Source organism: Centroberyx affinis, unplaced genomic scaffold (genome assembly GCF_046629955.1).
Source record: "Centroberyx affinis isolate AG114_WGS23_722 - 3 ecotype Tasmania unplaced genomic scaffold, CSIRO-AGI_Caff_v1 ptg001589l_1, whole genome shotgun sequence".
Taxonomy (NCBI): domain Eukaryota; kingdom Metazoa; phylum Chordata; class Actinopteri; order Beryciformes; family Berycidae; genus Centroberyx; species Centroberyx affinis.
Window position 1 is genome coordinate 64,242 of NW_027280038.1, and position 68,259 is coordinate 132,500.

The window sequence follows — 68,259 nt, forward strand, 5'->3', positions numbered from 1 at the left end:
GGAGAGAGCGAGAGACTTTATAACACGAGCTCAGCTGAGTCATGGTGTTCAGATGTAGCTCTTGGCAGCGAGGTGGCCGGTTCTTTCCAGTTGGCTACGCGTAATTCGGCTAATTTGCACCTTGATCATGCGGAAACCTAAACTGTACATATGACTGTTTCACACGGGTGCCCCAGCTGAAAGAAAACCGCCACAACCCCGCAAAGATCGTATTGCCACGCTTCACTTAGATCAAAGTTGTATAACAGCACAATCCATCACATTTATTTTCTCATATCATTCGCAGTGAGCACTAATGGGCATTCTTAAAGTGAGGCGGCATGATGAGAAAGCTTGATCTATTGCCTTAAAGCTTGGTTACAGGAAAGCAAATGCCCTCTCTTTTTCCCATAAGAGGGATTCTAATGCCCATAATTCAAAGCAAATGTGGATTCCCAGTGAATCCAGGGTTTAACCATTTGTGGCGAACGAAAAGCCCATGGGGCCGCAGATTCAGCAAGACGTAACAAAATAAGAACCTGATCTCCTATAATTCTCAGCTGCAGCTCATAATATAGAGAAGGCACCCCCTGTCTTCATTTCAAGTTAGTGTTTTATATGGTGAAACTCTTCAAGAGTGAAGCTGAGCTCAACCCTGTTAAATTCAGATGAGAAAGTCAGTCGGCCAGTAAGGCCTTTTTCAAAGCCTGTGAGATCCATACATTAAGGACGTAAAGTCTGGTTCCCATGGGTCGATGCTGGCCACTAGACACCAATCAATGTGATCTAGGGATTGAGGAGAACCAGTATGAGCAACCAGATTAGACCTCACCTGCTCTGGATGTACAGTTGTAAAGGTTAAAAGGAACCATCTTCATTTGAGCAAGTTCTAAGGTCTGGAAACGCCACTGAAGGTGAGTTAATGCTAAAAGGCCTGAAGTCATAACTTGGCATCAACTACAGTGGAGAGGCAGGGGGATCCAAGTTCGTCTGGATGGGAGGGATATGCTGTGCACTCTGGTATTCTTTCCACGGGTAAGCCCCTTGCTCTGGAAAGCTGGAGCTCCAGTTGTTTGGTGTATAATCAAAGCAGTTTCTTGCTCTGCGATTGTATGGGGACGCTGGGACACCTATTTAGATTGGAACCGAGTTGTTCGTTACAGCCCTCAATTGGTCTTGAAAGCTGGAAAAGAAAAGGGGATACGGGCACTACGTGAGTTGGCATGAAAGCTAGAACAGCAACACTCATTAACAAAGCCCATAATTGACCCGCGTGTTTTGTTGCAATCCATTTTTAGGCAGCTAGAGAGTTTTTAGGTGCATTTAGAAGTCATTTGGTGTCATTAAAATGGCTAATTGGCCTGTAAAGTACAATAAACCATCTACTAGCAAACCCAATGAACAGCAGCTTACCTCAGTCATCAACATTTTGAGCTTTGAGAGATTTGTGCCTGTTTATATGGGTGCCAAGCAACAGAGGCTTATGAAAAATACAGTGTTACTGATTGCAAGTTATGTAGACCATTAACATCCTATGTGAATAGTTCCATTTGTTTTTTTCCCCCTTGATCACAACTGCTTATACACCATGACTGATGAGGCAACCATTTTTCTAAGGACAGCAACAAAGAACTTAGCTCTTTATCGCTGGTCAGATCCAACTTCATAGTATTTTCCATGAATAAATGTACTTAGTAGCCACGTGTCAGCAAATGCAAAGAAGGTATGGAAGAGATGTTAAACACTTTTCCAGTCACAAAAGCACTGACTGTCATCAAAAATAAGAGAAATCTGGGTGTAATAAAAACATCAATAAACTCCAGAGAGAGCATGAAAGCCAGTGCGAGAGAGAAAGAGAGAGAGGTTTATGTCTGGGGCTTTTATTTTGTCAGTTTGTCTTACATTCAGTTTGGCCTGGTGCCAGACCAGACATATCTAAAAGGGGGAACATCTATTATTCTAAAGTTCAGACAGACTGTGCTTATGAAACCAAAGTAAATCATACATCAACTATCACATCACATAAATCCTACATCTGTTTCCAAAATGCTGCATCACTGCAATCGACAACAATATAATTGAACTATGTTTTATTTTTCTCTCGCCAAAATATATGGCACTGTCTATGAAGATTTATTTTTTACTCTAATTGAAATATAGATCTACAAAACAATCCAAAGGTCACAACAGTTCAAGCATGCAATAAAATATAGAAAAATAAACATTCTTTAAATGCCCTAACATTAGTTTGAGGTCTTCGTTGTGTTTGGGCACGACAGTAGTGTTTGAACGAGTGGATCTCTTCCTTATTTTCTTGAGGCATTTAAAAAGGTCCAAGTAATTTTTCATACAGTACATGCTGAAATCACCAGTTAAAACTAACTGGGGTTAGAAAGTCTTAAGACGGCAATCCTGTAACACAGGATGTGTGTCAATCCCTGAGATAAGTCAACAGTCTTTCACAAATGCTGTAGGCTACTCTTCTGACTTCCTTTTTAACTTCCTATTTTTCGCTTTCTTTTTCCGCCTTCTTCTAGCCAGGTGGTTGGTGAGTAGGTTATTGTCCCTCTCATCGTCCTCATCGTCCTCCTTCTGTTCCTTGTACCAGGGTCCCCAGACCCCTCCGTTGTACTGAGGGTTGGAACGCAGGTCTTTCGCCGGGTAGCGTACCGGCACTGCGGTCTTGTTGTACTGCGCTAGCCGCATTAGCATCTTCTTCACTATGTGCGGGTAGCGCTGGGACAGGTCCACTCTCTCGTAAGGGTCGGCTGTGATGTTGAACAGCCAGACGGACTTACCTCGGTCCCAGCGGACGCGTTCGTTATGCCAGCGATTGGTCAGCAGCTGGTTGGAGAAGGTCTGTGGGGGCACCCAGTCGCTGTAGCCGGGGACACCCGTCAGGAGCTTCCAGTGGCCCACCCGGAGGGCTGCCCGGATGGCCGTGTTCCACAGGCCGTAGCCGGCCTTCCAGGAACCGTTCTTGGCCTTGACGTAGATGGGGTCGATGTTGTGAAGAATGTCCTGGCGAGGTGATGGCCGGCCTTCGCTGATAGCCTCCCAGACATCATACCCATCCAGGTTTAGATCTTCATCTAAAGTCCCTTCACCCAGGGTCACCAACGTAGGGAACCAGTCAGTGATGTGGACCAAAGCCCGGCATCTCGTCCCTTTGTTGACCAATAGGGGACTATGAACAAAACCCACTGCCCTGATGCCCCCTTCCCAGTACGTGGCCTTACTACCCCTCAGGGGCCAGTTGCTTCCCCCGGCCAATGGCTGGCCTCCATTATCTGAGGAGTACACCAGAACCGTGTTGTCATAATAACCGTAGCGTTTTAGAGCTACCGTGAGGTTGTGGATGGCTTCATCCAGACAGGACACCATGGCGGCGTATTTACGGCGATGCAGATTTGGAATGCTCTTGTAGCGCTCGAGGTAGCGGGCAGGAACCTGCAGTGGGGAATGAACTGCCTGATAGGCTAAGTAGAGGAACAGAGGCCTGCGAGGGTTGTGATTGGCTACGATGTTGATAGCCTTTTGAGTAAGCATCACGGTTGAGTACAAGCCACGGTCCTGTTCCCAAGCCGCCTCTTCCCCTTCATGCAGATCGTAGCCACACATGCCGGGCCCTTCACATTTGTAGTGACTGTAATAGTCTCCGCTTCCTAACAGGGACCCAAAGAAAGTGTCAAAGCCACGCTGGGTGGGCATGCAGCCTCGCTTGTAGAAGCCCAGATGCCACTTGCCCACCATGTGAGTGGCGTAGCCTGCTTGCTTGAGTTTCTGGGGCAAGGTGACATTTTCCAGGGGCAGGCAGTTGGGCTGGGTAGCTCGGATGATGGAATGCTGAAGGCCAGTGTGGATCTGGTACCTAGAACATAAAAAAAACAGATGTCAGTCCATCAGTCACACTCGTTAACTATTTTTAAGAAATATGCTGCTTTGATGAAAACTGGTCATCCAGTAAACTGGAAGCAAAGGCCTGAAAAATATTCCAAGGTTTGGAAGAAAACTTTTCCAATAGAAAATATCTTATACTCAAAACTGCAAATCCTGCATCCACTAGCCGTTGAAAAATAAATGAACCTACTTTAATGGAGGGAAGCACCATTACATGATGATTCAATTTGCCATGACATTACAGTGTTGATGGTGTTATGCCTTTTCTTTCCTTCCTTCCACTAAATGACATTCACCACTTGGCTGTGCTTCCCAAAATGGTGAAAAGGCTTCCTCTATATTCTTTGCTCAAATTGTCAAGAGTTCCACAACTAGCACTTGAACGGTTCCAGATAGCGTAATGGACTCCGCTGCATGAATTTATTTATACAATATCTACATGCTACTGTATGACATTTCAATAAAATAATCCAAACACCAGTCACCCGGTTTTAGTAATCCATTTAAAATGTAGCCAATGTGAGTTTATAAAACTCAAAATTAAGTTTTTCGCCCCCACAAAGGAATCCTTTCAGAGACCATCTGAAGGCAATAGGTTGACTACCCACAGAGAAAATCTTTGTATAGGGGATTACACAGTGATACATTATTCAATCCAATTCTAATTACAATGGAAGTCGTCCAAAGCTAACAGATTTAAGCTGACAGGAGAGTGCTCATTGCAGGCTGGCAACCCAAGCACACAGTGATGTTTCGACTGATGTCCAAAAGCAAAATGAAAGGGGGTGGATGGATAATAACAGTGGAAGGAGGTGCCCAGTGCAGAAACAGAAGATCTGTCATTCAAAGCCAGCCAGGAAACTAAGCTGTGACCTGGGGCTAATGAGGTGCCTATGCTGTGGCAGCCATCTTGGCAGCGAGCTGTGTGTTGACTTAAGGCCTCACAGTGCTATTGATGGGAGAGTGACAGAGACCGTGTGTTGAACAAACAGAAGGATTTCTATAGAAAGTAACTGGTGCTTATGGATGTGATCATTCGATTCACTTTGACTGCAAGTGAAAACAAACTCAAAAGTGCTTTTGACCATCGAGAACTGGCACTTGATTTGATGACAGAAATCATTCCGAAATTTGGGGTTGTGGATTCTTCATTCATAATTAAAAGGTGCAATAAGTACAGACCATAATATATCTGTGGGGAGTCGATAGGGTTGTTGATCAATATCAATGACTCAATGATTACTTGGCCAGCTGCTGAGATTTCTAGCTTTCAAAACTCACTTGTGTAGGAGGAGATAAGTTCTATCACTACTGTTGCAATTCTGTCCGGTACCAATAGAGATCAATAAAGTTCATAGACTGGTTAACAGACCTGCAGTGGAATCTCAGTATTGAGGGTAACACGTTACTGTAATCACATTACTTTTTCCTATAAAGTAAGGCATTACTCTTCTAATTTCAGTAATTACATTACAGTTACTGATCTAACGTTACCTTATGTTCGTTGTGTTACATTCTTTGGCCTTTTCAACCTCTTTATTGGTGTAATATCTACGAAAGATTCCCCTCATCTTATCCTGCCTTCAAGTCATGTCGGAAATATTGGAATTACAGGTAGAGTGCACATGAAGGAGCTAACAGAGTAGTAAATACGACTCGGAAACTTGGAATTTAATGCTGTCTGCTGTATCTTTATTAAAAATCTTAAAAGAGAGACTTGGTGATAATGGTAATGTGGCTTAGGTCTACAATATTTATTGGCCCAGTGAACTCAAGTAAGCACAATTGTTTTAGTGTGTAGCACAAAAGTAATGTAACCAGTAGTGTAACTAATTACTTTTCCTGAGGTGTAATAAAGTAATTCATTACTTTTAAGAAAAGTAACGAGTAATGTGTAACCCCAAAATGTCTAATATAATGTATATTCAATTGGATTTGGCACTTACTGCAACTGTACCTCCTCGGAACGCAATCAATAAAAAACATAGGAATGGTAGGATAAGTGGCCCGATTTTAAAAAGCCAAGCAGACTTTATATTTACTGACACTATGACTGATTTTTGGCTAGTCTTTCCTTTGCTGGAGTGGAGCAACAAAGGCCCACTTTTAAGTCCTCCGAAGTCCTATAGGTGACGGCTGGTCTTGGCACACACCGAGGCAACCTGGGACTTCGGAAGCCGTCGCTGCACTTCAGAAAACCAGCACAATTACCCCTGACTTCATCTCTGTCTGACTCTTCATTTCTGCTTTGAGAGAGAGAGCAAAAGACAGCGAGGGGACAGGGATCTGAGACAGCCAGATGCCTCTTTACCACCCTCCCTCTTTCCAGCCTCCTCCCATCCCTCACTCTCTCCCGAGGCTAGTGGTGCAGAGTCAAGCTGTCACCGGGGAGAGGGAGTGAAAATAAGTGGCTGGTTTAGGTTTCGAGAGAGGAGGATTCAAGTTGGAGGAGAACCAGAGGGTGGTCAGACCTAGCAAGGCTCCATTCCCCGTGGAGTACACAGAAGTCCTTCAAGCTCTACACCGCTGTGAAATGTGTACAACGTTCTACACGCAGCGATAAACTCACAATTTACAACAGGAATCCTTCCCTAAACATCAACAATGCGCTAACACACATACCCCACATAAAACCATATACCACAAGCACAGAACGCAGCTGCACACAGATACACACTCCCCTCCGTGTAGCACAGCTGGCCAGGCCATCATGCTATACTTGGGGTAATTTATAGGTGATTCTGATTCGGTTTGGTCTACGTTTACTTAACCTTGGCATGATATACGAGTTCTGTAATATGAAGGTGCTGAAGTAAATTTAAACAAATCCTCAGCAGCAAATGCTTAGTTATTCACACTTTTGACACCATATGAAAGAGTTTCTTTGGACATTTTAGGTTGTGAGAATACACAGAAACACCCCTAGGTTTGGCGACACCAGCACTAAGAGAAACCGAAATCTGGTGAATTTATTTATTTGATGAATTGTTGGAACACTCCTTCACACTTAATTGGTTGTTCTCCAGAGTATTTCGTCTTAAAGAGGTTGACACAGCATTAGCCTGTCAGGCAGATGGTGAGCAGGGTCCGTTCGGCTGCATTAGGATAATTGTGGAACTATGTGCGCACAAGTGTGTGTGTAGCTATATTACTGAGATGGAGAGAGTGATGAAACGTGAATGACGGTATGAATGTCAATCTACATGTGTGCATGAATCAGTACTTGTCTCAACTGTGTGTACATCAGTGTTTGTGAGAGAGTATACAGTTGTATGTGCATATGAGCATATCGTTGGGTGAAAACCTAGTATCTCCAAACTTGGCTTGTTTTAAGGGGCATCATTTTGTTTTAAATGGCACATTGTCACCATAGAGATGCGTAAAAAGAGCAGAGATCCAACAGAAACGTCTAGTGAAGAGATCATATATAATGAAGCAAAATGCTGTAATAGTAAAACTGCTTTGTTATATGTCTTTTTGGAGCACCGTACTGTTCAACTTTCAATTGAAGTTAAAACATGAAAATCACCAAAACTGGAGTTAAGAGGTTTGCACATGGCACCAGCGATATGCATGTGAAAAGACAGCAAAGGGATTAACTGATGGACCCCAAGGAATAGGGGGCTAAGAGGGTAATGGCTTACTGTCGTTGGCAAGGTCCCTACAGCGCAGTAGAAGAGTAGCCCTCATAGCAAACTACTTGAACACATGTAACACCACCCACCCACCACCACCTCCTCCTCCTCCTCCTCCTCCTCCTCCTCCTTCTTCTTCTTCTTCTCCTCCACCAACGCGTAACCAATGTGTCTCATCTCTCCACGCCAGTCGCAATTGGCAGCGGCGCTCCCAACAAACCTGGCAGCACAGTTGTTTGTTCTTCAGGGCGGTTTAAACTGCAATGTCTTGCATTGAGCTGTACTAATGCAATAAGCCACCGGGGTTTGATGCCTCAAAAGCCTTTACAAAGAAGTTGGGCAATTTTTGAGCGGTTAAGGATTTGGCGCGAGGTTCCCAGGACCCTTTAAATGTTTAACTCGTAGGGTTCATGCGGCACGATTTCAGAATTCGATACCTCCATTCAGAGCAAGTCTTTGAGGATCGGGTCAATGAGTGCAGAATTCAAAATGAGACCGCACCGGGCCCCGATGGGAGCCAAGAGAGTGTCTTGGTTTCATATGGCGCTGGGAAGATTTCTTGTCACTTGGTGGTCTAGGCAGGGGGCGCGCTGAACCCCAACTACAAACATGCACACTGGGGAATAGAGGAGGCATTGTTGTTCTGTCAGTAGGTGACGCAGTACGAATGCAATGAACTAACAGAGGGATGGGAATAAAGAGGAGAACAAAAAGGGAACATGTGTCTCTGGGTAAGAGGACAACATCAACAAGTCTACTGAGCCTGGCACTGAAATAAGGGTTTTCACAGAAGAAGAGAAAGGAGCCTGTTTACCCCATGCACCATTTTGTTGAAAAGATCCTTCATCATGCATCCGTAATTCACACTTAACTCCGGCTCCCTACAAATTGAAGAGCAAGCATTTGTAAAAACATGTTCTCCATAATCACTCCAGACTGTTTCCACAAGCAAAGCACACGTTAATTTTGGCCTCCTTATTTGCCTATAAATGTCTATAAAGTGAGTTTTGGAAGCAGTACACTCTATTATCTTCATTATCGTTTTGCATTCATTCCACATATGCATAGAAACAGTTTTCCACTCCCTAGCCTTCACTTTATTTGTTTTTATTTGTCAAGCAGTTTGCATCAATGCCAAGACAGCAGTGGGATTGAGAGGAAAAGAGGGCCTCACAAAACCAAAGTGAAAAACAATAATAAGAATGGACACATGTGCCTGCATGTGTGCATTTGTTGAGACGTGTGTGTGTGTGTGTGCGTGTGCGTGTGTGTGTGTACATGTGTGTGTGTTTAAGACCCTACCCCTTAAGAGCCCCGACCCCTCCTCACTCAGAGTCTTGCAGGTCTTGCTGTTCACATACCAAAAGGTTACAGGCATGTAATGAGAATGTCATGCTAAGTGCAGTCTGGGATCCCTCCACAAATCAGTCAAGCCGACCCAAGGTCTTGATGGAGAACGGTACAAGGTGGAGCGCAGCGATTTCCAAAGTAGTCCTGCTCCATTTCTCAGAGACATGGGGGAGGTTCACGAGGGAACTAGGCATCGGCCTTGACTTTGCAGGTTTTGGGGCACTTGAAGGACAGTTCTAGGTCTTTAGTATTTATGAGGCCTTAAAATAATGACTGCAGTTAACAACTGCCTTCTGGATATACCCGCCTTCCCTCCATCCCTCCCCATGTCCAATGTAGCTGATTTACAGGCTCCTGTTAAAACCAAGCCAGGCGTGAATGGGTAGCTACAGTGCAGGGGCCAAAGTTTGGAGGTCAGACATCTCTGCACCCGTTATCCAGAAAAGGCGAGGATTCACGCCACAGACAGGCAGTGAAGCCTCTGGCTCACCTCCACATCTTATCACGCCTGGGGCGCTGTTACATTCCTCGCGTGAAAGGCAGAGTTATGATCTTAAATGCCGCTGTAATCACGGTATCTCTCTGGTTTATTTAGACAACCGCTGAGCCACAAGGCCAACAAATCACACACGCCATTAAACGCAAATCACCAAGTGCCGGCAATCGCTGAAGTCCCACAAGACAAGTGCATTGGCCACTTCTCCAGCCACTGAGGTTCTCGAGGTTCCCAACCAGGCCTGCTACCCAGGCCTGGGCCAACCCATGTAATACTGTTCCACGTCCTCCACACATATGGTTCAAATAAGCAGCCTCTCCTCAGCTCTCTGCATCTAATCAAATTCAGCCTCGGAGCCGTTCGGCTCGCTTAGCTCTTCCCTTCCTCAGTCTCCTCGCTTCCTTTCTTCGCCATCTCTGCACTGGCCTTCAGTCTTGCTCCTTCCTTGGCATTTGTCCTCTTAAGTTTTCTATTAAACTCACTGTTACAAGTAATGAATAGATTCTCTCTTCTGTCAGGCTTCCTTTTCCATGCTCGAGAACTTGTCCTTAAACCTCTCTCGTTCAGTTATTCGATGCCTCAGCCGTCTGCTCAGTTCATCGTTGTGCTTAAACTTAAACCAAAGACAGAAGAGTGTGACGGTGAAGGGGGGGAAGTGATGGTGAAGGGGGGGAAGTGAAAGAAAGAGTGACAGATCACTGAAACAACAAGGGATGGGTGACTGAGAGGCTAAGACGAGTGTGAGACGAGTGCGGACAGACGGCCAGCGTCTGAATGAGTAGAAGACTGAGTAATGCGGGGTGAGGAGCAGAGGGAAAAGGAGTAGCTTTGAGCAAATAAACGACCCCGCTCTCCCGGTGGTTTAGTAAAGTTTCAAAACCAGCGGCCCGTAATATAAGAGCACAGTGTTCAAGGATGACAGAAGTGCTCTTGAAATCCAGCCGCTATCTGACGATCTGCTCGTCATTGCCCTGGGACCCCCGGGGCACATTCCTAATCATTTGTTTGTTGATGGACGGTAGTTCATCAGCGATGTAGGAGCCTGATAATGAAATGTAATTTAGTCTTGCATCAGTTTTTCTTCGCTTGACAGCTTTCCAAGCGGGACCCCTTTGGAAAGCAAGTCCAAAAGAAGCGGTGGGCGGGAGCGAGTATGAAGATTTCACAAAACCAAGACCATCTGTACAGTAGAAATACAGTCGTCTGAGACGTTAATGGAAAAGTTACAGCAGCTACTATTTATTGGTATTCAGTGCAATCTGACAAGCAGGTGTGCAGCAGACCAAGATTGAAGAAAAAGAAGGGAAAGGCTTTGAGATACAGCTACTGATTGTCACTAGGCCAGTATTGTGTTTATTATGCATGAGATGTGTCAAAGAGGCCACATGCCGGATTTGTCTGGACAAGTTGTCATGCCTCTCAAGCTCGGAAACATTCATCTTTGACACTCCAGAAGTGTGTTTACTAAATTACAGAAGAACTCCATCATCCAAACCACCTTGTCTAAAAGTGGAAAGCCGGATTTTGGAGCGCAGGTTATTGGCTCGCCATGTCACGTATGCATTCCTCCCACATTTTTCATCTTCAGAGACTGCCATGAGCGCTGCGGCAGAGGCAACCTCTGCCCTCTCCTTTGGCATTTTGCCTCTCTGCTCAGAGAAGATCAGCGAGTGTGCGATGGGGTTGAAGGGCGTAATAATTCAGAACTTGAAGGAGAACTCCTGCTTTAAGCCTCTAATCTCATCAGCGCAGCCTAAAGTTGGGGGGGGGGGGGGGGGCAGTGTTAGCAATCTTTTCTAACTTCTTCTTTTTCTAACAGCAGCTGTACGAAAGGCATTTTTGTGTCTCCCCCTCTTCTACAAATCTCCCAACTCCCTTTTCTCTCATCTCTCTTGGTCTTCGTAACCTTGTCATTTCATACAGGTGATGATGACATATGAGTTTCTTCAACCGTAACTCCATCCATTTTTGATATGGACTCTACTTTCTCATCTTTTTCCATCCTACCAATAAAATCTTATGACTCATCTCTTGCACAGCTCTCCAATACAGTCCTACAGGGCCAGTGGACACTCTTCTTTCTTTCTCATACAGTTTTGATGCTACATTGTCCATTGCTTCAGCACTACAGAGCAAGCATCAATATGTTGAAAAATACATGCTTTGGGTGCTTTTGGGGTTGTTTTTTTGTTGTGTAGACTGTATTGGAGAACCACATAGGGTCCAGGACAAAAATGGCTGGAGTTCTGGTTTACAGGGAGATCTCTCTCACCCCTTTTCCACCAAATTAGCTCTGGTTCTTGAACCGGTTCCGTTCAGGATTCTTGGAACCTTGGTGCTATCTAGTGAACCAGCCCGCGTTTCCACCAGTTTTGAGCGAAACCATTGTAATCAAGGATGCGCCATCAACGGAGGGCGTTGCACAATGCACGCGGGAAGTAAACAGTAGTAGCAAGATGTTGGATCGCATTGATTACCTGTGAGCTTTTGTTCTGTTATTATACCTGTAGAATATGACACGGCCACTGATGTTGTCACGGTTCGCACTTAAAAACCTGCTATTTTTTGGTTCCAGCTGGGAACCAACTTTTCGGGTTCCGAACCAATTTATTTTTGGTCAAAATTCTCCGAACAGTTCAAAATTAGGTGCACGAACCGGAACGGAACCCGCTCCATGTTGGTGGAGAAGGGGTGTCTGTGCTTCATTAGCGGGGGTCATTCCTGCATGTTACCATCAGGGGCGGTGATCAGCGAGAGAAGACTGTGGGCTTCTGTGTGTGTGCGGAGGCTGCAGCTTGCTCTCCGGTGTTGCAGGTGTTGTGTTACAGCTGAGGTGGGGGAGTTCACGCAGGACAGCAATCTGCCTGTCAGGGATCTTGGACAAAGTCGGAGGTTCTTCAGAAACGCCCTTGCCCCTAAACCATTTTTTACCGCTGGAATAATGATAGCATACTCCGCAATCAGCGACTGGAATGATCGTGTGTAGGTCATGTCCTTTGGTCTTTGGAACACGTAAGGGTGTGTTTTTACTTAAGGCCTGTTGCACTTCATCAGATCTTAAAAATCGAGAACTCCCCTGACTTTTTCACGCGAATGCCTATAGCTTCACATCAGCTTACTCAACGAGATTCAGCAGCACTTGGAGAAAGGGAAGGAAAAGAGGGAAAGAGCGGCCTTCCCCCTTCAATACCGAGTGACGTTAACGTGCCCTTGAGCTATCAGGATGTTTACTCTGACCCGTCAGTCCCGTAGGGTCTAGTTGGTCATTTATGAGGCAAGACAACCTGTCCATCTGCGTGACAGTTGAGAAAAACAGTTGCGCGGAGGAGCGAGCGGCCCACAGAGGTGATTTTCAACGAGCGTACAAGAAGAAAAAAAAAGGCAAGAAGAAATCAGATCACGTTCGTTTAGCATGCAGCCGGGGGTCAGATGCAGGTGGTTGCCATGCAAACGAGCCTAAACACATTATAAGAACCAAAGCAGACTCTTATGAGGTGCTTATGTTTTGGATCCAAGATTTTATTGAGTCTACTATTTGTCTTGACTGGTCTACGCGAGGAGTGTGCCAAAAACGATTGTCAATAACCTAGGTCTCAGTGATAAAGTCAGTGGAAGGCTTAGAGAGAGGAGAGACGTATTACATTTTTGACGTTTTAATGTTAACATGGGCTTGGAGCGTTGGCCCAACGATGGTCAACATCTGTTATAGTCTCCGAACGAGGCAGCAACTCAGTCGGGATCAGATCAGCCGTCCTGGCATGTAGAGATATCAGATGGCGGTTTTCCTCTCACTCACAAACTCAGACACACACACACACACACACTCGTGTAACCCTACGCATCTTCTTCTTGGTGGTGGTGAGGGGGGGGGTGGGGAGCACCGTCTGTTTCAAATCACATATCCACCCCGCTGCTTCTTTCCAATCATGCTTTCAGGAGTATAAGCCTGGAAACCTAATTGAATCTACACCTTACATTTCCATATGGATGTCCGCCGCCTTGTTTCTTCGGTCGGAGATGGGCCGGTTTGCCCGAGCGCAGGAGGAAAGCAAAGCAGAAGAGGACGCACTTTGCTCATTATTTTCTCGGACGCCTGCCAAAAAGAGGTGCCCGGCGAGCCGCCTTCCCCTCCCTGTTTCCTAAGGAGCGGAGCAGATGGCGCAGGCGCTCGGAGGAGAAGCCCCGCAGAGCGCCGCATGCGAAGAGGAAAACTGCTGATGTGAAACATACTGTAAGCAAACTACAAAGCGAGACCACAATCAAACCTTCCCCCCCCCCTTGTGACATACGGTAATCAGCCCCTCTAATATCTTTAGAGTTTCCCGCTGCCCACCAAAACACTAGGTTGCTAGGAAAAGCCGACTGCTGCCCCATTTGCAAACACTTAAGAAAATCAGGATGGAAATGCAGACCTTGCTGGTGTCCTTGCGGTACAGGAGCAACGCCAACACCCACTTGGTGAATTTCACATCCAGCGGTTTAAAGTCTTTAAACGGTTTTAGCTACATCTTCATATGCTTCAGTGTGCTGTTGCCAGTGCACGCCCGTCAAGATCTTTGAAAATAATGTTCACTCCACCCGTGCCTGCAGTACATCTTGCACTTGCACGCACCGGGGCGCATGTTACCGACTTCACTGTAACCATGTGTGAAACATGTCCGTGGAGATCGGCGCCATCGGTGATGAAGCTATGTGATTCTCAACCATTTTCATATCAAGGACCCCTAATTTAGTTCACGTTAGGGCCATGGACCCCCATTTGATGAGATTTTGTCCCAAATCTGAGAATATTTTTATTGTTAGATGTGATTTTGTCCAGAATTCCATGACTATCTGTATTGTAGGTAGAGAGATAACAGAGAAACTATGATCAAAATAGTCATTCTTCTACATTCTCTAATTGTTTTAACTTCTAGTGAATTAAATAGTTTAACAATTGAGCAATTTGCTGGGGATCCCCTAGAACCCGCTCAAGGACCCCTGGTGGTCCCCGGACCCCACGTTGAGAACCACTGATGTAATGGACTTGTCATTTTGACAAAAATATCAACTTGGACTTCAGACAATCCTGTTTGTATCGCATTAGAGGAAAAACCGGCTTGGAATACAGTATATGAAATTAAAGCATACAATCTCCTAGTTGTTCATAGAGGACAACCTGCACACTTTCAGTACATTACTACACATTAGCTTCCCAAACTTTTTCATATCAAGAACCGACCCCCATTTGATAAGATTTAAGCAAAGAACCCCATCTAAGAAGATTGTTTTGTTGATATGATTTACTACAGGATTACATAATTGTCTTTACTGTAGGTGGGGAGAGTGAAAAAGAGTGAACCCTATGACCTAAACAGTTATCCTTATACATTCTCTAATTTTGCTGGCTTATTAGTAGTGAAATAACACAGAAATTAAGCTATTCCTCATTTTTGCTTTGGTACCCCCCATCAAGGGCCCCTGAAGGTCCCCGGACCCCAGTGCAGACTAGCAGACACTACCTGCCAGTCATCAGTTGGCTCCTAGACGGGCTGCAGAGAGGCTGCACGTAGTAGTTCTCCAGCTTCACTCCCTCCGCCGCCAGCCTGTCCAGGGTCGGCGTTTTGATTTCGGACCCGTGGTACCCGACATCCCGGAACCCTTGGTCGTCTACCAGGATAAAAACGATGTGCGGCTGAGTGCTCGGCTTGTCAAACTCGTTCCCTCCGTTGCGCCGGTGGGCGTTCCAGTTTTCCCACGACAACTGAACGCTCCACGTCTGAGAAACGATGAACCCGAGGAATAAACTCGCCGGCACCCACAGGAAAAACATATTTCTAGCCCGATTTAGACGTGGAAGAGTGGCTGCTAGGGGTCGGTGGGACAAAGTGTGTGTCGCACATGTTCAGGGGTAACAGCAACACTTGGAAATTGGGTTCGCATTGTAGCCTATTCAGTCATTTTCGTCCAAGCATAGACCGTTGACAGCTTCTCGGTTTGCACAAAAAAAAAAAAACACAGACACTACTACAAGACTGGTGTTGCTGCACAGATAAGCTACAACATTGTCGGTTAATCAACGTGGAAACAAAATAAAAGTCCCGGACAGCCCGTGTTTCAGCTTCACACAACACTTTGCACGTTGCAAACATTTACACTGACAGTCAAGTCCGTAAACACAGCTTAAAAAAAACTGTCTCCCAAAAGTGAAATCTGTCACTTTTGGTGCGTTCAGGCTATCAGTTCTTCCCGAGTGTGTGGTATCTGCCGAATGAAAGGCTCAAACCTCAGAAAGCGTGCTAACTTCGAAAGCGAAATCCACCTTGCTCACAGCAGACTCCCTCCATCCTCCCTGGAAACGCTCCTTCCACGCCGAGAGCCCACCGAGGACTGAGGGCAGAGCCAAGAGTCCACATTAGGGCTGGATGTCTCGTGGAGAGAGGCAGGTCCATGTGTAACCGTAACTTCCCCGCTGCTGCACCAAACTACATTATGACGCGTTCAAAGGCAGCTCGTGAAGCCCTGCGTTCGAGTTCGAAAGTCGCGATTATGACTCATAAATTCATTCAAGTGTGCTGCAAGAAATTATGCTGCATTTGAGTCATGTGGGGATGACCGTTAGAATGACTGCATAGTAAAAAAAACAAAAACAAAAAAACACCAGCTGTCAAGAAGCTGTCAAGACACCGTGATTGATGTTTTCTGTAAACGTTTGGTTGCTGCCAATCAGTTTTGTTTACACTAAAAATCAAAATTTTACGTTTACTTGCAGGGAAAAAATGCATATTTTTAGTAGTTTCTTCATCATGTACCAGTAGGCCTACATAAAAAATTCCAACTAAAAATACCATCACAGTTTTTTGATCAGTCCCTCCCTGTATTACAGTATGTGCCGCCCCCAACATCCTGTCCAACCGAGAACATGATGAATTGTGGAAGCAAGACACCATAGAAAAACACACATTCACTTGGTGAGTGATACATTTGTGCTCATTTTTACAGCAAACCAAACCACAAATGACAAACCCAGCAAATAGTTGTGACCTGCTGCTGTGTAAGACTTCCCAAAATGACTTATGCGATGAAAATTGCTCACTTTGTTAATTTTATTTGAAATTAATATATCATTCCCTACATCTGACTATAGGTTGCAAGTTGGTGATGTCAGTTGGAGAAATCAGGATTGATCACCAAGTAGTGTTTACCACCTCAAAGCTGAGGTGAATGGTATTTTCAAGTGTGAAGATCGTATTTACCATCTTTTCCATATGACACAAATGCAGCGTAATAATGACTTGGACCCTGCAACAAAAGTAGGTTTTGGTGGCTGTTGTTATTTTAGAAATTAAGTGGCATTGAGATCTTTGTGCTGCAGGAGCAGAATGAACAGGAGAAAATGTGCATCATGTAATTGATGGTTTAATTATTTTATCAACAGCCAAAAGTGTGAAAAGAGTACATAGAAACATACAACAATACTAATTATTGACATCGAATGCAACACAGTAACATACAATAATAAAATGCATCAATTCTGTCAATTGTTGACACTGTTTCCATGCTCTCGTCTCCTATTATAGAAAATTCCCATGCACATACACAGTCATATTTGCCATTTTGTTGGGTTGTTTATGTGCAATCAACATGCATCGACCATTTTTCCAACAGCACTTGAAGGCAGCAGCAGCAGCAAAAGTATGCAGGAACAGATCACTACCCCGCTATCATCATTCTCTCTGAACATCAGTCTAAAACACTGACTGGATGTGTCAGGGCTGATTAGATTACAGGAGCTAATGGAATCTCATTAGGACTGTCTGGCCATGTGGAATATAATTGATTTGTTTTCTTGTGGCTCCTTGGTGGGTAGAGGAACATGTTATTCTTCTCTGGATTTACACTCCTGAAAGCCTGGCATTTGATTTATGTCTCGGCCCTGGAGAAAAGGCACATAAGCCTGCAAAAACAACGCTGGAGAGAGATATATTTCACATCCACAAAGAGGGATGAGTGACGTCTGTAGCCGGGGTTAGGTATTTCACCATCATAAAAAACACACACGCTCAGGTAGCTTCCCCTCTTGAATGACCCCCTGCCTCATTTGGGCATAAAACAGTAATGGTAGGAATTCATTCTCAGGAGTCAGCAGAAGACAAACATGTAGACCTGCTGCCATACATGTGTAAGCCTGGTGAGGTGGACTGCTTTGATATTGCCTTTATATGGTTACATCTTTTCCATGAGTTAAAGCAGTGGTTCTCAACATGGGGTCCGGGGACCACCAGGGGTCCTTGCGGGGGTTCCAGAGGGTCCCCAGCAAATAGATGAATTGTTAAACTTCAGCATTATTTAATTTACAAGAGGAATGGCTGTTTTGATCAGTTTCACTGTTATCTCTCTACCTACAACACAGACAGTCATGGAATTCTGGACAAAAGCATATCTAGCAATAAAAATATGCTCAGATTTGGGACAAAATCTCATCAAATGGGGGTCTGCGGCACTAATGTGGACAAAATTAGGGGTCCTTGATATGAAAAAGGTTGAGAATCAGCATGGTTAAAGCGGAAAACCTGATTTCCCTGCTTTGTCTCCCCCTCTGGCGGTGAAAAATATTTGAAATGGTGTTCAGACTACAACCAAACAACCACGGAGGTATTATATTATCAATTATATTATATTAACAGTAAACAGTTCCCACTAGAATTTTTTTTTTTTATCCCCAGACCAGGTAATTTGACTTTAAATGATTGTAACTTTTGTAATTAAATTAGGCAATAACATACAGCAGTAACAGGCTACAGTGTGTACTGCTAGCATATCAGTCAGGTTAGCCAAAAACTATTTTCAATGTAAGTTCTTTGGGTCAGCTAGTAGTATGCTAACTAGCTAGCGGCACTCAGCTACCAAGCGCAGTTAACCTGTGTTGGCTAACGTTAGCTGGATAGTTAGCAGACTTTTGGCCCACCCGGTCAAAAAAATTTAAATTGCGGTCTATGGACAATACTGCCAATTGGTATTGTGTAACCTGACTCCACGGTCTGGATTGATAAAATAACAATTTACTACTGGAAAAAAGTCCAGCTTTAACGTAGCTAGCTAGCAAGTGCTAATTAGGTAGGGAGTCATATATGTTACCAGGGTCCTATGTTCCCCAGCTCTATATAGCACATAATGGGAACCTGAAAAAGATGTTCCCCAGCTCTGTATTCGCTTAATATGACATGGGCTATTGTGGGAACTCGACAAAGGGGTTTTCTGTTCCCCAGCACTGCTGTATGGCTCTCAGTATAATAGGCCTACACTTGAGGGAACTTATCAAATGGTTGGAGTCATGGAATCACCAAAGGTCATAGCTTAATGCTTCCTTAGGTGAAAACTAGCCTAGTATACATGTTTTTGAATCTAACTCTCACACTTCACATCTGTCTTCTAACTGATATAAAAAACATGACGTTTTGTGGATCAAACCCAACCCAAACAAGAGTTTGAGTCAAGTTTGAGTAAAATTTTATCCACAGAACCACCCAGACTCTTTAATATTCTCTGCCAGGTCAGATTTGACCCGGAACACCACAGATGTAACAATGTTTTTTAAGAGACCTTCAAAATCAAATAAAATGATAGGCTAACCATTGGTTTTGTTGTGTTTATATAGCTGTTTTGAAGCCTTGTTCCAATAAAAAAAAAACTGGATAATATTTATGAAATATTTTAACTTGAAACAGGGCAAATTTGACCCGAACACAATAGGAGGGTTAATGTTTGTTAACAGAATATTGAACTGGGGAACATAGGACCCTGGGAACATAGGACCCTGGGGACATAGGACCCTGGGAACATAGGACCTTGGGAACCTAGGACCCTGGGAACATAGATACGCTCCCTTAGATAGTATTAATCGAAAATAAACATGAAAATGACTTCAGAGCTTACCATCGACTCCGACGATGGATGCAACCGTTCTCCAAGCGTTGTTTTTAAGACATTTGTTCCTGAATTCTTTCAAATTAAAGTTGAAGAGAAACGGAAGCTTTGAATGGCTGGCATCAACTTCTGTTGTTCATGAAAGGAAATTACATCAGTAGGGAAACAAGGAAGCATGGAAATCTGATTGGCTGTTGATGGCTGATGTACCTGCCAAAAGGATTTGAAGTGAGACACAGGGCAAACTATAACCTACAGCACAACAAAAATTGCAGTGTAATCTCAGTCAACTTGTTTGTTTTCTTATAGGTGATGCAGCAGCGGACTCTGCCTGCCGCTGCCCTAAAACTGCCCATATTATTATGATCCTGGGCTCCAATATAAAGAGGCCTGGTGTGAGCCAGTGAATTGGCTCAGAGGTGTCTGGGGGCCCGTACAGTGTGGCTGTGAAAGCCCCTCACAGACGCTGACTCTCAAGGTCCTGGAAATGCATGCATGCAGAACATACACACACACACACACACACACACACACCTAGCAACCCTGCGGTACGGTGTTTTGAGACATGAATTCATTTTGGGCTCGATAAACAAAGTTGACAGATAGCAACGTCCAGTGCAAACAGCCAACATCAGCATGTCTCCAGCATGTCTACGCATGTTACCACAATGAGGATACATTTATGAATCCCAACCATGTTCAGAATTTTTGTGTGTGTGTGTGTGTGTGTGTGTTAAATTCAGAAAATGAATCATCAGCAGTGTAAGGGGCACAAATGCTTAGTCACGCTATTACAAGGAGGTGGGTGGGCGGATATCATGAAGAAACAACGCAGTTCACTCCAAGAGGTGACCTCAAGCTCTGTGACATCCTCAAGAAGCCCGGCTGATCTCATCCCGAGTCACGACTCATCGGCACAGCCCACCATTACCATGCAGTGGCACAGGATACGAGGAGCCGATTTGTGTGAGTGCGTGCCATCGAGCAGAAAAATCCCCAAATCCCCCGGGGAGTTTGGACCGAATGGATGCCAGGCCTCCGTTTCCAAGAAATCCTTTTGTTTTTTTGGGGGATGTTTGCGTTGAACGGAGGGGGAAAATGCCCGCACAGGCAGCCGCCAACCGCCATCACACCCACACACCCACACACCCACCTACCCTACCCCCCCCCCCCCCACACACACACACCCACACACCCACTGGCAGACGCTGGTGAGACTGAGAGGCAATGCTACTGAGAAAACCAACCTCTCAGCACAAACCTGAAAGCTGTCCTCCTGTGTAAATGCTTTATTGTTGAAAAGGTAGCTCCTTTGGGTGGGTGGGTGGGTGGTGTGTGGCGGCATTGCCAAGTTGTTCAGGAATAATTAAATTCCTGACATAATTTTTTAGGAGGAATCTTTGATGTGCTATGTGGAACCGGGTCTCAGGTTACTTTAAGGCAATGCTGCATTGGTTGGACAAACTCTACAAGTTTTCCACTTATGCATTAAAGATTGCTTATTTTCTCATTGATGCCCGTGTTTTTTTTTTTTTTAAATCCTACAGTGGTGTAGGAACAGGAATCAAAGCCCCAGGGGTCTTGAAACCCAACTGACACATGACTAACAATGTGAACTTTCAATTCAACAAAGAGGAAAATTCCAAAATTTTCAGTCCTCCTCCTGTTTTGGGAGCTATTAACTCTCTGTGCCAAGTATGAGCAGCAGCAGCATTTCCACTGATACAAATTAACTTCCTTCTGGTATAAAAGCTGAAACTCTTTGGGCTGCGTTTGCCCAAGTATGTCAATATTTCCATACAGTCCTAATGTTTGAACCGATAGGGTAAACAGTGGAATGACCCACTGGAGTGTAAAGACAGGGCTTTCAGGAGTGTTGACATGCAGATTACAGATTACCCACATGATCTGAAGCACTCGCCCAGGGTCTGTTATTGTGTCAGACATTCCACGCTGTGATGGTAAATTATCAGTGGGACAGGTGGAGCCCACATAGGAGTACAGTACAATGTCTCTCAGCATAGCTAACCCTTGATCAACAGATAGGAGGGGAATGTCAGCTATGTTGAGGCGATTGGGATGCAGACCTAAAGCTGCACTAGGCAACTTCGCATGTTGGCGGGTCCAAAAAACAGCAAGAGGTAACGGTTTGAAACCTTTAGTACCCAGAAATCCTTAAAGGTGATGTCAATAAACTGCACACAGCACACTCATTACAGACCTGGCCAGTCGGTGATGCTTTATACCAAAGGATACCAAAGGGATGAGATCTTACTTTGAGGATCTAACTTTGAGTCCAGCTTCCTCTGGACGGAGTGCTGCTCACTGGTGTTTAGGAGACAGTTTGGATTTCACTGTTAATTATCGATTCGTCACTTCCTACATGGAGAAGATTTCCTGCCAGTGTCCATACTGACATTAGACTTTCATTTTGGCAAATAGGGCAAATCTACTGCATCTCAGTTAGGGGGGATGGGGCGCTCTTCTCAGCCCCACTTTAAAAAATCTTTAATAAAAATCTTGCCTAGTGCAGCTAGGTGTGAAACATGTTAAGTTCGAACACAGTGTTTTGTGGTGAAGAAAAAAGTCCAACACGTGAAACAGCTTTGGTGCTCTGCTTCTTTTCTCCATAACACCATCCCGTCAAGAAAAAGGCCCAGTCTTGCAGACCATCTGGAAGCAACTTCATTCTCCCTTCATACAAATCCAATGAGTCAGCTGATCTCCCCAGCTCAGGGCGATGTGATCCTTTGACCCTTCAGCAGATCCACTCCAAATAAAATGTCTGGCTAATCCAATTGGTGGGTGTTAAAAGTTATGAGCTGCAGGCGCTGCATGGCTCCCAATGAGCAATGATTAGGAAAAAACAACAGCAAACACAAGTTCCTCACAACACAAATTAGCAGCCAGCTCCAGCTCCTGGGTTTTATAGGCCTGACTGGGCAAAAACAAGCTGTTTTGCTAACTTTTCATGTCTACCAGTCGTTTTAGTTTGACAATGACTTGCACACTTTCAGACAATGCAAGGCATTGTTGAGAGGATCAGCGTCTTAGAAGGATTGACAGTATTTTTTTTTTATGAATTGGATACAGCCTCATCAGCCAGAGGCTACAGTTTGATGTACATGGTTGTAATATGATCTTAAATGATATTCCCTTTATCGTCTCCATCGCTGGCCCACCGTCCTTTGTCAGCATGTCAGACATGCCCCGGCACAGACAGCTAGCTGTGCTCAGAGAATAGACTCTGTTTGTTCGCGCTCGGGTGAGTTCAAGCACGCTATTCTCTCCTGATAGAATCACCGTCTGTTTGGCTTCGATTATGTTGCTGCCGCGGACAGGAACAAGCATTCTCACCTGTCACCAAACAAAAAAGGAAGATTTTGGACAGCTTTCATACACGCAGACCCAATTCATAGGCTTTCATGGAGCCAACCTGAAGGAATGACCGTGATGTGAAAGAATACAACGTCAAATTGAAGCGCAATCAAGAGCAAGAGTGAAGATCCGCCCCACAATGTTCTTCCTCTGAAAAACGTTGACCCTTTAGCTTCATTAAACAGGAATTTCAAGGTGCATAGCTCAAGTAGCCGGAGAGATGAACACAGCGATAGCACTGATGGTCTTGACACCTTGAGTGAGTGCCGATAAGGGGAAGACAAGGACAGAGAGGGGTGTTGCAAAAAGAAGAGTTCTCCAGACAACCTGGTTGCCCCCTCAGGTAGCAAGTGTTGAATGAGAGGCATGCGTGACAAGTGGACACCCTTAGCGCTTGCCATCTGAGATGGATTTCACTCTGTTTCATCTTTGTCTTGTCTTTCCAACACATAACACAGCTGGAGCGAGAGGAGCATGCAACGCAGGCAGACGGACCCACGGGTAAAGCAGACAAAACAGATTCCGACGTAGATAGACCATTTTAAAAAGGGGCATAGCTGAGGTTCATCCAAACATAGGATGTTATGAGATCACGAGGTTGGTGTCTGGGTTTGCCACATGTGGAGAGGCCGTGACGGGGGTGAACGAGGTGGAGAGAACAGGAGGACACAGTTAGACCACATCAGTGGAGATTAAGATGAATGAGAAGGATGGGCAGAAGAACAGAGCGCAAGACAGGTAGATAAAGAGATTGAGGGCCTTCTCTAACTTGAGGGAGGGAGAAGTCAACAGCGGTCTGATTCAGGAACCATGTGAGCGTAAATCTAACCTTTGACCCTCCAATATGTCTGGGCAGACATTAACAGAGAATGGTCCACTTGTGTCAAAGAAAAACACAGGTGGGCTAACATTCGCACCAAGCATCTTTTCACGGCTACATTATGTCACGACCAAACAGCTGCAACTCGAAACCATGCCTGAACCGATGCCCTATAGCAGCACAGCGCTAATAATTTTAAACTAAGGTGACTGGCTAATGAATAAGTTAGTGCCTCGGTCAGGTAAATCACTTCCACTGGAGGCAATGTAATATCTATTAGTGTTAGCTTCTGTTGTTATTCCAGTGTGGTTTTCTGTTGGCCACGTGCACAGCTGGTCCCCAGCGCAGCCCCAGTTAGCGTGGCGAGTGCTTAATGTGTTATCCAGTTGGCTCGGATGACTGTATCAACAAGACCTGTTTTTGCTCCGTGCACTTTGAGTTAGTGTGACCCCCCCGCCCCCCCACCTCCACCTCACCAAAACAGGCCCCACCAGCACACGGGAAAGCCATCTCAAAAGAGTCCCGAAGGCAGGGGTCTAAAATGTACCTGATAAAAAGTGCCAGTCATTTTGAACATCCACCAGCAGAAGGAAAGCGAAAGCGTGAGATGAATTGCCAGGCAGAAATGTTCAGGGTCACTCTTGAAGCTTGAGTGACACTGCTGGCCTCAGGCCCGGTGTTTCTCTTTGGTTTAAAGACAGCTTCTGGTGTCCTCTTCAGAAGTTCTGAAGAGGACACCAATTCCTCAAGAGGGGAAAAGAAAGGGAGGTAGAGAAAGAGAGAGAGGTGAGACAGAATTGACTGAAAAAGGAAAAGACAGAGGCAGCAAGCTCAGTTCATTCTGGCTGGATCGGGATGCTTGGTGCAGCTCCAGGTGGGTCCTGAGGTCCCAATTCCACTCCGGCAGCAGCAGCAGCAGCAGCAGCGGAGGATGGACAGCCGGCTGGAAGAGAAAAGGTGGAAACTACGTGAGGAGAGGCAGACGAAATTTAAGAGGAAAGTAGCACAAGCTCAAGGAAGCGGGGTTGGGGAGGGCACCGAGCTTTATGGGACAAAAGTGACGGGAGCTAGACAAGTGTGTGAACGAGAGGAAAGATGACATGCACAGCAAAGCAAAGGATGAGTCAGCGGGGATGATCAGGGAAAACCTCTGTGACATTTATTTTCGTCACCCTTTAACCTCCCCCCGCTGGGGAACAATCCATCTACTGTCCAACGCCTTCTTTCAAATCCTTCCCGTTCTCTCAGCACACACACACACACACACAAGCACACACACACTTTCCCTTACCCTCTCGCGAACACATTGATCTTGTTTGCTGGGTGTAGCAGCACTAAGGAGTGGGGGCACTGTCTCTGCCAAGCTGGTGAGCCAAGGCCAGCGTAAAGCGAGCTTGGCGCTTCCCGCCAGCCAACAGCCCCATTACTGCACAGCAAAACTATGCGAGTTACAGCTTCATGGGGCTGTCATGGCGTTCTGCAAACATTTCTCGGAGGCAGAGCTACTCTGGAGGCATGAATAATCTTAATGGTTGAGTTAAATCTCAAATGGGCGGAGCCAAAGCACCATAGTTTTGGTTTTTCAGTTAGCTAACTGGCAAAGAGGGAATTCTAGTCAAAAAATATAAATGACTTAATTTTTCATTCATTCATGACCATGGCATTCATGTTCTTGGAAGGTCAGCAGCTAGCTAACTAGCTTAACTAAATAGCTATAGGCTAGTTTGGCTAGTTTGAACTTGAACGGTCAGCTAGGCTAACTAGCTAACATAAATATAGTTGCATTGCATTTTATCAGTTAGTAGCAAGAGTATGGGCTTCATATTAACTTCCTCCTCTCTTGCCTCTTGCCTTTTTCACTGGGTTTCAGTCTCCTTAGTCAGAAAAACTGTGGTTCTTTGGCTCTGCCCACTGAAGTTTTACTCAACCAATGAGATTATTTCTGCCTCCAGAGCCGCTCTGCCTCCGGGAAACGTTACTATTACTCAGTAGTGGAAGAAGTATTCAGATCTTTGACTTAAGTAAAAGTAGAAATACCACAGTGTAAAAATACTTTGTTACAAGTAAAAGTCCTGCATTCAAAATGTTACTTAAGTCAAAGTACAAAAGTATTAGCATCAAAATATACTTAAAGTAGCAAAAGTAAAAGTAGGCTAGTCATTATGCAGAATGGCCCATTTCAGAATCATATATATCATTATTATATTATATATCATTATTATTGGACTATAATTATTGATGCATTAATGTGTTCATCACTTTAATGTTGCAGCTGGTAAAGGTGGAGCTAATTTTAATTACTTTATATACTGCTGGGTAGCTTAACCTATAAAAATATATCATAATTTATTAGTTGATTTATAATGTATTTGTATAATTGTATTATTATTTGTATTAATTTGTATTATTAATTTGTATTAATATTTCCCTCTGAAATGTAGTGGAGTAGAAGTATAAAGTAGCATGAAATGGAAATACAGTACTTGAGTAAATGCACTTGGTTACATTCCACCACTGCTATTACTAAAATGCCAGTCTTCCAGGGAGGGCCTCGGACCCCAACCTCGGCAAAATAAAGGCACTTTGGTGTTGGCTTGTGTAAACCCTGTTACCACGTTGTAAATTTTGATCGTTCCTGTGGCTCAGTGTGACGTCGCTGTGCTCTGCAGCTCGGCTCGTGATGCATGGCTGCAAACGGCGGTCTGAGGCTGTCATCGGATGTCACTCCGGCCGGCATGGGCATTTAGATGTGGGGGTTGTGCAGTCGACTTTTTTGACAACTCTTTTACAGCATCCACCCCCCCCCCCCCCCCCCCTCTCCTCTCCATACCTTCTCCCTTCTTCTCCTTCTTTGCTTGCAATTACTTGTCTTTTCAGTGATCTAGGAATCGAAGCTTATTCTACTGTTGCACTCATTGTAAGAAGCTTTTTGTGAGGCTGCACTTTCTTAAGAAGCTTATTCTTTTGTTGCATTCGTGGTAAATTGCTCTGGATGACAGCATCAGCTAAATGCATGAAATGTAAAATGTGAAATGTATAATGTTCTCTTCTTTTCCTGAATCTTCCTCTTACTCTTTCTCTTCCTCCCCTCTCCTCTTGTCTCCTGAAGACCCTAACAGGTAGCTCCATATGTGCTGCGGTTTCCGCCGCTCACTCGACACCGTTGACCTCCGCACACTTCCTGTCTGTGACCCACATCGCCCTGCAAGGGTCAAAGGTCATACTGCTGGACAGATGTCAATCAGTTGGCCCCTTTACACACACACACACATGCAAGCACACACACACACACACACACACATTCTTTCTGCACCTCCTCATACAGTTCATCCAAGTCCCTTAGCTGTCACAGAGCCCAGAACATAAACCTTCTCCCTTTCTCTCAGCAGGCGGCTGGAGCAGGGTGCAGATGGAAAACTGCAGGAGCGGTTGCAGGAAAATATGTATATATGTTGAGTCCACAGTTTACTACATGAAGAACACAAGATTCTATGGCCTTATGCCCTTCTTTTGATTCATTTGAGTGCGCAAGATTGACATCGTTCCCTCATTTTGCTTCATTTGTACCCTAATTTTCATTATTTTGTGAGCAGAATTCCACGTGTGATCAAATGAATTAGCACTAATAAAATATGTGTCTGCTTTTCAAACTGATTTCGCCCAGTTGTCATAATTTGTTGATTGCATTGACTTATTTGGTTTCATTAGCCTTTTGTTAGCTTATTTATTTGGTTGCATGAGGCTTTTGATCAGATATAATGGATAGAGATTGATTTTTACTTAAAAACTCAGATAATGAGTTACCAAGGCTGCTGACAACACTGTGAAGCAAGGTGTTACTGTTGATAACTGCTGAAACTATTGATAAGGATATTGATTGGCTTGATTGATAAGGCTTGATTGATAAGGATATTGATTCATTGGCTCTACTGGAAGATTGTTACACATTTTATAAAGGATTTGTATTGCTCAACACTTGGAGCTGTCAGACAAGAACTTATTACCTTTTCTATCCATTCACACGCTTTTTATGTAACTCGATATTGCGTGCACATTAGCATGTAATGCTGATTTAATACTTTGTTACCACAAAATCCTTTTTATTTCCCCACAGGGTGGCCACTCCCATACAGCAACTGGAGAACATTTTCTTATGAAGTATGGGCTTAAGGAATGTTATACAGTATGCATAGTTATGATTAACATTAAACACATCCATAACGTCTTAAGACACTATTTGTAAGCACCAATAGTGATTCAGAACTGGTTATGAAACTCATTTAATGCCCTATAAGTCTGAGGTATGTTAGAAGACCCAATTTCCCCTCGGGGATCAATAAAGTATTTCTGATTCTGATTCTGATTCTGAAGACAAGTTTTGAAAAAGGCCGTGCTGTATGCATTGTAAACACATTTCATAAGCCGTTAAAACCGAATATTTATAAGCGTTTTATAACCTCTGAACACTATGGGGTCTTAACACACTGTAAATGTGTTCATAGTTAAGCACAATTACAATTATGATACCCTGTATAGAGACACTTCATAGAAAGTGGTAAAACTGTAGCGCTGTCACTCAATCCTGGGATTGATAAGCCTGGTGAATCTCAGCGCTGGGCGTCGGAGATCGTGGTGGGTTTGGCTCCAATCCCCCCCCCCCCCCCCCCCCCCCCATCCCCAGAGCCTCACAGAGACCCTGTTGTGTCACACCAAAACAAGGCCTCCAGCTCCAGCCCTAACCCTGCACACTGAGGACAGAGGGAGAGAGGGAGGGATAGATAACAGAGGGGAGAAGTGCGCAGAAAGAGGAGTTTGGGGGGGAAAATATGTAACAAGAGTTCAGATCAGTTTACTTTTGATGTTATAAGATTAACAAAGCAAACATACTTCCAAATGACAGGGGAAGAAAAGAATGAAAAGCATCTGGAGAAGATGCAATTCTCACATCCACCCACGACCATACATTTGAATACAGCCACACACACACGCACACACACACACACACACACACACAACCGCAGCAGCAACCAAACCGAACACACCGAAATATCCACCAGACCTTAGTCAAATAGTATTTACAAAATACTTTTTCTGGTTTTGCAGCGTTTGGTTTGTTTCGTCCTACTTAAAGGGCCAGATGGGTGGAGTTTGTGACATGTGATGATATTTAGCGTCAGGCCAAATTCATCCAATCAGAGAAAGCAACCAAAATACCGTTCTGTGAATGATAACTTGCCTACCCAAAAACAGAGTTGCACTAAAAGGCAAACCCCACCCACCTGGCACTTCAGGTTGACTAAAACAAACTTACCCAGGTCTGAATCTCCACCATCAGTAGCTGACATTAAGTGCAACTGACATGCAAATACATACAGTACAGTCATATGAGCAAACATCAGTTGGGGAATGCAAAACATATACATATACTTCAAGTTATGTTTAATGTTAAAAAAAACACTGCAAATGCACTTCAAAATGAATGTCGTCTTCATACACCAATTTATTTTTGGGTCAGTTTTTGGTCTATTTTGAAACATGTATATCTCAAAAAATATCCCAAAGCATATGGACCGTGGAAGAAAACCATCTCTCTTCTCCTTCTTCTCTCCTTTTTTTTCCAAACATATCCCTGAACCTATTATGATGTATATGTGAAATGTTTAGTTTTTTTTTCCCCTGTATGACAGAATGAAAAAAAAGTGGGTCAGTGAGTGAAGTTAGAAGCCCTGGCGGTGGAGTCGCGTGGCTGTCTGAGGGTCTTGGGATGGGGGGTGGGGGGGGTGTATGGGGGGTTAATTACGCCTCCCTGCTTTTTTAACAAGATCCCAACCAACCTCGCACAAAGGAAGCCCACAGCGGACCCGGCGAGCTATTTTTAGCCGTCCCCCAGTGCATGCTGGTCCAGGTGGAGGTGTGCGAGGCGGGCTCGGGGCTGCAATCAGTGTGTGTGGTGTGTGTGGTGTGTGTGTGGAAGTGTGTGTGTGTGTGTGTGTGTATGTCAGCTTAGGTGCTCTGACACAAATGAATGAGCAGTGTTTCTGCGCGGCACACTGACTTTCATTCACCATACATAAACGCTGTTGAAAAGAGCTTTTTTACCTCCGGGTGCTCGCTCTCTCGCTGGATACAGGCAATGATAACATGGCTGTGTGTGTGTGTGTGTGTGTGTGTGTGTGCGTGTGTGTGTGTGTGTGTGCGTGTGTGTGCCTCAGGGAATGATGGATCTATGGACGTGTGCCTCAGACGCAGGTCAGACACGCTAGTCTGACATATCACTGAAAACACACAGAGCACTGGATGTAAACACACACACACACACACACACACACACACACATACATACACACACACACATACATGCTTTTTTGCTAGGCACAGATCAACAGTAAATCTCATCCTGTACTAGAGTTAGAGCAATATTTATGAATTTGCTTTATTATTACTCTTATTATTATTATTATTATCATGTTGTGTTTCAATGGAGAGTTTTAGTGGCCCATGATGGTCTAAAAACAGTTTCAGCGGGTTTTGACAAGAATACTAGAAATCTTCATTGAAAATGTTCTTTGCTTAAGTAGACTTGTTGATTTAAAGGTGCTATATGTGGCATTTTAAACATCAATATATCATTGGCAAATTAATTGTGATAACTTACTGCAAACAAATGAGACCAAGGCTGAGACTATTGGTAGCCTCTGTCTCACATAGTGCTAGTGTTTCTCAAGATTAAGAGCATTTCCCATAAGCCCTGTTGCTTTCTGTCCTCCCTCCCCCTCCCTGAAGAAGATAAACACGTTGGAAGTGATTTTTCCATCAACCTTTCACTCCTTCCATCATCTGCCTTTAGCAGAAACTCTGAAAGCTTTAGCTCTGTTTGCTCTGGAAGAACAGCACCTTCTTCCTGTTTTGTGCCGTAAAGCAATCCAGCAGATTTCCTGCCAATTCCGACCTGTTGGCTCACAATGTAAAATGCAGTGTAGAGGTCGGTAGAGGCTGCCAGTCTTGTCTGTGATGCTCTCATTTGTTTACGGTAATTATCAGTGGTGGAAAGTAACTAAGTACATTTACTCAAGTACTGTACTTAAGCACAATTTTGAGATACTTGAACTTTACTTGAGTATTTCCATTTGATGCTACTTTATACTTCCACTCCACTACATTTCAGAGGGAAATATTGCACTTTCTACTCCACTACATTTATTTGGCAGCTTTAGTTACTTTTCAGATGGAGATTTGACACAATGGATAATATAACAAGCTTTTAAAATACAACACATTGTTAAAGATGAAACCAGTGGTTTCCAACCTTTTTGGCTTTTGATGTCTTACAAAAAGCAGTGTGTAGTCGGGGTCACATTTCAGATGTCTATGAGTTGTTAACAGCTCCACCAAATAGTGATTTTTCCCTCTAAACCTCACATGGTTTCATTTCAATAAATGTTCAAATGATCCAATATTTCAGCAAAAACCAAAGATTAGAGAAAAAGTCCAAAAACTGAAAACAGATTTGTGTATCAGAACTTTGTTTTTTCTTCTTTCCTCTCCCATTAATCATCTCACAACACCTCAGATTTATCTGGTGACCCTTTGGAGGGGCCCGACCCCTAGGTTGGGAACCACTGGACTAAACTAGCTAACTGTATATAAAGTAGTTCAAACTAGCTCCACCTCCAGCAGCTACAACAGTAACATGCTGCTTACACACTGATGCTTCAGTATTAATAATCTAATGATGTCATATATAATAAAATATCAGTCAGAGGGACCAAACCACTACTTTTACTTTAATACTTTAACTACATTTTGCTGCTAATACTTATGTACTTTCACTTAAGTAGGATTTTTCATGCAGGACTTTTACTTGTAATGGAGTATTTTTACATTGCTGTATTGGTACTTTTACTTAAGTAAAGGATCAGAGTACTTCTTCCACCACTGGTAATTATACTAATGTCTCAAAATTAACATGGTAATGATTTATTGATGTTAAAATGCTACACGTAACATCATTAATATGCAGACAAAATCATAGTTACAGCTCAGTGAGTTGAGTATGGCCTTAATACCGCATGGGCTAGTGGTTCTTATTTGCGCATCTAATGCTAAAAATGTGTGTAGTAGTACAGCCAGATGTAGTGCATTATGTCCAGTGATGCAGTGGTAAAAAAGGCATGTCAATTATGACCTTCTTTAGTGATGATCATGAAGCAAACAAGCAAGAATGTCAACAAAAATCTATGAGGCTTTCAGAAAAGTATGCTTACGTTACCACATCAGTTTGATAGCATGTAGGGCGATTTGTGCCATAAATGTACGTCAGGCTAAAAAAGGTGGTAAACTGGTGCTGTAATGCGCTTTGGATGCAAGCCTCCACCAAATGGCACACATCATGTTAATAAAGTTCTGTTCTCAAAACAGTATGACCTCACTCCTTGCTAGTGTGGGTCCTGTTCGGGCCGTCTGAGGCTCTGCCACATACGCCTCTCCCATGTTGCACCAGAGTTGCAATAATGGCAACACAATGGGAGATCCACTAATCCATATGCAGGCAGCGTGGCTAAACAGAACCAGCTGAACCTGTTTTTGTGTGTGTGTGTGTGTGTGTGTGTGTGTGTGTGTGTGTGTGTGTGTGTGTGTGTGTGCCCTCGCGATTGCGTCAGTGCCGCAGGGACGGAAGAAGGACAGATGTGCCAGGAGAGCGGAGAAACTCGAATCCCCCGAAGTCGTACTAAGCCCTGCCTCTTCCTTGCGGTTCTCCCCCTCCATCCATCCATCCTTTTCTTCTTCCATCTATCCATCCTTCCTCCATCCATCCATCTATCTGTCCATGCCCCTAGAACCCAACAGATGTGTTTGTCATGAGCATGAAACGTTGACAGCGGTCGTCAACAGAGCCGTGGGCTACGTACACACATATAAATCTGTGTTGTTAACCCCAGGAAGCATGCAGATATAAAAGTATGACTACTGCATGGTAAATACGACTACCAGGACTAGTGGGAGACAGCTTTGAAAGCCATGATGTAAATGAATAGCTAGATAGGGATGGGATGACAAGCAGAACAATGGCGTACTCTTCAATCTAGCTTCTATTGCAAATTAAAAGACAGATAGGGAGAGAGACACAATCAGAGACACTAAGAACGAGAGATGAGCGAGTAGAGAGAAAGTAAGTGAAATATCACCCTCTCGCAGCAGCCAGGTCGTCAACAAGGCCCTTGACGATATGCCTCGGAAACTCTTTAGCAGGTATAAAATCATTTCATAGCTACTGGCATGAATGACAAATAGCAGCTGCCAAAGCCAGACTCAAATATCTGTGAGCTCTGGAGGTGAATGACAAACTGCTGCAGTGTCTGTGAGCGCAGGAATACACACAAGCAAAGGTACAGATTGATATTGCTATATTTGCGAGGATCCTCCCATTGACTTAGATTCATGTAAATACAATGATGTCCTAAGTCGTCCATAGCTGCTACCTGCGTCGTTTCGTGAAATCAGGACCTAAATCTCTTCCTGATATCAGTTCAAAACAGTTTCCAAAGCTGTTTTAATATGAATTTTTTACCCTGCCATAATATCATATTGTGAAATTTATGTGCTTGCTTAGGATTGCCAGCCGTAAATTCCTTGCCGGGAACCCGAAACTAGTGCCTCGAAGACGTGAGAAGCAGCAAAATGCCCTCACTATGTCCTCATAAGGATGGAAATGCAAGAGCGTACACACACACACACACACTGACATACACACACAGACACGCATATAGAATGAAAGACAGCTGTCCTATGAATCCCGACTCGGCTCTCCGTTGCCAAAACAGAGCTGTGGATCAGGACAGAAAAGGCAAGGTCGAGAGACAACGTGGCTGTGAGGAGGAGACGAGCGGGAACCTTGCAGAGGAGGGATCACGTTGCAGGGGGGGATGGAGACGGCGTGGGACGGAGCTGAAGTGGACGGTGGAGAAGAGTTCATGCACATGTTGAATAGCCAGATAGAATAAAAGCTGCGCCCACGCTGACTATCATATGTTAATGCAGAATTTTTCCATACTTTTCTATCCATTTTCCTTTCCGCCTCATCGAAGTCTTCCGATGGACACAGGCGATGTCCAGCCAAGTTCCTGTGAAAATCTCTATGGTTGACAACAATTCTTGGCTACTTAAAGCTGCACTAGGCAAGATATAGCCTAAATCATATCATAGATTTGCCCAAATGAAATTTTGGTGTCGGGTATGGTCACTGGTGGGAAATCTTCTCCACCCACAGGAAGTGACGAATCAAAACTTAAAGGACTGAAATACCTTTTTTTTTTTTTTTTGCTCTGTGGATCAACTTCCCCATTTAGAGATGAGAACATAGACACCAAAACCATCCGTGTTTCCATGGTGCTCCATGCTAACGCTTTAGTAGGCTATACTAATGGAGCGATAGTAGGCTTCATGCTAACACTTTAGCATACACTATGTTGAATGATAGTAGGATCCATGCTAACACTTTAGCACTATGTCCAGTGATTGTAGGCCACTAGCATTATCTCAAAAGTGAAAAAAGGAGAACTTGTAGCAGCTCTAAAGCTAAAAGGCAAACATTGTAAACATGAGTGTGCAGTTTACTGAAGCCATGTTAACTAATTTCTGCTTTGAAATCCTCAAAATTCAAACAGTTACTCTTGCTGCCACTTGGGACCGCCAACATGCAAAAATTCCATAGTGCAGCTTTTAAGTCTCGATAGTTTCTGCTTTTATTTATCTATTTTTTTTATTTAACCTTTATTTAACCAGGCAAGTCATTATGAACAATTCATTCTTATTTACAATGGCGACCTGGCATGCTTGACTTCCAGACTGTTCAGGACAGACTCCGACTGCAATAAAAGCTTTTTCTTTTTTATTCCACTTCCGAAGTGCGTGATATTTGTTAATATTATAGGTTGCAGAAGTGTCTGGAGCCTAGCGGTCCTTGGAGAGATCTGTACATCTGCGGAGGAGAAGAGGGGGTTGCATGTGGATGTAGTGCAGGTGGCTCGACAAAGATGGAGTAACTGTATATGCAGTCATCCCACCCAGCGTCAGTTGGATCCTGTTTACTCTGGACGGTCATCTGTCTACAGTTGGGGCCTGCATGTTTACATAGTCTTTCATAGGGCTGTAGGCCGTCATGTAAATTCACTTGTAAAAGTGAGGAACTCTGGGTCTTTATGGGACAAACACAATCTGGGACTTTACAAGGAGAGACTTTTAGGCTCAAACTGTTGAACGTACACACAAATACACATGGCGAAAGCCTACATCTTGGCAAGAGAGAAGGCTCGACATGAAAGGCCATTTAGATTCTTTACAATATCAACATGATGACACTTAAGTCATCAGAAGGCTATGGACTGACGCGCACACACACACACATAGCCACAAAGAAAGGGCCTATAAACTTCCTCTGTACAGTGAGTGCATATGTTCGGGGTGTGTGTGCAAGGATGCGTGTGCGTGCGTGTGAATGAGACGTTTGCTGGACTCCAGCTGTTGCATATGGAGCGCCAGGGAACACGAGGCGGCGGTCCAGGCCGGCTCGCTGCCGCACGCCCATCACTCCAGCCAGTCAGCTCCAAGCAGGACAAACGCAGAACCTACAACACAGGAATGTGCTGCAAAACACCTCATTACACTATATAGGGACAACACGTAATCATATTCTGCGCATACGATATGTAATTAGCAGTGCGGCGACCATGCCTTCCTACGTGCGAGGACTAAAGGGCTATTTCGCACTTTATAGAGTGAGAGTTGAGCCATAAGGACATAAAGTAAATGTCTGCCTCAAGAAGTGCTGGAGCAACTGTTAGTCTGCAACAAATTTAGCTTTAGAGTTCACAGTTGTAGAGTATTCACATAGGCAACTCAACTAATAGGAAATAGGACAAAGAATGCCATTAGGGTTTGACTGATATGGTTTTTTAAAGGCAATGTTGATGGTGATATTTTTGGATTGATTCAATATCTGTAAATTTGACCATTTTCATGCCAAAAAGTTAAAAGTATTCAGAAGAAAAGCCTCTGAAACAGCATTTAGAGCATCACGGGACACTAAAACTCTCCATTGAAACGCAGACTGTTCTTTTAGGGTTAGCAGCTCTTTAAGGATGGGAGACCCACCTATTTAATGGTGAGAGAAACTCTGGGATACATTACTGCCTTTGAATGGAGAATTAAGAAAAAAAATACATTATTGAACCATTAAAAGAATATATAAAATATGCAACGAAAATCAAATGTCATGTCAGGTTTTCTAGACTGTTTTTCTGTAGATGCGGTCAGAGAGGAACTTCCATCGGTCTAACCCTAAACTACATATCAATATTCATCATCACCGTTCAACTGAATCAGCAGGGCCGGTGGTTTGATCCACAAAGAGAAAATACTCACTAAATCATTTCAAGACAAGACAAGGCCACGTCTTTTTTAATGAGTAGAGACAGATAGAAAGAGTTTTCTTTGAGCGGGCTCAACGCCAGCACCCACAGTCTCTCTCTCACGAAATCTGAATCTGATGCTGCGGTCTGCGGATAGAAAACCATAGAGCTGTTAGTTTAGACCGAGAGAGACTTGTTAAAGTGACACCAGTTGGGTTTCATGCTGGGGTTGGGATCGGTTTTGCAACACTTGGCTCAAAGCCGCGGTGTGCAGGCTGGGCCTGGGTGAATAATGACCAACCAGCCGACCAGCCAGCTCCGCATGTGAGACTACAGCTCGCAGGACTTTCTAGAAATGTATTGGATTACTGTTTGCATGACTTTGTATAACTTTATTGGATTACTGTTTGCGTGACTTTATTCTATAAATTTATTGGCTGCATGTGTGGCTAAGTATTATAATCCAAGCGTGGATAATTCAAAGCAGAGACATATAAAATAAAAGTATATGGTCGGGTTGTAAAGTGCCAGCTATTTCTATGCATTACACCATGACATGGCAGCACTTTTTCAAAGCCGCCTAAACTCACCGTCCAAAATATTAAACTCAACTCAACTCAACTTTATTTATATAGCACCTTTCATACAAGCAGGCAGCCAAAAGTGCTTCGCATAGCAAAATTACAACAATAAAACAATAAAATGTAAAAAAAACCCAAATCAATAAATAAGAGTCAATAAAATACAATAAAAATACAATAAAATAAACACCAGGGATAAAAGTAAAAACCAATGATTAGAACTAAAAAACTAAGGCTATAACATTACTCCAAATTAAAAGCCAGATTAAAAAGATAGGTTTTTAATTTCCTTTTAAAAATACAGAGAGAGCTTGCCATTCTAATATCCAGAGGCAGTGAGTATTAAAGGGGCAATAAGTAAAATTTCTAACACAAAAACACCATAACACATAGTATCTGTGGGTTGTTGAACAATGCCAAAGACTCGACGCTTACTTGGCCAGCTGCTGAGATTTCTGGCTTTTCAAAACTCACTTTCTGAGTTCCACCCATTTCAAAACACCCCCCAATCCCCCAACCTGCTGGCATTTTTAGCTGTTCAATGATGGAGGTGGACGGTGTTGAAGACATTTCTGCTAAACAGCCTCATTCCCAAGCCAAAAATACAAATGACAAAGCAGTACTATTATTCCAGTATATAGCATGGTGACATATTGCCTCTTCACTAGACGTTTCTGCTGGATCTCTGCTCAAATTAGCTATCTTATGCCAGAAGTACATTACACGACCGTATACTGCCAATCCCGGAACCCATCGTCTATCGGTCTGACGACGATTAGACTCTAGGGGCGACGGCCAATATTTTGGGGTTTTCCCGTGTAGCCAGCGGACATCTGGACCAAACCTTCCTCTTCTGTGCGCGAAATATTGGCCGTCGCCCCCCAGAGTCTAATCGTCGTCAGACCGATAGACGATGGGTTCCGAGATTCGTACACTGCAGGACATCTCACCTTTACAGAGCTACCGAATCCTGTCTTTCAAACTTCAAACGGGAGTTGACAAGATGTTGAAGTCTCGTAGGTCTTGCATTGCAGGACTAGATGAGGCAAAGACAGATGGGTCATTAGTGTAGACGTTCGTGCGTTAGTGCCACCAACGATAACAATGGATGAAAAGCAACCATCATGTTTCCACAGTTTGACGAACTTTCCCTCCATTTCTTGATCCCCACGTCACCCCCGGTGTAGTGTGTTTCTTTGTGGGCATGTTTCCCAGGTGGGCTCTGCAGTAAACAGACTGATGACATATCCTGCTGCAATCTCATTGACCAATGTGACAAATCGCCTCTTTGTACCGCTCCCACACTACAACAACGCCAAAAATATCAAACATGTTTGAAAGGGACGGGATGTCCCAGACTGCATTGGAAGACTGGGACGTGGTGTGCTGATCCATCGTAGCTCAAGATTGTAAGACTTGTGTTGGGAAAGATACGTTTGATCGACATTGTCGCAATTCCTCCTTAGAGGTCGATAGAGGTACTTGTATGTCCCTTTAAGACCCCCTTCCTAATATTGAGTTTCATCCCCCTCTACACAAGGGGGTTAAAACTCAAAGCACTCAAGGCACAAAAAAAATCCCTCTGATATTTCCTCCCCATTGTCTAAATCTCTCTTTTATGAATAAAACGGATTGAACCGATTATCCAGCTGAACTCACATGGGCCTATTCAAGGAAAGGGCAGGTTGGTCTTAATATTTAATGTATATAAGTCTAGTATCACCTGTAATAATGAGACTAATGCTAATAGATTAGAGATGATGAAGGTTTGAGGATCCGTTTAAACAAACTAGGGCAGAGATTAGAGATGAAAGTGAAAATCCACTTTACAAACAAGAGTTCTCGTAATGTTACCCCTGTGATCAGTCCAGCCTGGATTTGGGAACATGAAAGAGTCGGTGTCTCTCAGCTCGAAACAGGAGAACCAAGCCTCTGATCTCTGATGCTTTCAATAGACAAAGCCCATGGCTGATGCACTGAAAATAAACCGCAGGCTGACTCTGTGGATACTACCGCATTTCCCTGGATGATTTTCAGGCTCAGAACTTCTCCAGTACTGCGAAACATAAAGTTCAGTTTCATGTGAGAGTTCAAACACCTGTCAGTTTCTCCATATTCTCATATGTCACTTGTTTCGTACTGCATATATTTCATATTTTAGGTATATTTTCGTATTGTACCGATTTTTTCATTTGTTTTCTTTGTCTCAATAGGTTCTACTGCTGCTATTTTGCACACCCTTAATCCATACTTTTCTATACTTTTCTTTCATACAATGTTATGTAACATGTTTGAGTGCTGAAATTGTCAACTCTTATTTACATTCTAGTTTTCTTGTTGTATCCTGTTAGTTTGCTGCTGCAATGGCCGATTTCCCCAAGGGGATCCATTGACGTTTCATCTAATGTTATCTTATGGAATTCATTTAAATAGCGTGAACTGTGTTTAAAGTAATAATCCGTGATTCAACCTATATCCAGTTCATGAAAACTTTTACATTTTCTGTCCTAAACAGAGCTGCATTCGGAACGGTTCACTTGTTGACTCACTCACTATTCCCCATGCAGCGTTTGTCATATATTGAACTATACGGACAACGACCACACAAAGCTCCGGACACTACATTAAACATCATTGCTTCAAAAAAATGCGCCAAATATTTGTGTGACGCACCAGGGCCAGGCATCATGACAGTGGGTGGAAATGGTAGTATCGATTTTAGGAAGTTTTGAACAATAAATTACAAATAAATTGTTGAAATTCTAATCATGTGCAAGTGTGGTTTTGTCAAATAAGGTGCTGTCTCCTATTGTGGTAACAAGCTGTTTTGTTTTGGCAAACAATAAGCTCGTGAGCTAATGTTAGCTAGCTCACAAGCTAGTGACTAGCTAGCTAGTAGCTTCTCTTCTTCTTCTTTCGTAAGATACGATGCATTGTACATAGAATAAATTGTAGGGTACATCATCTGTTCATAAGTCTATCTACTACAATTTGCAGTGCATTGTGGGTATTTTCTATATAGTGAATCAAATTAACCGTTGAGAATTCGGACACTAAAATGGCGGACACACTATATAGTGCACCATTTCTGTAATAGGGAACGGTGTCTGGTAGCTCTTTCCTGGGAAAGATCTTCTGGTACACAGAAAGTGAAGTGTTTTACATTTCTGGTTGGTTTAGAATAAACAGAAGAAGAGTGCCAAAGAGAGCGCCACCTACAGAAACTCAAACTTCACCGACAGAAAATCCAAGGAAAAAAGACGTCAAATTACCGCCCACACTGTTTGATTGACAGGTGATCTGTGGGAAGAGCAGTGCAGAGACACCACAGCAGCAGGAATCTGTCTTCAGGGTCTTTTCATCTTGACAAATTTGTAACAGTTCTGTAGCTATCAGCCTCGGTCAGGCCCAGCGGTTGTGGCTCCCTCCTGGCTCCCCTCCCTCCCCCTCCCCGCCCTCATCTGGAAAGCTTTACAGTTTATGAGCTTCTCCCTCGTCTTGTGTACAGCACCAGAGCCAAGGCCAGGTAACCTCTGCTGATGCAACAGGGACGCGGGGGCTGTGAGCTTCCATTAGACAGAACAAAACTCAATTCTATGCCTTATAAATTGTGAATTATCATGGGATAGAGGGGGGGGATTGGCTGTTGTGTTTCCTTTGTCTCAGTGTTTGTGGGGGTTTTTGCAACGCTTGGAGAAGGCCAGTGATGTATGGGAACATGTCTGTGGTGGGGAAAATACCTGTCAGTGACCAGAGACAGGCGGTGAAATACGCGCCGTGTGATGACCTCACTGCTGCAGGATTGTACCGGCAGCGGTTTCCGTCTGCTGGCAGGAAGGAGCTGGGTTTCCACTGAGGTGAATGGGGAATAAATATCTGCAGGTGGAACTCTTTTATTATGGCACCTGAAGGAGGATTGGAAGAATACTGGAGGAAAAGAGAGAGTGACCTAATAATACTAATTTAAAAAAATAAAACACTTATTTACATTATTATTGTTAGTAATAGTATTATTATTGTTATTAGTGTTATTTTGTTCATATTAGCTAATAGATATGTTTATATTATTAATAGTTGTATTTAGATGACACTATCAAAACAGTTAGAAAGCACTGAATAAGTAAATAAAAAACAAAACAATAAACTGGTAAAATTACCTTTAATGAGAGATTAAATTGGAGCTAAGGACAGAAAACTCATGAAACATTCAAATACAATCAAAAAATTGGGTCACTGGATTTTATAAGTGGGCATAAAATAGGCTTACTTCATACATTTATGCAAGAACAGAGAAAGGAAAATATGGGAATGATGAAAAGATGAGTCATATTTCAAATTGAAGAAAATTAAATGTTTTCTGGGAGTAATGTACTTGTCAAAGTGATGTTATCGATCAATTCTGCTTTAAAAAAAAAACAACCCAAAAACATGTATATGTCTATATATTATAGACATACAGTATATACATGTATACAGCTTGAGTGCCCTCTAGCGTCAAAGTACTGACAGCGCAACTTGCGTACGTCATCAACTATGCGCCGAACCCCAGCGCCTGCGCAAGAAATAATACGCTGACAGATTCAAACTGGTCGGCGGGCAGTTAAAGATTAGACGGCAAAAAAAAAAAAAAAACACAACAAAGATTCATTGTAAAGAGTAAACTGAAAATCTCAGTAAAATGACCAGCACATTGAAAGGCATTACGCTCAAAGGAAGCGCGGAGTTAGTGGCCGAGTTTTTCTGTAAGTATAACATTACATTTTGAATGTTTTTCAGCGGTGTTTCGAAATGAAAGCGTGCTTTGCCTTTCTCCTGTTGCTGGGCCCGTCTTGTATGGAGAGAAACTGACGCCGAGCTCCATTCAGAAAATATGTCAGTTTAATGTTTCACTGCGTACGCATACCTCGTAGAACATGCCGTTTTACAAATTGTAGGCTCCACACTTCATTTCGGTATATTAGTGAACCAACCAGCAGCCCTTTATATCATTACAATTTCAACTTTTAGAATTGGTTCACACTGCTCTGTAACGTTACCGTCCGCGACGTGTTATGGTGGAAGAAGTTGAAATTGTATCGAAATAAAAGCTGTTTGGTGCATTGGATGTATGCCGAATTTACCAGAAGACCCTAACGGTTCATAAAGAGGTCTTGGGGTCATGGTCTACCAGCCGTGTCGTTTGCCGTTAAGAAAAGCAGCATTTTTTTGCAAAGGCCTTTAACGTTACGACTATGACACGAGTTTCGCTGCTGTTAGCTCCAAGCTAATGCTAAGTAGTTACAAAAGCAACAGTTGTGCAATTGTTTTGAATCCCAAAGCCGAATGAACAAACGTGGTAAAGAGTTTCAAACAGAGAACATTACAACGGATAAACAGACGATGTAACGTTACACGTACTATTGCACACTGTCACTCTTTCTGTACTTTTCCACCACCTGGAGTTTTGAATAGCTAGTAATGCCATACAAGGGTGCACGTCCCGTACATCTATTGAATCTCTTTGAGGTGAATAGTTTTATACACACACATGCACAAGCCTAGACACTTTCTGTACACATGTATGGCCTTCTGTAGACATGTTAACGTGAATATGAAGCACATTTATAGTGATAATACACTACATGTAAATGACTGCTGTAAATTCATAGACTGTACACTTTTTTCATTCTCTCACATTCTTCTGATTTGTTATGTATTGGATATATTTCTGTACCTTTTCACTCACCCCCAATACATTTTTTTGGCATATTTTCATAAGGTTTTTCTTTGTCTCCGTATGTTTTACTGCAGTCATTTCGCACACCTTACACGCTTGAATTCATTTTTTTATACCTCCATATTATTATTTCCAGGTCATGTGTTCTAGTGTTGAAATGATCAGTTGTGTCTTTGCTGTCTCCTATGTCAGTGATGCTCAACCTCTTTCATATCCAGGACCCTAATTTAGTCCACATTAGACCCCCATTTGATGAGATTTTGTCTCTCAAACTCAAATCTGAGAATATTGTTATTGTTAGATATGATTTTGTCAAGATTCCCATGGACTATCTGTATGGTAGGTAGAGAGATAACAGAGAAACTATGATCAAAACAGTCATTCTTCTACATTCTCTTACTGTGTTAACTTCTCGTAAATGAAATAATGCTGACGTTTAACAATTCATCAATTTGCTGGGGGCCCCCTGGAACCCCCGTAAGGACCTCTGGTGGTCCCCGGACCCCACGTTGACAACCACCGTCCTATGTTACTATTTGCTGCTACAATAACCCAGTTTCCCCACAGGAATCATGTAGGCCTAACTTTCTTCTCCTCTTGATTTACCGTTTCCACCACAGCGTTTGGCATCAACAGCATCCTTTACCAGCGAGGCATCTACCCCCCGGAGACTTTCACCAGAGTCACCCAGTACGACATGAGCCTCCAACTCACCACTGATGGCAAGCTGAAGAACTACCTGACCAATGTGGTGTCTCAACTCAAAGGTAAGAGCCTTTTAGCCTTAATTATCTGCTCCTTCCTGCGTTGAAGCTCCTATATCTGTTTTTTTCAGTGAAATTGAACTAAGCCCCATTTTGCTGGGACCCCCTGAACCCTCCTCAAGGGCAGGTAGGGTGCCCTATATAATGTTACCAAGGTGTTGCGCACAGTGCCATTTTGCTTGTTGGCCTTGTTGTCAGTGCCAAGAATTCACTTGTGTGAGTTCATGGCGGTTCATGTGCCAGTTTTTCCCACAACGTGAACAGAGGGGTCAAATTTCACAAACTGCCACACTAGCTGTGAGACATTTTACACTTCAGTCAACGTGGGCAGTTACCTAATAGCCGTGTTCTTGGGCACCCGGGACATTTTTTTTTCACTCAGATTTTACATGTGTGCTAAGAGAGATTAGAGGTGACATGGTAAGTCCTGTGTAAAGTGCAGTTTGGAGGTATCTGAACAATACTTGCCAGCCAACTGTAAGAGGAAACTATCAGAGCCGGACAGCCCCTTCATTATAATCATAAAGGTTGAGCCATTGAGCATTTCATGGTCCCTGAAATACAAAAAAGTATATAAAATGTATACTTTTAAGTTTGATCCTGAAGTAAATTCCTTTGCAAATATTTTAATACTTTCACTCAAATGCAGCTTTTGAATGAAGGACTTTCACTTTGAGCAGAGTACAGTCCAATACTATCAAGGTATTTCTTCTTTTACTGAAGCTAAGGAGTTGTGTGTACTTCATCCACGGCTACCGCTTTTCTCCTGAAATGTTAGCCTGAGCAGATGTTGCTACAATTAATTTGCATTTATGTGCACCTTGAGTCTGAACGCGACCGACAAAAAACGTTGAGGAAAAAGGTGACCATATACAGTGCTGATGCAGATGGTCAAAAATACGGCTGCAACTAACGTTTATTTTCATTGTCGATTAATCTGTCGATTATTTTCTCGATTAATCGATTAGTTGTTTGGTCTATAAAATGTCAGAAAATGGTGAAAAATGTGGATCAGTGTTTCCCAAAGCCCAAGATGACGTCCTCAAATGTCTTGTTTTGTCCACAACCCAAAGATATTCAGTTTACTGTCATAGAGGAGTAAAGAAACCAGAAAATATTCACATTTAAGAAGCTGGAATCAGAGAATTTTGACTTATTTTTCTTAAAAAATTACTCAAACGGATTAATTGATTATCAAAATAGTTTGCGATTAATTTAATAGTTGACAACGAATCGATTAATCGTTGCAGCTCTAGTCAAAAACTGGTCCTGATACAAAAAACATCTTTGAAAGGTTCAGAAATGGACCAAGTCCACCATTTGCTCGACTGAAAGAAGCAATATCGTCTGTTACCCTGTGCTCCCTCTCACACACCAGATCACATTTTATGATGTTGTTATAAGAGGGATGTGCAGACCAAACATGTCATAATGTACAAGGCCATAATGCTGTACTATACAAGGCAATTTATTGGCTTTGTGACCCTGTGTCACTTTTATTTTCAAATTTAGTCTGCAGTGCTCGAGGAGTACGCTGCCTGTGCTGTCGAACGGTGGAATTCAGCATGGAGCGGTCAGCTTCTGAGACATACTGAGTTGATTTGAACAATGAATTTAAACTTTTGACTGTATCTTTTTCATTTATGGTTGGTATATAAAGGAGGAAGGCATCTTATCAGATCCCGTTTTTGACCACCAGCTGAAGTCCAAGTTTTTGTATGGGCTGCGTTCAGACTCGAGCAGCCTGTGTAATGCGTGTCCTCCCTGTGTTTCAGAGTGGCTGTTTGAGTGCACGGTGCAGAAGCTGGTGCTGGTGATCACATGTCTGGAAACCAACGAGGTGCTGGAGAGATGGCAGTTCGACATCGAGTGCGACAAGTCGGCCAAGGAGAGCAGGTAGGGTCCCGGAAAAGTCTGTTCTGTATATTCTGACAGGTCCGCATTTGTTTCCATTTTCACCTTAATTTTTCATTCCAACTGGCATTAAAAAGGTCTATCCTCTTCATACATACTTCATACTTATACCACAGGTTCCCCCTATAAAGTAGACCAGTGGCTCTCAACCTTTTTGGCTCGTGACCCCTTAAAACTAAGTGATGCCTACTCGCGAGCCCTGTTACAAATGTGCAGAGTTCAACCAAACCGAACTGAAAACTATTCAGTATTTCACAAGAATAAGAGCAACATTTTTTGAAAAATCTGAAAAAATAGACACGATAAAACATTTTTATAGCAGAAATATGCTTTTTTCCTATCCTGTAAATCATCTTGTGACCCCCCTGAAATGATCTCCCGACCCCCAGGTTGAGAACCACTGAAGTAGACCATCTGATTATGGAGCACCTTGTTGCATACATTTGCATATTAATGGGGGATAATTGCAGGAATGTTAGGTAGCTCAAGTGCCTCTTTTTCTTTTTTTTTTATCTTCCTTTGACGCTGATGCTAAGTGGTTACTGCTGTAAACTTTGTAGGCAGAATTTACAGACGCCCTACTGTTGCAGCACATGATATCCATGACTTTATTTGGTGATTGTATTGGTGCAATTATATCGGGTATGAACCTAATATCACATTTGTATTGCTTAAGACTATAGATGCCAAGATCAGAGTGCTGTGTTAAGCCTACTAGATGTGTCATGTACCTATTACAACATGAGAGGTTGATAACCCCCAGTGACATAACCACTCTTAGTCTTCTGAGATCAAAGCCAGGTTTCTGTGTATGTGCTCACTGTAGTTTAATTGCACAAGGGATAGTTGCATCAGATACTGTGATTTGGTACAGTGGCTATAACAAGTTTTCACCCTCCTTGACTTATTGTACATTTTCTTGTGCTACAAAATTAGTTTAAAATACATTTAGGTCATAGAAATGCTCCAACTTAGTTATGAAAAGTTATGTAATTTCACATCATGGCCACAGTGGGAACCCTGTATGAAAGAGAAGTGGAAATTAAATTTAAATAAACAAAATATTCGAAAGTATAAATTTCCAAAAACGGAAAAAATCTAGTATGCAAAAGTATTCAGTCCCTTTATTTGTACTACAATCCCTTGTTCAGGTTGAGGGAAAGTGGAACACCAAAAGTAAATTCTAACACTCACATCACAGTAACTCCTGGAATGGATTGAGCATCACAAACTGATGATGTGTAACTGTGTAGGAGTATCACTATACCCCTAACTGTATCCTGTAATAGGCATTTGGACAACGCTGCTCTCACCTCAGTGTGCATTTAGTCATTTAATTAACTTCTACTAACTGTTTTTGTGTCTGTTTTTCCCAGTGCTCCCAGAGAGAAGTCCATTAAGACCATTCAAGATGAGATCCGCTCTGTCATCAGACAGATCACAGCCACTGTTACATTCCTACCGCTGCTGGAGACCGCATGTGAGTAACCCCACTTCTAAAGAGGATACCAACTCTTGACAGTTTGCGTTGTAGTATTTGTTTCACAGTGTGGGGAAATCATTTCTGAATGGCACCGTCATTAACCAAAAGGGGTGGCAGGATGGCCTAGTGGTTAAAGTCACTGTCCTTCAGCCAGACGAGATGAATATGTGATGTTCACTAGGGCGGAGCTATGGGCGGAGCCTGGCACTGGTGCTGTCTTAGGTTTTACTTTTACTTATTGTTGACATTTTCTATTTATACTAGCCTATTTATGGTACCCCTTGTTTTTAATTAGGGTGGTCTTTCTAACCCTAACGAGTATGAAAATGATGTGAATCATATGCTATGGCCTTCGCAGTCACCAGATCTCAACCCAATTGAACACCTATGGGAGATTTTGGACCGACGTGTTAGACAGCGCTCTCCACCACCACCATCAAAACACGAAATTAGGGAATATCTTTTGGAAGAATGGTGTTCCATCTCTCCAGTAGAGTTCCAAAAACTTGTAGAATCCATGCAAAGGCACATTGAAGCTGTTCTGGCTGCTCGTGGCACAGCTCACATCTGTAGGCTATGTGCTATTTCTCGGCAGCCTAAACTACTGGGCCGCAACAAGTTCGGATACGCAAACGGAACGCATTCTGTGTAGTTCTGGGGTTACTCGGCCCCGTGAGATTTCCGTGTCTCCCGAGTCACGTCTCCGGAACATTTCTAATCATCAGGCAATGAGCAAATGAGAACTGTGCTGAACTTGCTCATCTCAAATGAGAAATATAAGTAACACCCCCCCCCCAACCCTTCCCCACCCAGGTGCCTTTGACCTTCTGGTCTACACTGACAAAGACCTGGTGGTTCCCGAGAAGTGGGAGGAGTCCGGGCCGCAGATCATCGACCAGTCGGAGGAGGTGCGTCTGCGCTCCTTCACCACCTCCATCCACAAGGTGAACAGCATGGTGGCGTACAAGAGGACCGACTCGGTTTAAACCTCCGAACCGCCGCCCGCCCTCGACCCCCATGAGCTGTATATAGTGCCGACGACTTCCCCTTAACGAAAACAATAGATTTTACACTGCCCTGACCTACCATGCTCTTTGTTTTCTTTCTGTCTTGTTTCTCCTCCTTTCCCTCTCTGAACATCACTGTGTCTTATCTCTCTTTCTGAGAAGGGTGTTCTTGACACATGGAGGCACCCTGGTCTGTCTACACTGATGTAAATATTTCTTGTAAGCCGTGACTTTTTCTCCACTCTGAACTCTGATCATATGTATTTTCTTTTCTCTTGTTTCGTCTTGCTCTCAAGTTGCCAGCCTCTGTTTTAGAAGCTACTGGTTTATATGCTGAATTTTTATGAAATGCCAGTAAAAAAATAAATAAATGTCCTTTTCTTCCATCACCCTCAATTCCTTATTGCGGTTTTACTGCTTTTAACCAGAAGGTGGCGATGTAACATAAGAAACTGTATGTAGAGACACAAGCTGGTTTCAGGTGAGTTTGTATGGCTTTGTAGTGCACATTGTATGTCAAATTATAGAACAATGCACAGAACACATAGAAAAGAAGCATTATCCTTTAATGGGACATACCATTTACTTGACTCACAGTGTTCAATAGTGTCGACAGTTGCAGACATGGAACACTATTCCCTTCATACTGTGCCATATCAGCATATTACATTACTTCAACCTCCAGTCGACACCTACAAGTCTTTTATCTAAAATAAAAAAAGCCTCCTCACTGGTATAAGCCCTCTCATTTACATGAAACAAAACACATACAGGTCTAAATATGTCATCTGTTCTACCCAACCAGAGACCAAAGCAGTGAGGAAATGGTACACCTATCTTTTTTTTTTCTTTTAAAGAAGCACACAGTTCAGGCAACAGGCACATGTATCACAGTCCTGGAGACTTCTTCAAAGTACAAAATACAACCACAGTTACAGCTGAGCTCTCTGAGCAGGTACGTCTACAAATGGAAAAGTGCTTTAGTAAGGACAGGGCTATGAGTTGCTGTTAATACACACCGCACCTAGCTGGCAACTGTTAAAGATTGTGAGTATGTAGTACAAGAGGTTTGTGTAGTGGAGGGTGCAAGGTGACAACAAATCTAGGTGGTGGCAACTGGATATGGAAGTGGGAGTCGGTGAAATGAAATCCAAAAAATATTCAATCCATCTTGTGCACTAACTGAAAACTGGTAATCAAATGGAAATCATGGGTGTGGATTACAGAGCAGAAGGACAAACCCTGTGGATGTAGTGGATAGTGCGCATGCTCTTTGAGAAAACAGCTGACAGACCTTAAAAACTATTCGAGTGCAAGAGGCTTGGATAGTGGACAGTTACAGATAAAAATCTGGATGGTGGATAATGGATGCACAAAGCTATCAGGTATGGAAATGGAACTATGACGAGCAGAGACCATCAGTATCTCTAAAATATTCATCACAAAACATTTGATTAGACATATTTTAGTCCATCTGATGCACTAATTGCAAATCAATGGACAGCATCCATTTGATCTTAGTATGGATTTCAGAGCAGGAGGATAGTGCGCATGCTCTTTAAAGGTCTAAACCGACTTTTTGGAAACCGACGACCCGCTGGCGCCTTGCCCCGCTAAATTCTGTTCTGTGTCACAGGAAGAGAGCGCTAACGCCAACCTCAGTTAATAACAAATCTGGCAGTTTAATGTTTGCTTTTCGGGAAACGCAGGCCACCTGACTGAACGTGACGCAAGACCCTTTTTTTTTTTTTAACCATGCACCAAACGGCACTCGTTTCAACAAAATTTCAACTTTTAGATTTGGTTCACCCCTTATTCCCACAGTCTTCTTCCACCCTAATGAGCATTGGAGGGTGGCAGTGAGCCGTGTGAACCACTTTCGAGACCTTGGTATTATAAGGTTCTATCTGACCTTTTTGTCAAAACTGAGTTAAGTCGCATGAACCTATTCTATGAGTGCCTGTTGACATATGTGTGGTGTTATTTTTTTTTGGAAAATAATGATTTTTGAGTCTGTAATTTCTAAAACAAAAGGACTCATCTCCATTTAACTCAATGGATGCTGAAAACTTTGAAGCTCAATATCTCAGAACTATCCTGAAGGCAGATAGAACCTTGTAATTCTAAGCTCACGATTTGTAAGTGTGAACACGTTTTTAGTGGATCTCTTGTAGGCCAAATTTATCAGAGGACCCCAAAGATTCGTAATAAGGTCTTACCTCATGCTCTACAAGATGTGTACGTTTGCCGATGAGCAAGGCTGTATTAAATTGCCACATTTTTTAAAATTTTTGTGTGAGAGAAGTAAACAGGTCTGTTGACACTCTAGTCGCCAGATGAAATGGTAGTGAGTGGGCGGTTTTCAGCAACGATGTGACAAGTTCAATGATACTCGTATCTTCATGTTCTGGTTTTGAAGTGTTGTTAACGGCTTTCACCTGGCTGATATGCGTGTTTGGAGCAAAACATTGAATTTTTCGAAACTGCAAAACAGTCTGACCGGGCTGCCCGCCTTTCAACTCTATTTCAAGACTTCAAAACAAGCAAGCATCGCCGCAACATTCAATTTATAAAAAAAAAAAGGGGAGGTGAAAAAACAGCCACCTGCAGGGATAATTCATTATTGGTTACAAAGAGGGGTGGACAGACATGAAAGCTGTATTTTTAATTCTGAGTTGGTCCTATTTTATCACAACAAGGCAGTGGAAAATTCTAGACCCAATTCCCTTTGAAAACACAGGCCTAGTCTTTGGCTCCTTTACATTTTGCAAAAATAAAAAACGAAATCAAAATTTCAAATAACACAAGTTAATACAGTACATTTCTCAATGTTGTCGTCATCTGAAAGTTTTTTTCTTTTTTTTTTTTAAGGATCCTTCAAAAAGCAGAGACAGGAATCATTTCGGTATGAAAACTACATTTCCCATATAAAGACTCGCGTGTTCTCGACAAGAAAATGACCTTACAGTATAGAAACTCTAATAAATATATAAAACATAAATATGCATTAGTTAAGACAATGAGTGAAAAAAAAATGTTACAAAAGACTCAAACCCTCATAGTGCGAATGTGTGGTGTGAATGATACCAAGTCATATCTAACAAGCTTATCAGATTATTGTGATACTATGTAAAGTATATAGTAAGTACAATGTTAATCTGTATCCTACTCTCACGGCATGGATCCCAAGGGTGCTAGGGTGACCCATAGGGTGCCGCTTGCACACGCTTCCTTTACTATTCAGTGTTCAATTACTTTCTCTCAAAGTTCACTATCTGTGAGGGATAGTGTAGGTGAGATTTCAAGATGAAAGTCAACTCTGTGCAAAAAAAAAAAAAAAAAAAATGGCTATGGTAATAAATATAGCTTAGTGTTTGTAGACATCGTCTCTGGTGAGTGACGGCTATGAAAGAAGGGTGACGGGGCAACCAGAGTCTCTCAAAATGTCCTGAAATGAGCACGAACTCTGAAACTGCAGATTACGTGTTGTGGACGTTCCTCCACCACTAAAGCATTACGTGGCAATAGCATGAATTGGACGCCATTTTCACGTTTTTGTTGTGAAAAGTTAGCTCACGGTTAAGTTTAGGCAAGTAAACCAAGTTTGATTATGGTTTGGATTAAGGTTAGGCGACTAAAACATGTTAAAGGTCCCATATTTATTTTTTTATTTTTTTCCAATTTAACACAGTTCCCTATGGTCTTTAAAAAATGTTTGTGAAGTTGTGAAGCTGTTTTCTGTGGCTGCTGGTTTTATGCTAATGAATTACTGGTCTGATTGGCCGCCTCATCGGAGGGGGCTGGTCAACCCCGAGTGATGTCACTAAGGGCTGCGAATCAAAACGGCTTGTAGCGTCACATGATTTTTTTTTTTAAAGGAAACTATGACAAAATGCAAGTTTGAGTTTCAGATTTCACATTTTCTCAGCTATTAGATACAATGAGAAAATTCTTACATATGGAAGGGCAAGGACAATATGGGACCTTTAAGGCCAGGTTAAGGTTTTGGTCACGGTTAAATAAGAAAACACACCCGTCCGCCCTCCCCCGACCTCCACACCCTCACTTTCGATGTCAAACTACTTCCTGTTTCTAGTCGTGTCTCCTCCACCTAATCCTTTCCTCTCGCTTTTCCTGCACGGAGCACATACTTTTGCCCTTTTTAGACATAATGCTCATTTCAAGAAATTTTGTGAGACCAGGCCGGACGGGGGGGGGGGGGGGGAGGAGACTGGGAAGTGACGTCGGTCGAGTGCCGAGCCGGCGTCCGGGGGGGGGGGGTTCACACCATGCCGTTGACCAGGCCTTTCTCGCCCTGCTCGGCCAAACGCTTCCAATGCTGCCGGTTCTTCTGACAGCCTTCCAACAGCGGGGAGCAGTACTCCGACATACCGGCCAGCGTCTGCGAGAACGAGAAAAATACAAGGGAAAGCCGGACTTGAGCGTAATGTTTTCCAGCAACGTCCTGCTTTCACATTTACACAGTTCCACACATTCGCAACTGGCGGCCGCCCAGTGCGACCACAGTCCTCTGCTGTTGGCCACTGGGAGCTGCCCGGTACAACCACAGATGAGAGTGGCGCGAGTGAGGAAAATGAGGATCATGGAGTAAAGCAGCCATGAGGTAGTAAAATGCAGGACACATAATGAAATAACCTTTTGGCTGATACTCTAATAGGATATTATGTTTTATGTTGCTTACGTTATAAAGTGTCATTATTTGTGAAAAATTTTAAAACTGCAACTTATAATGTAATAAGATCCCAAAATTACCATTTTAATGGGAACCTGTCTTGATGGGAAAATTATAGAAACTGACAGAAACTGTGTAACACCAAATTCTACTCCTAAATTCTCACCGATTCCTGCCTATTAGACTATAATTTAAGAGGAGGCCATCAAGCTGTCAATCGAACATGGTAAGTATAATTTGAATTATTATTTCCTTACGTGGTTTTGAAAGTGTAACCACACTGGTTTGTACAGAAAGTGAGCCTTGGAAAATTCATGCAGGGACATTTTGAAAGCTGAGATATTACAGTACTGAAATTCAACAGTAGTGTTAAATCAGCAAAATCTGATTGAATAGGCAGGTAAGTGAACAACAGAACAACAAAAATCGTCAGTTTTTAAAAAACAGTAAAATATTCCAGATTCTTTACTGCAACAACATAAGAGTTTTTGTTGCTTTTTTTTATTAAATTACCCTACAGATGTGAAAAAAGAAAGGGAATCGTCATGTACCAGAACAAGACAGCCTGCCTCACTGTGAGGGGAAAAAAAGAAAAAGTCATCGACACAAAGTGAGAAAGACTGTCAGCGTCATTCCAGCAAGCGGGGGGGATAATAGGATGAATGTCCGCTATTGTCAGAGGCAAATCGTCGGCACGCTGCCTCTTCCTGCTATTCATCAGGCACAATGACTGTCAGTAACACTGGCAGAGCAGAGACAGCAGGCAGACGTCTCTAACCACCGGGTGAAATACTCGTTCCAAATCCTCGGTTTTACCTCGTATAACTGCGTGCAGATGGCGTCGATGAAGGACACCTGCATGCTGGGAATCTTGTCTCTCTTCTCCCGATTCATCAGGTCCTGAAGGAGAAAAAGGGGGATGGGGGAGGGGGGATACAAAAAGTCAAAATGGAGAACAAGGGAACGGCTTGAGAAGTGGAAGAATAGTGCGAAAATGTTTATTTCACTATGTTTCCTTTATCATCAAAGCTGAGGTCTATGTACGGGGTAGGGTTGGACTAGTGTGTTTTTTTTGAAGAAATTAAAAACTGAAACTAAGCTCAAACTACAAGCTTTGACTCCAAAATGAACTGAAATAAATACAAAATGTTGAATATTACTTTCAGTTTGAGTCTTTTTCAGTCAAATCCAAATTATGAGAGCTGTATAGGGGAGAACTATCTATGAATAAAAGTCACATCTACTAACATTATTTTGATACATAATAGGGTTCAACCAATATGAGCTTTTGAAGCTGCTGATAGCTGATGTTTTTCCCCCTGGAATTGTATTCTTGTCAGGGTAGAAAAGTCTCTGAAACAGAATTTAGACCATTTCTAGACCACTTTTTAATAAAAGGCCAATATCAGCAAACCAATATATCAGTCTAACCCTAATACAGGGTGTCCCATTGGTCTGAAATCACAGGGAAAACTGTATGGCTCCAGGGTTTCTGGTCTCTGATGGAGCCGTGGGTTTCTGACAAGCAATTTGGATGCTGGTTTAGTTGGTGGTTTCTTTTCAGACACCCTGTATTTCAGAAGTATGGATAGATGCCAGGATATAGAATTAAACATTTCACTGTTTTGCAGACTGAGCGACACCAGTGCTAATTGTAAGTGGCCTTCGTTCAATAAGAAATCTAACACTGTGGGAGAACAACTAATAGGGAACTCTTGGACTGACACACAGCACTTACAATGGGCTCAATGTTCAGCTCCTGTCTCTCCTTATCTCCCTGTTCGAAGAACTCGGTGGCCACCAACTCGGCGATCTGCGTCAGAGGGAAGACAGGGACAGGCAGAGAATTCATTCAAGTCAACTTTATTTATATTGTACCTTAAGCACAAAACACTTTGTTAGGGCGGTTGAAAGCAAAAGTCAACAGAACAAGAAGGTCTAAACCAGTGGGTCTTGAATCATATGCCATCGAGGCTCAAGAGTCTGCATGTTTTTATTCCAACCAAACACTACAGCAGCCGATTTCACTGAGGAGCTCCTCCTCTCTGGTTGAATATGTGTTGATGTCATGTAGTGTTTGGCTGGAATGAAAAACTACAGACTCTTGGGTCTCAACAAAATTACAAAAAAAGCCGGTAAAACACATCAGTCACACTGAAAGACCATAGAGCAAAAGTGGGTTTTTAACCTCTTCCACCCTGCCAGCGGGATCATCATTGCAAACGCATGTTAAGTGGTCAAGCTTTGTTCACACCCACATTAACTTAAATAGAAGAAGAACTGGGTAGTTAGCATGAGCAGTGATAGCCACCATGGCTGAACTGACAAAGAAATGAGTGCCACCTACAGAAACTCAAACTGCATCAACAGAAAATCCAGGGAAAAAGACGTAAAAACATTGATAACCTTACTATAGGCCCCCTACGGGCCAATCAGTACCATTCTTTGTGTCCAAGCAGTGAGAGACCAGGACTCTCTATGTGCCAAATTAGAAAAAACGCTACTACGGCCGAATTGTTGGACCAAAAAGCGTCAGAAAAAGAATAACAGGAATTCCAGCAATTAAAATAACAAGCCGCTTTTCCCAATTGTTTGCTCGTTAGATCTACCTGTCAGACTAAAGTAACAGAATGTCGACACCACAGACTCAAGTTGCCACAGACTTCACTTTTCAAATGAGGCTTTCGCAATGCAATGCTATTTGCGCTGTCAACATCACATCCAAACCCCCCTCTGTGTGATTTGGATCGCGCTCCATCTCAGGTGAGTCTACCGCATTTCAGACGAACAAACCGAAATGCTGCTCTATTGTTGTTCTTGTTAACCTTGGAACGGATCTACGTCCTGGCATATTTGCGGCGGTTTAGAATTGCAGGCCGAGGCATTTTAATGAACATCCTCGGAGGCTGATGTTGGACCGAGGTTGGGAACGTCGTACCATGGAGAACAAAACGCAACAAAATGCCTTTCCTGCTGCCAGAGTCAACAGAGTCAAACTCTTTAACATTGTGAAATGACTGGGGAAAGAATGACATAGACAGACAGACGCTATAGACCAAGACTGTGTACATGGGGGAAAGGGTAACACTGAAATGAAATTAGAGAGGGAAAACAATGACATTGGACGAGTGCAAATGAAAGAAAACAGTGGAAGGAAGATAAAGACAGAGAAAGATGGATAGAAAGAAAGCAACAAAGAAGTTAAACATGTCATCCCCCCACGAATGATGCAGGCAAACCATGGGCCAATCAGTAACAAGATAACAAGACACTGGCGCCTCAGTGTTACAGGCCGATCTGCGTCATTTTTTTTAAAATGCCACAACAAGGCGCCAAAATGCCTCGTCCCTCGTCCCAAGTTTCATCAAAATCATTCCAGTGGTGTCTGGGATATTACGTTTGACTTAAAAATGTTGACCTTTAATCACAGCGCACCCATCAGGCCAGCCAGTGTAATTTCTGAAGCCAAGAAAAAAGAAAGAAAGAAAGACAGAACAAAAGCAAGCAACGAAGAGAGCAAGAAAGAAAGGACGCAAGACAGAGAAAGAAACTAAGAGTGAAAAAAGAAAGCGAGAAAAAGCGAGCAAGGAAGAAAGCATGGAAGAAACTAAGAAAGCAAGACGGAAAAAGAAAGAAAGAAAGACGGCAAGAAAGTAAGAAAGAGGCAAGCAAGCAAGAAATTGAGAAACGAAACAAAGCGAGGAATAAGAAAGCGAGCAAGAGAGAGAACGCAAGGGAGAAACGAAGAAAGAAGGCAAGAAAGAATGAAATCAAGTAAGAAAGATTGAACGCAAGAGAGAAAAAAAAAAGCAAGAAAGAAGCAGGTCTGCCAAAGGAGTGGTAGTCACACTAAGTTAATGGTCTCCGTCTGTTTATAGAGAGGTAAATGAGATCTGACTGCAGCCTCGGGGCCCCAATCAGCATCACTGTGTGTGTGTGTGTGTGTGTGTGTGTGTGTGTGTGTGTGTGTGTGTGTGTGTGTGTGTTCAAGCCATCTGCAGCTCATTGATTGAGACTGTGTAATCAAAACTCAGTGCTACAGGGGGGACTCAGCCAGAGAGAGCGCTTATTATAGTTCACTAAAACTAAGTTTAAAACTAAGCATGAAGCAAACCTTTTAGTCAGCTGAAATAAATGTACAAACGGAAACTAAAACTCAAGGTATAATCGCAGTCTCCAAATGTATCTGAAATAAAAAATATTCAAATATTAGTATTCAGTCAGACGAATTACCAGTGGTGTATAGGAGAGTAAAAGCCACATCTGCTCACATTGACTGCACTGGACTTGATACATAATGATGGAGATTGAGATTTTGTTTTCAGAAGTTATGAATCTATAGGCCATAGAATGAAAACCAATACCAATTTTGCATTACTGAAAGGTCTATCTTCATACATTGGATAATGCTGATCACCTAGGAATATTTAACATATTGCATGCTATATTGCTATATATATATTGCTGCATATTGCAAGTGTTTGCATATGCACCAGACAGAAACCAGAGACACAGAGATGATTTTGGTGCCAATCCTCTAAACTATATAAACTGAAAACTATAACAAGATAATTCTAAAAAAAAAAACAACAACTTAAAGCTGCAAATTCCATCTGAAAACTGACTGAACTTAAACTTAAAATTGACCTCTGACGTGAAACTAAAATCAAAATTTAAAACTAACGCAAATCAAAAAATGATTAGAACCTTGAAGTGGAGGAGAAGAGCAGGAGACTCTGGCAAAATAGATGCACAATTTGATAATGAGATCCAGGATCAGGTGCTGGTGTGTGGGTGTGTGCATGAGAGTGTTTACTACCCTGCTTGTTCTTGAGGTGTTATCTGAGGACATGGACACAGCTGTTTTTATTAATGAGCACTCACTTGTCAACGCACACACACACACACTCACATGCAACACACACACACACAAACACAAAGAGTTTGTGTCCGTGTGAACCGCTCTCTCCGCTGTGCCTGGGGATCCTAACGAGGTGCAGGCTAACGAAGGTGGCTGGGGAGACGAAACAACAGGGACGCAGCTCGCAGACAGATAAGGAGGATGACGAAGAAAATGCATGTGTGTGAGAGAGAGAGAGAGAGAGAGAGAGAAAATGAAGAGTACTGACAGAAAGTAGATTGAGGCAAAAGAGGTAGAGCGAGAGAAGGGAAGAAAGAAAGTGACAGTGAGCTATAGAGAGATCTCCATCAATAAGGGACATGCTGAATATATTGAGGAAGCCAGATGGGTCACATGGCTTCAGTGAATGTCTTCTGATTCCCTTTCGACACACAAACTAAACGACAAAGTTGAGAATAAATCAATAAAAAATGAAACCGTGTGGCCTCGTACTGAGTCTGAGAATCTTGCTTTCTTTAAAACAAGTAAATATTTTTTCACGGGTCGGTACATAGATAAGAGTCTTTACCCTCTTCTGCACCGGCCAGGGCTTGGTGATGGCTGAGATATCACATGCAGTCATCAGCATCGACCTGAAGGGGGAGACAGATCCACACAAATTATTAGACTTTATTTTTTTGAGTCATGCCGTACAGATCAGCTATATTTTCAACATTAGCTCCTTAGTTTTGCTAAGTGAATTCGGTGTGGACATTTCTGACATATGACCCTGAATTTTGACCTCCTAGTTTCAAAAAGAATTCAGTCCAATGTTCCTGCATGTCTGTATTTATCCAGACAGACAAGTAATCCCCCCCTGGACAATTGACTCAATGTTAAAAACAGGGTTCCTACATATTTTCAATAAAAAAATTCCATACTTTTTCCAGACCTTGATTTCTTTTGAAGATTTTGTCTGGTGTTCAATATGATTTACGCAGATAGACATCTTGCCCCTGCTAACTAGGTCATATCTCTGTATAGATGAAGATTGTTCTTCACAGAGACAAATATCAGAATATGTGAGATGATTGGCAGGGTTCCTACACGGTTTCCATTTTAAAATTCCATATTTTTCCCAGACCCTATGTTCTTGACTGGATTTGATTTTGGTCTGTATTTGATATAATGCATGCTGACAGCAGCTGGGTAATAAGAGCGTCCCTCTATCTGAACATTATTCTTCACATCAACACAAACTGTGGACTCAAAGTGGCTCTACAACAACATAAAAGCTAGAATTATGTGTGTATCGGACCTGAACCACAACATTTTCCATACTTTTCCAGACATTTTTTTCAAATTCCCAAACTATTCAAGACCTGGAAATTATCAAATTCATTTTTTAATACTTTTCCAGACTTTTTCAGACCTGTGTAGGAACCCTGTAAAAATCTGAAAAGAAAATTCACTGTTATACACCCAATCTGGACTATGTCAAAAATGTTTAATTAATTGTAATGAAGACATTTTTTCCCCTTGACTACCACTAAATTGACTGACTGAGCTCTTCATACAAGGACAAGATGTGACAGCTAAACATGAGTTTTAAACGCATTCTGAAGCTTTAAATTGTTTGCATTGTTTGAATAAGTCAGACCTGCATTTTTGACTTCCATTTGTAAAATGCTAACAATACGCATATGCACTTCCGGATTGCTTTCTGTATTATGTTACCTGCTTCTGCACATTTTACAAGGTGAAAGCTAACAATGCACATCTGTAGGTTCTGCACATATTTATGTAAATTTCCATACATGCATATTTTCACATCTGGACACATTTCTGTTTATACATTATTCCATCTCTACACCAGATAATGTGAACAGCTACCAATACACATGTTCCCATCTGCTTCAAATCTGCCAATTTTTGTTTTATTTTCCAATAAGTTTATATAGAGAAGTCGTAGTTGCAGTTGCCCTGGCTGAACGTGGCTCTTTACATTTATGTGTGTGTCCATATATGATGTACTTATATAAGCCGGTGTTTTACATAAGTGTGTTAGGGCGTATAGGGGGTGGGGGGGCGGTTATACTCACCTCAGCAAGTCTCTGTGATGCTCGTCCTCCCATACAAACTGGCTGTTCTTGGTCAGCTCAAAGAACTCCCCTCGCCTCCTGACAACACACACACACACACACACACACACACACACAACACAGCAGCTATTCAATTATCCTCCTATGTAACCTACTTGCATACCTGCCGCCCACGGTCTAGACTGAAAGAAGGCTGAAGGCTGAAACGGAGATGAAAAGACCAAATAGATGGATGAATGAAAACATGCGAAAGATGGAGAGAGGGAGGAAGGAGGGAGCGAAAGGAAGTGGAAGTGGGTTTGGGGGGGGGAGAGATGGCGAGAAAGGAAGAAATGGAAATAGAAAGAAATAGGCGACAGCAGAAGTGCGGGGAAGGAACATGACATTGAGTGAGATCGGTATTTTTAGGTATTTTTCCCTTTCCCCCCTAAAACCGAGCTTTCCTGCTCGCTCTTTCTTTTCATCCCTCCGCCTCTAGCAGCAATTTGGTTACAGAATGAGATATCCTCCATTTGGGAAAGAAAGTGACACCTTCTCTTTCGATTCATAGCTCAAAATTGAAGCAACTTGCGGTGTTCTTCAAAGGACAGTGGATAGCTGTGGATTGACAAAATAATAATACTGGATCATCTATAGTTTTGAGATTATGAAGGAGGAATTTTTGGGCAATGATGCATTTTATTTTCCAAAATGGATGTATAGTGTTTTGGAGTATAAGTCTTCATATTTGAACAGGGCCTCTCCAACCTTTTCATGTCATAGACTCCCAAATAAACATTAATTAGGCTGTGGAGCCCCATTTGATAGAGACTGACTGACGTTTAGCCCCAGGGATCCATATGGGAGTACTTTAGTCATTGTTGATTTAGTAGTAGTAGCAATAGCAATAGTAGTAGTAGTGGTAGCAGTAGTAGCCTAGTAGTAGTAGGCTAGTAGCAGTAATAGTAGTAGCAGCAGTAGTAGTAGCAGTACCAGTAATAGTAGCTGTAGTAGTAGGCTAGTAGTAGTAGTAGTAGCAGTAATAGTAGTAGTAGTAGTAGTAGGAGCAGTAAGCTAGTACTAGCAGTAATAGTAGCAGTAGCTAGGCTAGCAGTAATAGTAGCAGTAGTAGTAGTAGGCTAGCAGTAATAGTAGTAGTAGTAGTAGTAGTAGTAGTAGTAGTAGTAGTAGTAGTAGTAGGCTAGCAGTAATAGTAGTAGTAGTAGTAGTAGGCTAGCAATAGTAGTAATAGTAGTAGTAGGCTAGCAGTAATAGTAGTAGTAGTAGTAGTAGTAGTAGTAGGCTAGCAGTAATAGTAGTAGTAGTAGGCTAGCAATAGTAGTAATAGTAGTAGTAGGCTAGCAATAGTAGTAATAGTAGTAGTAGGCTAGCAGTAATAGTAGTAGTAGTAGTAGGATAGTAGTAATAGTATTAGTAGGCTAGCAGTAATAGTAGTAGTAGTAGTAGTAGCTAGCAGTAGTAGTAGTAGTAGTAGTAGTAGTAGTAGTAGTAGTAGGCTAGCAGTAATATTAGTAGTAGTATCCTGGGTTTCAATGGAGAGTTTTAATCTCAACATTTTAACACTGAATCCTTTTATTGTTCTGGCATGTAAACAGTCAGATTTAAAGTTACTGAATATCGGTATCGGCCTTGAAAAAACCATATCAGACGAACCTTAATCAAAACGGCCTATGATACCCCCTCCCTCTTCCCCCGCACGACCCAAATTGACCTTCACCCCTCTGTCTCCCTCTCTTTACGTCACTCTCCAGTCAGATTTCCATCTGGGCTTGACGTTTGGTACCTACTTCATGTACAGGGCCAGGTCGGTGGCCAGAACAGCCCTCTCGATCATCTTCAGAGTGGCCTTGTACTCGTCCAGGGACAGACTGCTCAGGATCTGGTTTCCCTGCAGAGAGAGAGAGAGAGAGAGGTGGAGAGAGTGAGAGAGAGAGAGCACGAGAGAGAAAGAAAGAGAGATAGAGAGAGATAGAGAAATGCAGGGATACATACACACACACACACACATTAATATAAACACACCCACATTCATATACACACATCCACATACATATATACACACCCTTACACACACACACACACACACACGAAAGTTAGACAGCAAAACACAGAGAAGAGGAAGAGTGTGTGTGTGAGTGAGAGAGTGAGAGAGCAGCCCTCCAAGGAGTATAGATGCTATGTGCTGATAGTGTTGACCGCAGTTTGCACTGAAAGGGACCACCAAGGGGTTGCCATGACAACGCTAGCCCACTAAGGCAACACACACACTAACCTACAGACATACTGTATATTACAACAACAACTGTATATTAAACAACTGAATCCAGTCAAATTGACTTTACAGTATGTGGAGGTGTTATTCCATGTAATTCCATTTCAAGTGCGTTCAAGGCTGTGTGTGTGTGTGTGTGTGTGTGCCAGTATGTGCACATGCATGTATCTGTCTAAATATGTGTAAATGCCACATGCAACAATGGAGTCAAGTGGTGCTGTGAAGTATTTTGAGTCTATTTCAAGGCCATACAGATCCGAGCAGGCTGTAATTCACTGTGTTTTATTGGGCTATCAGAGTGTTATCTGCTAGGCTGGCAGTTAGGAAGCAAGGAGGAATAGGCGTAGTAAATAAGACAGAAGGATCTGGCATCCTGCTGCAGTCGATTCACATGATCAGTAGCAAAATTGTTCTTGCTGAGTTTTCATATGGAGAGAGCAGAGAATTTCCACCAAGATTCTTTGAACTTTGACCCAATTTGCAGATGTCCTTTCAAAGCACAGTCAAGTCAGTCTTATTTAAAGGAATAGTTCACCCAAAAATGGAAAATTCTGTCATCATCTCCTCACCCTCATGCCAAATGAAACACAGGTGAAATGTGTTAGTCCATATAACACACAGGGAGGCTGCCAGCACAACTTGGTAGCAGCCTTCTCCAAAACAACTGGTCAATGGGGACCTGTTCTTTAGAGCTCCAAAACAAAAACAGCCAAACAATCACACTGTGAATAGAAAGACCTATACACCATTATTTGTTGCAAATCAATCAGCTGTAGTTAAGATTCACACTAAATGATGGTGTAAATATACTGTAGGTCTTTTTGGAACTCTGAAGAACTGGTCCCCACTGACTTCAGTTGTTTTGGAGAAGGCTGCTATGGAGTTGTGCTGCAGCCTCCCTGTGTGTTATATGGACAAACTTCACCTGTGTTTCAACTGGCATGAGGGGGAGGAGATGATGACAGAATTTTCATTTTTGGGTGAACTATTCCTTTAACTGCATAAACAATTCAAAAATCAATTGAAACACATCCGTCACGCTGAAAGGCCAAAGAGTAAAAGTGGGTCTTTGGACGATACTTAAAAATGGCAATGGATTCTGCTGACCTAACACTTTCGAGAAGCTTGTTCCACAGTCTAGGGGCCGCAATAACAAAAGCGTGGTCATCCATTATTTTGAGCCCTGGACCGTGGAGCGGCCAAGAGCCGCTAATGAGAAGACCTAAGGGTGCTGGGGGCGTTGTAAGGGCACAGAAAATCAAAGAAATACTGAAGCAGGGTGCACACTACACGACTTTAGCCCCAATTTAGCAGTCCCAGACCAGTTTTTGAGATCTGAGACAAGATTTTGATGGGGTCAGAGAGGCGGTCTGCCCCAGGCGTTGAACCGTCTCAGACCACCAGAGATTTTCAGACACGCAATGCTCTTGTAGTGTGAGATATGTGGAAAACGGTGAGTAGCAAGAGCCAGTGAGAGCTTGCGAGGAAACCTGGCAGACGAGACTACAAAACAACACAACATCATTATACCTATCATAATACCCGTAATTTACCTCCAGCTCTCCCGGCAGAGCAGAAACCCCATGCTGCCCGTGTCTCCCGAACCATCCTCTCCTCTAAATTTAGCATCTAGCCCTCTTCCCTTTTTTCTTTTTCCAGCACAGTAAGAGCTGAAATCTGTCTCTTCCTCCTCGAGCTCCGCTTTAGCACGTTCGAATGAAAAACAAAGTCACGTTTGCCGTCTGTTTTGGCGAGCCAGCAGGGTATCGAGATCCCTCACGACCAAATCCAAGTGAACAATCTTTTAATGTGAGACCCCCCCCCCCACCACCACCGTCTGAGCCATATTGTTTAGTGTCTCACCACTACGTCGGCCACAGAAGAAACTACGGGAAAGACGGTCGATTAATGTGAGCACTACAGGGATCTGAGGCGTTGACAGTAGTTTGCACTCGCCATGAGGTGCTAGACCACGCAGAGCTTTGTGAAAAACCAGCAAGATTTTAAAATCGATCGTAAAGCTGACAGGGAGCCGGCGGAGGAGTGATACGGTCCCTCGTTTCTGCACGAGCTGCTGCATTTTGGATGAGCTACAGCCGTGAAAGGGCACAAAATGTCATGTTTTGCATAAAATACTAGTGTGAGCACACTTCCATGATGACAGTGACAGGCCCTTCCTTGTTGTGACTGCAGTGCAAGCTGGTCATGTGTCAAGTGCGGTGCACTCAAGTCTGAATTTGACCTTGTAGTTTTTCATCATAATGAGTTAGGGCTGGGAGATATGGACCAAAAATCATATCTCTGTATTTTCTACAAAGTGGGCTAAATGTTCATTGTAAGTAGGGCTGGGCGATATGGACAAAATCAAATATCACAATATTTTTAACCAAATACCTCGATATCGATATTGCGACAATATTGTAGCGATGACTATTGGTGGTTTCACACAATATTTACACAATCAGTAATGTGGATATAATGACTAAGTGGGTAAAGGCAAACAATAGAACAGCTAGAACAGTCTGGTAAGTTCAGAAAATTACATCACTTTACTGTAATGCAGCCTTTAAAACCAGGAAAAGACAACACTTATGCCATATCACAATATTACGATATCCAAAATCTAAGACGATATCTAGTCTCATATCACGATATCGATATAATATCAATATATTGCCCAGCCCTATAATGAGTAAAGATCAAGCAAAAAATGGCATAAATCTATTTGGAATCCATATCTAAAAACTAGCTTAGTGCTAGCTACATGCTTGCCAGCTGCGAGCACCTTGGCAAATAATGTAATAAAATCAATTCACCAACAATAACTAACTACTACAACACAACAACTCATGTTACTCATAACAAACACATCACAAAGCCTTCTACGGTAATGTCACATCCTCAACAAAGGATAAAGCCCACTTACAACAAAGAAGTCCAGCAAACAACATGATAGACCCAAATCAAACAATCTCATGCTGTAAAAGGACACGACTTCACCATCCTGTCACGTCCGTGAAAATCCATCACGTCCATCAGCTGGCCTGTAAAGATTACTACCACAGGCATTTCTACAGGACTTTGGACCTAATGAAAATCCTACTGTCTCTTAGCCACAAGCATTCAGGACCAATGCTCCTTCAAAGTAATTAGTCTAACTGATGTCCAATGATATTAGATGCACAGACTTTGCAATAGCTGAGAGTCTAGAGTCTAGTGAATTGATGCCTATTGAAAATGAATGGATGAATTAGGGATGGTGAAAAGAGACAGAGAGGGACGAAGGTTAAGTGGATTGATGGATGGACAGATTGATCTGTGTGTGTGTGTGTGTGTGTGTGTGTGTGTGTGTGTGTGTGTGTGCTTACAGGGCTGTTGAGGATCATGAGGCACTGGTCAAAGTGGTGATGCTCCATGGTGGAGTGGCAGTAGAGCTGGGCCAGCGGGTGGTCACTCCTGCAGGACACACACACACACACACACACACACACACACACACACACACACACAGTTACACCTACTGTATATATGCTCACACACATGCATACATCTACTTGGATATACCGTAAAGATTTGAGACGCACACCAGCAATATTTTGTTCACACATTCATTCATTCATTCACTCACTCACTCACTCATTCACTCACTCATTCACTCATTCTGTCCCGCTGTACCTCTGTATGTAGGAGTTGTTGACTCCTCTGTGGTCCAGGTCATGGCTGAGCGTGGCGATCATCAGAGCCAGGACCTCCAGGTCACTCAGATTACTCTGGAGAAAAAAGACAAAAACATGGAGGATGGATGGAGGTAAAAAGATGATAGAGAGAGAAAGAAAGACATTTAGCCAGATAAAACAAATGCACATGCCTACAAACTGAATACATATGCACATCACGCGCACACACACGCATCATACACACATGCACACACACATTCACCATATCGCACACACACATACTCAACACTTATTTTCGTTACGCATATGTTCTGTATTTTATTTAATCTTATTCATCTTATTTATTTTTATTATTATTACTGTTTTTGTTTTGGGAGGGAAGGGGTTAAACACACACACACACACACACACACAGACAAGAGATGTACTATTTTTTGTATGCATTGTTTTGTATTTAACAATGGAAAAAATATCAATCAAAAAAACAAAGTGAATCCACATAATGGCAAGTGGTTAACAGGTGGCTTTCTGGCACCACGGCCAAAACCAAACAAAGGACTAATGGCTATGTACACACAGCGACTTAATGACCCTCCACACACTGTTGGCAAGTCATTATCCAGTGTAGGCGTTCAGCATTCAGACACTGTCGCTGGAGTGGACAGCAAGGCCATTTCACACTACAGCACAACCGCTTTCACACCAGCTCGATCCATACCGTTATTTTTGGACTGAAGCTGCTGATAGACGATATTTCGTTTCAGTATCTTTAAATTTGACCATTTTCATGCTAAAGAAAACCTTCCCCAAAATTAAAGTATTCAGTGCTTCCGCAAGAAATATATTTTTGTCAGGGTGGAAAAGCCTCTGAAACAGTATTTAGACCATTGTGGGACACTAAAACTCTCCACTGAAACCCAGGATAATAATAATAACTAGAAAGGTCACTCGGAGAGCGCAGACCTCCACCAAGGTTTGTGCTATTATTGCTTGTTCGTGAGTCGGATCCGGATCTGCTCCAAAATTTAATGGGTTCTCATGCTACACCCTTCCACGAATTTTCATGAAAATCGGGCCAGTAGTTTTTCCGTAATCCTGCTAACAGACAAACAAACAAACAAACAAACCGCACTGAAAACATAACCTCCTTGGCGGAGGTAAATATAGCTGTATGCGGCATTTGCACACTTTGAAAAACAGACGGACAAAACATTACAGAAGGTAGACAAGGTAGAGAGACAGACACAAACAGACAAGTCAAAATGAGAAAAAAAAAAAGGGTATCTTTAAGCAAACCAGTTGGATCTTCCCACCCCCGGCTTGCGATTGGCCCACACTGACCTGCAAGCGTCCTGATTTGAGGACGGCGAACATGCACTGGGCGGTGTTGAAGGCGTGTCTCCAGTTGTGATAGGCCACGTTCTTCCTGTAGTTCTTCTTCACACTCAGAACCCACTGGCATAAACTCTACAGGAGAGACACAAAATGAAACTTTATTGATGCCCCATTGGGTTGCTGCAGCAGCAAAATATTAATAGGATACCGTCAAACAGCAGAAAAATACATCCTATCAGAATGAAATTTTGTTTAATATGGACACAAATGCAAGCACTTTTTGTATTATGACTTTTATTTATTTATTGTTATTTTATTCATTTTATTTATTTTGTATATATTTTACTTTTTTATTTTTATTTTTGGTATTAACATATTCAAATTAGCTGATATTTCATAAAAAATGCACCACATTACATATCAGTTAAAACAATTTTTCTCGGTGAATAAAGTCAAGCGTGCAATTTCACTGGTTCATTCTGATGAAAAGCTAGTCATTTTTGATTAATTATTTCAGAAATGCTGAAATATATATGACAAAAAACTCAGATTTTTCTCTATTTTTTCATGTTTATACCCCATAAAATAGAGATGACAATGTTGCGCTATGTTTTCTTGATTGCAAAACGGCACACCTGGCGCCTCGGTTAATGTTTTCTACAAAAACAAACATATATACACTCGCCTAGTGCAAACATATTGTTGACAGGGACATTCTTCTATCTTGTCGATACTTTCCCCCAAGTCATTTTACCCTTCCTTATATAGATTTTACGTCTTGAAATCTCACTAACTAGAGAGAAATCTACCGGCTGCCCCAGAGCGGAGCTATGTCCGACGCATCACAGAGAATTATGTCATAATATTAAAAGTCCCCCAGAATGCTGCAAGGTCGCTCAATGGCAAGGTGTAGCATTATAATGTGAAAACACCCTCTGACTGCACAAAATATCTGGGGCCGGTTGCACAAAACACCTTAAGTTAAGATTTTTCTTAAAGTCCGAGTTAAGGTTTCCTTAAAATAAAATCGGTTGCACAAAACACCTTAAGTTCTCCTTGAGGTTTCCTTAAAATGTTCACTTAAGTATTTAAGGTTTTCTCCTTATCTTGGTCTTATACTTAAGGAGTCCCTTAAAGTTAGTTAAACCGTTGCACAAAAGACCTTAGCAACCAAAGTAAGGAAAAAAACTTCAGGTACCTCTGACTCTATCTTAACCGCAACATGGCCGAGTTTATGGTGATAAATGAAGAAGTAGTTGTATTTTTTTTTGGACCTCTTGGATGAACCTCTTCACCAGACTTCTTGAATTAATTTTCGTTGCAATTTCCTCCCACATTCGTTGTTTTCTGTTTGCTGTTATTTGCGGATCAAATTTACTTTTTAGTATGTGCTTTCTTTTATTGTATTCCTCCAGAAGTATAATCTTTTCCTCCTCTGACCAATTTGGTGTTCTTGTCTTCTTTTCTTTTGCCATTTTTTTTACTATCTATAGGCCAACTTTGTGAGATGATAACAGGTGAGGCGATAACAGGTATCACAAGCGCAAGTGCAAGCAAACAAACGGTCTCCATGGAAACTGTAGAATTTTACCGCTGTAAAATCTCTTTCAATGCAGTAAATGCCTTAACGTTTTTCCTTCACGAAGGAAACCTTTTAAGGGATTCTGTGCAACACCCTTAAGTAAGTCCCTCAGCTAAGGAGAAATTAAGCCTTAAGTGTCATAAAACTTAAGGTGTTTTGTGCAACCGGCCCCTGTCCACTAGGCCCGCTTGATATAAGGCAATGTGAAACAAACCGGAACTATACAATGTACCAACCTAGGGAACTCTGGTTCGGACGTTAAAAGGAAATATCTTACCATTACAGTGTGAAAACACCCTAAGATACATAATCAACTCATACCTTGTGAGGTGTTTAGGTCATTTTTTCCACCCCCTCATCCACCCAGCCTGTCGCTGTTGGTGGTGTTTGACGCTCCGGGGTGGTCAAGCGCGTCAGTTCTC

The 68,259-nt window shown here is 42.7% G+C and overlaps 3 protein-coding genes across 3 annotated transcripts in view; 1 reads left to right on the forward strand and 2 right to left on the reverse strand.

The window, feature by feature from the left end:
- Positions 1–1,856: 1,856 nt before the first annotated feature.
- Positions 1,857–15,712, reverse strand: arsj (arylsulfatase family, member J). The gene is made up of 2 exons (XM_071527924.1): positions 14,862–15,712; positions 1,857–3,850 (listed from the first exon to the last, which is right to left on the reverse strand). The coding sequence occupies exons 1-2, from the start codon at positions 15,170–15,172 to the stop codon at positions 2,455–2,457; spliced, it is 1,707 nt and encodes a 568-aa protein (XP_071384025.1). The 5' UTR covers positions 15,173–15,712; the 3' UTR covers positions 1,857–2,454.
- A 25,324-nt stretch (positions 15,713–41,036) lies between these two features.
- Positions 41,037–47,716, forward strand: mad2l1 (MAD2 mitotic arrest deficient-like 1 (yeast)). The gene is made up of 5 exons (XM_071527925.1): positions 41,037–41,194; positions 42,789–42,935; positions 44,708–44,828; positions 46,223–46,326; positions 47,143–47,716. Exons 1-5 carry the CDS (start codon positions 41,131–41,133, stop codon positions 47,313–47,315), a joined length of 609 nt encoding a protein of 202 aa, XP_071384026.1. The 5' UTR covers positions 41,037–41,130; the 3' UTR covers positions 47,316–47,716.
- Positions 47,717–51,605: 3,889 nt separating this feature from the next.
- The window catches only part of pde5ab (phosphodiesterase 5A, cGMP-specific, b), a gene marked incomplete at its 5' end in the record, with an annotated part of 24,805 nt that continues 8,151 nt past the window's right edge, over positions 51,606–68,259 (reverse strand). Inside the window, 9 exons of the mRNA XM_071527926.1 lie at positions 51,606–51,738; positions 52,846–52,929; positions 53,768–53,842; positions 57,459–57,522; positions 58,972–59,049; positions 60,759–60,859; positions 64,612–64,699; positions 64,919–65,013; positions 66,262–66,387. Of these exons, the coding sequence (XP_071384027.1) occupies positions 51,619–51,738; positions 52,846–52,929; positions 53,768–53,842; positions 57,459–57,522; positions 58,972–59,049; positions 60,759–60,859; positions 64,612–64,699; positions 64,919–65,013; positions 66,262–66,387 (831 nt within the window). The remainder of the gene's footprint in view (positions 51,739–52,845; positions 52,930–53,767; positions 53,843–57,458; positions 57,523–58,971; positions 59,050–60,758; positions 60,860–64,611; positions 64,700–64,918; positions 65,014–66,261; positions 66,388–68,259) is intronic.

Excerpts from the sequence above, each read along its gene's own strand:
- arsj (XM_071527924.1), bottom strand. The coding sequence starts at position 15,172 with ATGTTTTTCCTGTGGGTGCCGGCGAGTTTATTCCTCGGGTTCATCGTT. Across the intron at positions 3,851-14,861 it reads AGCCAACTGATGACTGGCAG|GTACCAGATCCACACTGGCC; the intron begins GTAGTGTCTGCT and ends TTTATGTTCTAG.
- mad2l1 (XM_071527925.1), top strand. The coding sequence starts at position 41,131 with ATGACCAGCACATTGAAAGGCATTACGCTCAAAGGAAGCGCGGAGTTA. Across the intron at positions 42,936-44,707 it reads TGTGGTGTCTCAACTCAAAG|AGTGGCTGTTTGAGTGCACG; the intron begins GTAAGAGCCTTT and ends CCTGTGTTTCAG. Across the intron at positions 46,327-47,142 it reads ACCGCTGCTGGAGACCGCAT|GTGCCTTTGACCTTCTGGTC; the intron begins GTGAGTAACCCC and ends TTCCCCACCCAG.